The 71,071-nt window shown below is 45.9% G+C and overlaps 5 protein-coding genes and 1 long non-coding RNA gene across 8 annotated transcripts; 2 read left to right on the top strand and 4 right to left on the bottom strand.

Annotated features, from left to right (window-relative positions):
• Nucleotides 1-7,807: 7,807 nt before the first annotated feature.
• Nucleotides 7,808-9,341, bottom strand: LOC136513767 (O-methyltransferase ZRP4-like). The gene is made up of 2 exons (XM_066507737.1): nucleotides 8,513-9,341; nucleotides 7,808-8,435 (listed from the first exon to the last, which is right to left on the bottom strand). The coding sequence occupies exons 1-2, from the start codon at nucleotides 9,317-9,319 to the stop codon at nucleotides 8,142-8,144; spliced, it is 1,101 nt and encodes a 366-aa protein (XP_066363834.1). The 5' UTR covers nucleotides 9,320-9,341; the 3' UTR covers nucleotides 7,808-8,141.
• A 10,427-nt stretch (nucleotides 9,342-19,768) lies between these two features.
• LOC136512109 (transcription factor VOZ1-like) lies at nucleotides 19,769-23,170 on the top strand. Its single transcript, XM_066506108.1, has 4 exons — nucleotides 19,769-20,130; nucleotides 20,225-20,530; nucleotides 21,431-21,962; nucleotides 22,053-23,170. The coding sequence occupies exons 1-4, from the start codon at nucleotides 19,864-19,866 to the stop codon at nucleotides 22,778-22,780; spliced, it is 1,833 nt and encodes a 610-aa protein (XP_066362205.1). The 5' UTR covers nucleotides 19,769-19,863; the 3' UTR covers nucleotides 22,781-23,170.
• A 969-nt stretch (nucleotides 23,171-24,139) lies between these two features.
• Nucleotides 24,140-27,819, top strand: LOC136513825 (uncharacterized). The gene is made up of 8 exons (XM_066507800.1): nucleotides 24,140-24,296; nucleotides 25,184-25,224; nucleotides 25,578-25,649; nucleotides 25,739-25,822; nucleotides 26,214-26,248; nucleotides 26,657-26,742; nucleotides 27,095-27,160; nucleotides 27,399-27,819. The coding sequence occupies exons 1-8, from the start codon at nucleotides 24,230-24,232 to the stop codon at nucleotides 27,431-27,433; spliced, it is 486 nt and encodes a 161-aa protein (XP_066363897.1). The 5' UTR covers nucleotides 24,140-24,229; the 3' UTR covers nucleotides 27,434-27,819.
• A 141-nt stretch (nucleotides 27,820-27,960) lies between these two features.
• Nucleotides 27,961-31,152, bottom strand: LOC136514039 (uncharacterized). 3 transcript variants are annotated; one of them, XR_010773509.1, is made up of 4 exons: nucleotides 30,914-31,152; nucleotides 30,453-30,593; nucleotides 30,026-30,360; nucleotides 27,961-28,452 (listed from the first exon to the last, which is right to left on the bottom strand). It is a non-coding gene; the product is annotated as an uncharacterized lncRNA (long non-coding RNA). The 3 variants fall into 3 exon arrangements; XR_010773508.1 differs by having other exon boundaries at nucleotides 27,961-29,894; XR_010773507.1 differs by having other exon boundaries at nucleotides 27,961-30,360; nucleotides 30,914-31,143.
• A 1,837-nt stretch (nucleotides 31,153-32,989) lies between these two features.
• Nucleotides 32,990-33,662, bottom strand: LOC136509877 (uncharacterized). The gene has a single exon (XM_066504459.1). It carries the CDS (start codon nucleotides 33,575-33,577, stop codon nucleotides 33,176-33,178), a length of 402 nt encoding a protein of 133 aa, XP_066360556.1. The 5' UTR covers nucleotides 33,578-33,662; the 3' UTR covers nucleotides 32,990-33,175.
• Nucleotides 33,663-41,926: 8,264 nt separating this feature from the next.
• LOC136511176 (glycine-rich cell wall structural protein-like) lies at nucleotides 41,927-42,869 on the bottom strand. Its single transcript, XM_066505352.1, has 2 exons — nucleotides 42,375-42,869; nucleotides 41,927-42,304 (listed from the first exon to the last, which is right to left on the bottom strand). The coding sequence occupies exons 1-2, from the start codon at nucleotides 42,867-42,869 to the stop codon at nucleotides 41,927-41,929; spliced, it is 873 nt and encodes a 290-aa protein (XP_066361449.1).
• Between the last annotated feature and the right edge of the window lie 28,202 nt (nucleotides 42,870-71,071).

The raw sequence follows: 71,071 nt of genomic DNA on the forward strand, positions 1-71,071 counted from the left end.
GTGTAAATAGCAATGAGTGTCCAAAGGCAGGCATAAGATGCAGGAATCAACATTAATATCAGCCCCCCTAATCAGTTGAAAAGTAGCTGCCCTTCCACGGAGTTGCCAAATCAAGATGACGCAATGCTACGTTTCCCTGTGGATGACATCACTGCACTATTTACATCATATGAGCTACATATTCCAAAAGAGAATGCCACAATCATGGTGGCTCTCGATGTTTTTTCTCCTCTAGATCCTACCAAGACACTAAGAATCCATGGGACAATAATACCACCTAGATATGTTAGCGTCTCAGTAGATAGAGTTAACAAAGGTTTTAGTGATCTGGCTCTTGACATTCCAGGAGGTGATGGGGAGAAGACTCTAGTAGAAGCAGAGAAGATATTCATACCATGGCGTAAGCGCTACATCATTATTCCTAGGGTCTCTAGTCCACCGCCGCTTCCTCAATTGCTATACAATAGGTGCGGACATTAGTAAAAAAAAATTCATTAATTTTCTATTGACATGCATGATTAAAAATAATAATTTCTTATACCTAATTATTCTTTTTTGTACTCACACTGCAGGGTCTCCGCCAACCTAAGTCCAATTATCCAATCTCCAGATCATCATAGTGCTTCGAGAAATCAGGTGGCAACGCCGCCACCGCCGCCACCTCCAAGGAGGTCTCCAACGCCTCCAAAGAGGTCTCCAATAGCTTCCCCGCCTCCCTTGATGACTAAGAAGAAGCCAGCTCCTAAGAGGTCCGCCCCGCAAACGAAGCCGTTGGCCCACCAGCCGGCAAAGAAGAAAGCCACATCTAATCTAATTATTCCTCAAAAACTGTCTTACGAGAAAAGTGAAAAGGAATTAAATACTGCAGTACAAAAAGATGTGGACAGTTTCTTTGAAAAAGTGAAAAAGCAACGAGAAGCGAGGGAGAACCCAGAGAAACCGTACTTCTACCTACCTCTAGATCTTCTAAGAAAGAAGGTGGGCCAGAAAAAGCGGGAATCTCAAAAGACCCTGCCAAAATCGGACTACGGCCGCTCTCTCACCAAGTCATTTGAGGCGGCGCAGAAAAAGACTAGACCAGGGAAAGGTGTTGCACAACTCGGACAACAATCGCAACAATCAGTCCCCCCACTTGTCGTTCGTAATGAATATGGTTTGAACTTAGACTTAGACGTCGATTTTGAAGAGCTGGCTCAGTTTTACGAGGAAACTGGTTTGGACCTTGCCCAAGTGCTCGCTGAAGGACCATCTGCTCCGAAAGTGGATCCTTAGAAGAAATTTGAACATGGAAAGAGTCTATGCAACCATGAGGCCTTAGGTGATCTGGATACGCAAATGTACCTGCTAAACAAATGGTACATGGCGACGTGTGAACAGGGAGAGGCCTTTGTTCCTATCAGAGTTAGAAACCAACATTACTTCCATGGCGATGACGTTATATATGTCGAGTTTGTAGAATTACACCAACTATGTCAACTGGACTCTCTCGACAAAAGTCTCATTAGCTGCTATTGTCTGTAAGTGTGATTATTTTCTACTATTAAAGTGTATATATATAAAGCTACATGTATATATATAAATTATATATCCTCACACTATATTTTTATATATACATATATGAGATGACAGAACTCAGAAAGAGAAAGGATAATGATGTTGGTTTCATTGATCTAAATGTCGTATTCAAACACCCTAACCCCCCGCCTCAATGGAAAGCTGAACTCGAGAAAAATCTCATGAGGTTCTTAGTGAACCAACAAAACAAGAACATACTCTTCCCCTACAACTTCAAGTGAGTGTTAAATAATTAATGTCGATCATATGGATATTTGTTCAATTATTTGCTTACTAGCTAAGCTATCTCCCATATATATATATATATATATATATATATATATATGCAGCAATCACTGGATATTGATGGCCATCGATATGGCCAATAGTCGCTTGAGCATCTTAGACTCGTTAAGAAAAGAGCAAACAGAGTACCAAGACATGATAGATATTATCCAAGGGTAATTTGATCTCTCTAGCAACTATATATACCTCAAATTCTTAACTGCAATAATTATTAAAGGCCAAATTAATTTTTTATTTTATTGGACGTAGTGTTTAGAAAAGTTTCATTGAGGAACACCACATGAAACATTGCAAAGCGCCACTGGACATAATCGCACACAAAGTAAGTACTAGCTACATTTATATTTATATATATATATAATTCAATTAACACCATGCATACTTTCAATTCACCGGATCTTTTTTCTCGTAAAAGTGGGTTCTGAGGCAAGAACAGGGAAACAACTACTACAGATACTATGTTTGCGAGTTCATCATGGCGTACGCAAAAAGAACTCCTGAAAAGATCCTCAAAGTACGTTATATAAATATATTCATATATTCACAATTTCTTTTGTTGCTCATATATATAAGTAATCACGTGACCAACATATATATATATATATATATATATATATATATATATATATATATATATTAATACTTTTTCTTTAACTTTTATTGAAGACTCTATGGTTGAAGGAAAAAGTCATACGACGTGACCAACTGAAAGCAATTCAAGAGACCATAGCAGGATTTCTTAATGACCATGTCCTCAACTCCGTCGGCGAGTTCTACAATGACGTCAACGAAACATGGAAGCCAAACCAGATGGAGTGAATTTGTTATCCCAAGGATATGATAGAATATACAATGCAAGCTTTATTTGTAATATATATATATATATATATATATATATTATGTACATAAAATAACGTACAATATATGTATATGCATGTAATATATACGTTAGTGTCATACTTTAGTTTGTACAAAATGTTCGAACATTATAAATGTGTAGAATACGTATATTACTAGTAGCGTAGAATGCGTATTCGAAAACCAAAACGAATCATCAATTGAAAATAGAAACAAAAAGAAAAAAAAGAAAACATTTAGTTTCGGTTGGTAATACCAACCGGGACTAAAGGGCCGTCCCACGTGGCCAGGCCGGGAGACCTCTTTAGTCCCGGTTGGTCTTACCAACCGGGACTGACTAAAGGATGGACCCTTTAGTCCCGGATTCGTGCTCCCGGTTGGAAAATCGGGACTGAAGGGGTTTCCCAACCGGGAGTAAAGCCCGTTTCTGTACCAATGACCAAATTACTCCTTCTGTCACCAATTAAGTCAATTTATAGAGTGGTCCCAAGTCAAACTATTCTAAGTTGATCAAATTACCAAATTAGTATAATGTACTTATTCCAACTACTTGGTGTGATACTTCGTCTGTATAATGCGTATTCAGTACTCAAAATCCATGCATTGCTTTCAAGGCGAAACCCAGCATTGCTGCCACAATTGAGTTTGGAAGAGGATAATATATCGACAGTGAAAAGTTGATGTCATTGTTGGGCCGAGCTAGACCTGATGATGATAGTATATATTAGGATCAATGTCGGGTCATGCCTCTAGCCGACAGTGATATCACAGGGTCACTGCCATATAATACTCGTATGGTTTGTGTCTTTTTAAAAGTACTTACTGCAATTAGAGTTTTGTATCATAAAATGACATATTAAATAGGTAGTCAAAAGCCTTGGTTGGGATGATCATCTGATGTCAGCATGCCAAGTTGGTTGGTACTCCTACTTCAGATTCATTTCATGCATGATTCCCTCTTAATCTAGCCACTTGAACACTAAACGACAATACTTAAGCATCCCCGTAATCACATATGCTAAATTAAATATCCCTTCTTTCAATTTTCACTTGCTTTTGTATATATCCTCAACTTGTAGATATGGAACCATATTGGTATCTTCAGGGTGACCTAAGGGAGCGAAGTGTGGTTGTCTAATTCACGGCAAATCAAATAACCCACCTACTCAAGATCATCAGATTAAGGTAGTTACCAACTTAGCTCAAAAACTTAGTAATAACATACTGCCCCTCCTTTCTAAATCTAACCGTAGCCATGCAAATTTATATAAAAAACTAAAATATATAACATCAAACTAGTTTTATTGAATTGTTATTCATGAAATATGTTTTAATAGTGTATTATTTTAAATTTACAGATGCTAATATATTTTTGAAAAAACTCGATTAAAACTAGATATAAATTGAACTTATGACAGAAGTGAACTATACTTGAAAACGGAAGTAGTAGGATTTAATAATGTGGGTAAGTAGTATGTGCAGTAATTACGCATATTCATGTGATACTTTTCCTACATATATGCACATAATATAAAGAGCACGTGTACCTCAAGAAAGCGATAGATGACTGCATCAAGTAGTCAGGCAAGTGTGCATCCGATCACTGAATGACGATTCCGATCCGCCATATCCTTCTTCTTCTTTTTCTTTTGCAATATCCTTCTATTTTTCAAGAACGTGTCGGTTGACACGTTTTTTCATTAAGTGGGAGTAAAACAGTTACATTACAACCCGCCAGCGCCGGTGCAAAGACGCGAGAGGCGTTGGCACGGCCCTGCGTCGACCTGCGCAGACCTCCCAAGAGGACTGGCCCCTTAGGACTTGCTCAAGGAGTACATGATGACTAAATCGCGCGACACCTGGAGGTCTTCACCCTGCAACAAACTAGCATCGCCGCGTCCGCCCTCCACGTCGAGCTGGGAATAACTCGCGTATTGCCTCGCGCTTGCTAAACGAGAGTGGCGACAGAAACGTAGCGCTGAAACGAGTTGCTGTCGACGTCACAGGGCAGTCCCTATGGTTGGAATTATGCACAATTTCTATAGTGATCATGTCAGAAAAAAAAAAATCATACCTATAAACTATCCCCATAGTGCAGAGGTCTTCATGCAATAAATATGAATCTTTTTTCACTCTCTCTCTCTCTCTCCCTTATCCATTCGATGCTCTCTCCTATGTTATTTGCCAACCGAACCAAAGCGTGGCGGGCGCGGACGATGCGGGCTGGGCCGGGGCGAGGCGGCGCGGCCGCCATGGGCGGGCGGGGCCGGCTCGGACGACCGGTGCCGGTGCAAGCAGGCGGGCGCGATGGCGCGTCCGAGTGCGAGCGAGTAGGGCTGGCGCGGGCGTGGTGGCGCGGCCGACGTGGGTGGGCTGGGGCGGGCGGGCGCGGCAGCGCGGCCGAGTGCGGGCACGGCGGCGCTTTTGCCATGGGCGAGCGGGGACGGCTCAGGAGAGCGGTGCCGGTGCGGGCGGGCGAGCGCGACGGCGCGTCCGAGCGCGGGCGAGCAGGGCCGGCGAGGGCGTGGTGGCGTGGCCGACGTGGGCCGGCGCGGGCGCGGCGAGCAGAGCCGGTGTGGGCGGGCATGACGTGGGCGAGCGGGGCTGGTGCGGACCATCTTGGAAACCGGTGGTTTCTTCCCAACCGAGATTTCATCGTTTCTTTGTGCATTGGGTAAAGCAAAGACGTCGTTTCTCATCCAAGAAACGATTTCCTCTGTTTTCTCTCTCTTTTTTCATTAATTGGACTGCCATATCAGCATTTTGCTTAGATGGCAACTAAATTAATAGGGATAGAAACCATCATTAATGTCCCACTACGACTGCCCTTAGGGGTCAGCTATGCCGACACGGGCTCAGTTCCGCACTTCTTGAGCATTGCGAGCTTGCCCTGCATCTCCGGCTTAGCGGCACGCGGTTTGTCTGCCAACCTTGTGCTGCGACGTGGCACCTTTTAGAGCAAGTATAATAGCAGGGTGTAAGCCGGCTAAATACTGAGGTGGAGGACAGAGGAGAGGAGAGAGAAGAGAATCGGGCTGCAAGTTTACAGCCGGTTTAGACACAAGAACCGAGAAACTTTATGAGAGAGACAAGTGGGCCATGTATTAATAGTGAAGAGCTAACTACTATATGGATAAGTTGAGAGAAGACTGCAAAGATCCTTACAGCCTGTAGACCGGCTGTATTATTAGCCTTCCTATTAGGTGAGCTGTCTAGAGTTTTGGAAAATCAGTGCCTGGGTGGTGAATTGAGGATGCTGGAGACCGGTACCGTAAGCAAGCGAACAAGGTCCTCCACCGAATCATTGGCCGGGGTTCAGCTAGCTGGGACGCCAGTGCCGCTGGGCCAGCATTGGGCATCGTCGCTCCCACCTTTGCCATCGCCCCCGACTTTGACAGGTCCTCCGTCGACTCCCTAACAGGTCTTGGGGACTCTTAGTGTATGATCAGTGCGCTCTCCGCTTCAGGGGTTAGATACAAAAGTTGATGAACACACTCACCACACCGATCCCTATCATGCCTCTGTCATGGAGTTCTTTGCACTCCACGTGCATAGACTCTAGTTTCATCCTCTTGTCCGCAGAATGTCCCACTTCTAACTCACTTGCACTACGAGAGGGCGACCCATGAATGCGAGCAGGGAAGCATCCCTAGTACAGAACCACTCCCTGTTCCATCCCTTATTGGACAACAGCAGGGGGAGTGCACGGCACTCCGATGACATCTTGTGTGCAAAAGCAAGATCCCAACATCGCCATCTAGGGGGACCCTCCTCTGCTGATCCTACTAGGGCTTTGCGCGGAAGTCGTTCCTCCATAGCTTGAAGTGATGCTCAATTCCCAAATATCCCTCACACATCATGATGAATGTTGTGATCTGTAAGATGTTTTTGGGGTTTTGGTGCTGAAACTCAATTTTATATAGTAGAACAGGAGCCCCCACAACAACCGGTGTGCTGGAAGCCCATGACCATTCTTGTGGTCTTGTGGAAGGCCATGAGGGAAACCACCAAACTGTCATCAAGCGACAGGACCCATTCTCTGTATGGGGCCTTCTAGCCAGCGACTGATTGTGTTAGGAGGATCCCTCTGCGCCCTAGGACCTCCAGGCGCCCAGACGCGATTGGGAATTGAAGGACCGAGAAAGACAACTAGAGAGGGTGAATGGGAGTCAATCCAAAATTTCTTTTGTAATAGTTGTTGTTCCAAAATCATCCTCTAAAGTACCAAAACTTCCAACAGTGATGCCCTCGAGCCATCCAGTGACATGATGTTTACGGTGATGACCGACGAACACAGTGGGACACACACTGTGACGGAAAGCCAAGCAAAATACCGAAACCCAAATTGGAGCTCTCCACTTCAATTACGATGAAGCAAGATTCCGATTCGAAATCCCCTAAACTAACAGGTGACTTGAGGACCGAGAAACACTGCATTTATTGCATATGAATAGGCCTCTCACCACAATGAAGGGGTTATTCGCTGGTCTGTGAACCAGACCAGCCAACCGACTAATTCCACTCTCAAGTTACTGTTCACCAAACCAACCGAACAGTGTTTTTCTCTCACAACAAACTAGCTGGAACAGTATTTTTCAGCCAAGTTTCAGACCAGTGAACGGGACCGAAAAAGGCCAGCTTAAATGTACATCTTCGTGGAAAGTTGATTTGTGCATGCATGGATTTGCGGTCAATGTGTGAAAGCATTATATTATATTATATTATATTATATTATATTCGAATAACGAAGCCAGCACGTGGCAAAACACTACAATTTCCAGACTTTTCAAGTATCACGCACACCGTACTAGTTATATTTTTTAAATAACAGAAGAATTCTGGCTCTAGACTTTTTCATAGAAAAAAGACATCAGTTGGTAAAACTATTATTACATGCATACACAAGGTAGTTACCACTCACATGGTTTAACATCAATGACTAATGCATCACCACTCACAAAGTTGTCCACGTGATGCAAATAACTGTGGCTGCTGATTCTAGCAGCTGGAATGCTGGACGCTTTCAAGTTTCAACAGCCCTTCACTTTCCCCCCCCCCCCCCCCCCCCCCCCCCCGAGAACGACGCGACGCTCACGTACATGAATGCATATTCACCCCTATAAACACACGTATGTACACCCTAATCCTATGAATACAAATCTCGAGATTGGCAGGTCACCGTAGGTGTCTCGCTATCGACCGGCACATCATCTACCACTGAAAGAATAGCACCGTTAAATTCTAAAATAAATCTAGAAAAATATGAGCATTCACGGGAGGTGAACAGGTTCCACCAGGAGAACCAAAGTCAGCTGACTACGCTCACTTCGCATTTCAACCTCCTTTCTTTGCTGTCAACCTGTGCGCTGCCCAAACCTGCAACAGGGACGCCCACAACAGCACTTGTTACATAAACTTCAATTCTATGGGTAGACCTCGATGATCGATCGAACACCCAGAACAGGCATGATCTTGTAAGAGCTAAATCCGGCTTCAAAAATGATCTTCTTCCACTCTTTCTCGTCTCGTTCGGCTCCATTGATAGTCATGATAAAGAGATCAAACAAGACTTGCGTCTCTACATGCTTCTGGTCAGATGACCCTGCTCCAACCACAATATCCATTATTATTACCTTCCCTCCTTCAGATGGTAAAGCCCTCTTGCAGTTCTTCAATATCTTGACACATTCCGCATCACCCCAGTCATGCAGAACCCACTGAAAACCAAATAAATCAGTAGCGAATCACAAAATTATGAACCTTCTGTTTGTTTTAAATCTGATCCCGTACGTACCTTGAGGAAGACAACGTTTGCCGATGGAACACTCTCAAACATGTCGCCGGCGACGTACTTCACGTCGGTGTTAGTCGGAGCAGCGGCGACAACGTTTGGGAGGTCGAGCACGCTGCACTCGATGTGCGGGAACGCCTTTGCGATGGCCTGGGTCGCGCCACCGAGCCCGCCGGCGACGTCGACCAAGGAGCCGCAAATCCCTTGGAAAACGTCGCCGCACTCCTTGACCATGACGTCCATGATGAACTCGCTGTCCGCGACCATCCCGTTGTCACAGAGCTTGGCGAAGCTGGCGTCGTGGCTGGCCAGATCCCACACGTGCCGTCCATGCGTCACCTTGAACAGGGACGGGTCCGGCAGCTCGTGCTGGAACCACTCGCCGAGGTCGAGGAAGGAAGACACGAAGACGGTGCCGAGCACCATGTTCAGAAACGGGCTCACGTTCGGCGCGGAGCCGACCAGGAGACGAGACGACGGCGTGAGCTCGTAGACAAGCTCACCGCCGTCGTCATCGTCGGTCGTCGTCGAGTGCTGGACGACGACGCCGAAGACGCCGGTCAGAGTGAGCACGCGCATGAGGCGACGCAGGCATGGTGTCTTGGACGGGTGGAGCGTGACCTCGGTGACTATCTGTGGGAGAGTGGCTGAACCGCCATGCTGGTGGATGGCGTCAGGGATGCGGAGGTCTAGGGCGGCCTTGAGCGCCATGGACATGACGTAGCCGAAGGTGTGGTGCCAGAGCTGGCGCTGGGCATCCAGCATATTCTGCTGGTCAGTGCTTGCGTTTTGCGCCTTGGCGGGCGCCATGGTGCCGAGCTAGTGTTGATCTGCTCCAATTGTTATGCCTCTTGGGCGCAAAACGCCTCCATATATATAAAAGAGATTCAGCGCTCTGATAATCTTTGAGATGTTGACACTATGATTTGCCTAATTGTTGGTTTCTACGTACTCCAGTAGTCATATGGAGATGCTCCGGCGTGCACGATCGAATTTCACGCGAGAAGGGACGATGAGCACCCAATTCCAGATCAGCGATATGATATATAGTACGCTCCTTTGTTCGCCTAGCGAACGATTGGCATCACAAGGTGGGTTCAATCGACGCGAAATCTTATCTTATCATCTCGCCGTGACCTGTCATGTTAATGGAGAACTAATAATCGTGAAACAGAGACCTTTGCGCATTATATTAGGGACACACGTTGAACATGTGGGCGCACCATTTAAGATGGAAAATGCATTAGGGACACGTCCAGTAGAGTGAAAGCGACAGCTGGACGAATGAGCACAGAGCAAGGAAACACGTATTGAATGTTTGGCTGCGGTTCTGCCGTATTTGTACTGGACTTTGGCTGATATATATACTCCCTTTCTGGACATGGTACTTGGCGCCAAAGGGTCAAAGGGTAAAGAATATTTTACCATATGTCTTTAGGTGCATGGTGAAATAAATCAAGGGTAAGGAATATTTTACCATATCATATAATTATTTTTCTTATGATAGGAGCTGTTTGGATTCCTGGAATTGAATCTCATTCCAATAATAATATTCTAGCAATTAGATTTTTTCCAAGAAAGTTCTAGAAAGGACGAGCTAAAAATAGTCACAACCTCTTAGTGGCGTCGTATGACGTTAGTTACAAAGCAATATGATTGGGGACCGACGCTAGCAATTAGATTCACTAGTATATATAGATTCTTCATCACCGTTGGGTCGGCAGACCCATCATCATCTTATTGGTGATAATCAGCAATAGAGGTTATAATCGATGGTTTGCAGTGATAAGTTTATTTCACCGCCAGCTTGAGTAACCACCTGACGGTGTGACAAATTGACATCACCGTTGGCTGCAGTATCTGCCCGCTGGTGAAAATCAATTTAAGAGAAAAAAAAAGCCGTCAACGCCGGAGATGCCGGACTAGCGTCATGGGCCCACTGCCACTTGAGGGCCGCCTCCGCACAGATGACACCGCGGCGAAGTCGGGGGCAGCTAACACAGCCGCACTGAGATCTGGTGCAGCTGCACCGGGGGCTGCCACTGCCACAATCGAGATCCAGAGGCCGTTGGGTGCTCGTGCAGCAGGGTGCCGCTGCGCCCGCCCGCCTGCGACAGGCATCCTGCGCTCCATCCACCCTCAGCCAGTGGCGAATCTAGGATTTTAGCTTAGGGTATGCTATCAAAAAAAAAATATATACAATTCGGTAAATCAATTTTACTAATTTGGTAATAATTGTAAAGTTGAAACGTAATTCGGTATATATGCACTAAGTAACACAATAAGGCTTAAAGTCATGAATTAAGTTCAAACCATCAACTAAATATAATATAAATAGTTCAAAAGTCATACCGATAATTAAAATATAGGCATAAAAGAGAACCGGAGACTTACAATGCTATTTTCTGACTATTTTATTCGACACTTTCGAAGCGACATAAATATTTTGATTATATCATCTTCATCAACTTGAAAAATATCTGAGTTGTAGCAGTGGCGGTGAAGACGGTTGTGGCGGTGGCGGTGGCATTGGATTTGCAATTTCCTCAATTCTCTCATGAGTCTGCTCTTCCACCACACGTTCAATTGGATCGGGAAATGATTAGAAGCAGAAGCAGCTGCCGCTGCCTTTTTTGCTTGATGCTTCTGAAAAAGTGATGCAATATCCGAGTTTTTCTTTATAACTGTATAAATATTAAACAATTTGTTATTTGTGATGTTAACAAATAGCTATGAAATTAGACAATAATTTTCTAAAAAGACGAAGAGCAGAAGATTAAATTTTATATACCTAACACAAATAGCGAATCGGCGAGCCTTCGTGACTGCGCGGCCGTGCAAACTACAAACTGTAGATGCGTGATCGGAGAACGGAAGGCAGCAAGGCAGAGGCCCGAGGGCACCGGCCACCAGGACCAGCAGGGCGTCGCCATCCATCACGTCTCACCACAGCGGCGTCGGGCGTCAATCGTCAGGGCGGCGGCGGCGTGAGTTCGTGAATCAGCCCCGATGAACGGATTCAAATTATAGAATACCAAAAGGCAATAGAGAACTATCGTGTAGGCGTGTACGTACTTGCTGCGTGGGCCACTTCCTAGGCCTTCTAACTTGCTGCTTCCATGATGGCGTGATCAGGTGAGTATTTTTTTCTTTTTTTTATAAATACATATGTATAATACTTATATTATATTGTACACTTGCCGGTCAAACAGGGTATGCCGGGGCATACCCGGCATACCCTGTGGCTCCGCCACTGCCCTCGGCCCCCGTGCCAAGGCACCAAGAATGGATGCGCCCACACTGGGGCGCCGCCCGCGCCAAATGGTTGTCGACACCCAGAGGGAGAGACAGCAAGGTTCTCTCGCGGGAAGGGAGAAAGAGACGAAGCGCGAAGAAGGGAGAGGTAGGCTGAGAGCCCTGGGAGGATGGGCGAATGGTTCCACGTCAGCCTGTCAGAGAAAGAATGCGATCAGAGAGGGAATCGAATGTGCAGGCTGCTCCAGTTTTTCACCATCGGGTCTTTCTTGAACCGGCGGTGAAAATAATTTTCATTGTAGGTTCGAGACAAGAACCGGCAGTGATATGTTGTCACCAAATGTTCTAATAAAACCAGCGAGAATGTCGTTGAAAAAACCGCCATATCTGTAGTATTAATTCTAGAAGAAATGATTACCTATTATTTGATTAAATAATTAGGGTCGAGCTCGGCGCCAAGATCCTCGGTGCCAAGATCAACGGCGCCGAGCTATGAAAATTGATAAATTTTAATTTTTACCATGACTTGGATATTGAGAAATGTGGCTAACTCTAGATTTTTTACAGTGACTTATTGTTTGATCACTTAAAACAGTCTAGAAATACTTAAGATAAAAAATGATCTTGGGTTTATGTTCATGAACTAGCCTAAAAATGCTTCTAAGTGTTGGATCAATAGTTAACTCCTTTTTTCATGATGCTGTTTTGACCGGAGGGTAAAACTATAGTTTCTTTTCTAGATATGAAGTTTGACCTTTAATAGAAGTTGTAGTTTGAGTTGAGTACAATAAACTTTACTTTTGGAACTAAACCTAAATCAATCTTTAACATGGCCGAATTATGACGCTCTTTTGGCCCCTCTAAATCTTTCTAATTCCCTTATCGCCGGTAGTGAATTGATATGTTTGCGACATTTTATCTTCCAAATTTGTATAGCAACTCAATTTGATACCGTACTATGAGTTTGAATAGTCTCTGAGGAGATGACAACAAAACAAGTCTCGTCAAGTTTGGACTTAGCCACGGTCATAAATTCTAGACTTAGCCATATTTCTACGTGCTTACAGGTCATGACATGCTTACAGGTGAGGTGTGTTGCGTCCGTGCTTGCATGCCTACACGTGCATGTACGGTTCGTTGCATACACCGATGCATCTCCGGTTAGCAATGCAATAGACGCATAGAGCCAAGCCCTGCATCGCCCCGCCGTACTGTAGGAGCCGAGCTATGTACTGTGTCGCCCGAATGTGCTATAGTTCCATTTGGCCAGGCAAATTTTTTATCTTAAGTATTTCTAGATTGTTTTAAGTGATCAAACAACAAGTTACTGTAAAAACTCTAGTGTTAGCCACATTAATCGATATCCAAGTCATGATAAAAATTAAAATTTGTCAATTTCCATAGCTCGGCGCCATAGCAATTGGCATTAACATATCCCTAAGAATATTACAAATGCATTTATCATTCATTCTTACATGAAATCCATACATTATAAGACACAAGTCACTAATAGTTTTCAAAGTGGTAGGGGTATTACTAACTCCAGTGTTATGAAACACCATATATTTAGCAAATGATCGAGCTCCCTTCTTTAGCCTCCCAAGTTTGCAAAGATGGATCAGCGGCACAGACTCACAGCGGTGTACACTGCACACAACAACCTGCAAGCCTCACCTTCACCTTGTATAGCAGTCCCCTGCAACGACACATGATAAGATGGACAGGAGAACTGGATCAAAAGTTCAGAACCAACTAAATATGCTTGGTGAACAATACCATTTGTTCTAGGAAAATTATCAATTATTGCACCAATAAACGAAGACAAGTAATTCCACTGTCCAGTAATCAGGTACTTCACAGCTTACAGTCCAATCTATCTCAAAAAAAAAGCTTACAATCCAATCTCTGTCAGGAGCAGTATATAGAGAATTAAAAATGAAGAATTTCTGGGAGCACGAAAGAAGCACCTACCAGGAGCAGGTGAGCCTTGCCAGCGCCAGTGGCACAATTACCATGGTCACTGCTTCCATGTAGAATCAAATGTTAGCATTATTTGAGGAAGAAAACCAATCCAACTAAATAGGTGACGCTCATAGCCAGGTTTGGCAATCTGTTCACACCAAAGAAACAGCAGAAGGAAAATGTAGTATGATAAATACTTGTTAGAAAAAAGCATGACATAAACAATAAAACACCAAATGAAAAGTATGCATTAGAAAAATTTAAATACAAACACAGATAACTTGAAACGGATTGATTAAAAAACATTGCAATTGCAATTCTAGATAATTATTGAATACTCTGCTAGTTGGACTGGATTCTTGGTTCTTAGACTTGGATACTTGTGTTCAACTGCAACTACAATATTACCTACAGAAATACTTAAGTACGAAAGATTGGGGAATTTTTTTCCCTCATAAAGAAGCATCGTGTGGAAGTTGGTAAAGAGTAAGAAACATACATTCTGGAGAACCACAGAAACAAGGAGAATTTTGCTAGAAACAGTTTAGGTCCGAAGGTAGAATGCTGCACATATAATTGAATCGAAAATTCCTGATGTTAACTAATGGTAAATAATGCCTGCATATATATATAAAATACCATCATGCATCATCTATATGTACAGTGAGATCATGAATTTCTAGTACAAAATAAGATCCTACATGGCAATTAATCCAACGAAAACAACAGCAAGATCAAATAAGATCCTAAAAGAAATGTCAGAGCACATTGCATCCCAACCAGTTCAGCACTTAGTTTTTACTGAACATACTATCAATTATCTGAAATTTACTGTTTGAGCACCAAATCAACGTTAATAAAATTAATCCACCAAGCTTATTCATCCCTTCCGGATATAAGTGAAGGTGGTCACTTACCAGAAATAACTGAAGATGTATGACACCTCAATTCCAGAAATAACATTGTAGAAACTAAGAGAACACATGTATGATGTCGCCGCTGCCACTCCTAATGAAGAAACTAAGAGAACACAGGCCTCTAGCAGCAAGGATCAATTTGGCACCTAGTTTATTTAACTTGTCACAAGTCGCAAGTGACTCTACTGCATATAGAAGTGGAGAAAAAAAGACACAGGGAGGAAGACACAGAGAGGACTTTCACCGTGCAAAGGGCTCAGCAGAGACAGATCTGCAAAGACGACGACGCCTCCTTGCTGGGCTGTGACCTCCGCGTGCCACCATCGGCTGTGGGGACCATGACCTTCGCACGCCGCCCTCGACCGTCGGGGCAGCGACCTCCACGCGTCGACCTTGGCCGCTGATGCTGTGACCTCCACGCGCCGCCTATGGCCTAGGCCGGCGACTCCCCAGCCATCTTCGCCTCGCCGAGAGGTGCGGCGGGAGCGGCGTCGGGCGAGAGAGAAGAAAGGAAGAGACGAAAAGGAAAGGAAGGAAGAGAGAAAGGAAAAGGACCCACATGTAAGGCCGGCTCGGTGCCAGGATTTATGACGCCAAACTCGGCGTTAAGATCTACGGCGCCAAGATCCACGGCACCGAGCTGGCTGCCATGTCACCCCGACTCTACTTTGATGCCGACGTGGCCCCCCGACCTAGGCGCCAAACCCTTTGACGTCGAGACGATGGCGCCGAGCTAAGGATCTAGATTTTAAAAGCATACCTTCAGGACATATTTGTGAAAAATTTTCAAAAAAAAAGGCCAAAAAAATAAAAACCGGAGTCCCAACCGTGCCCTCCTGAGCTTCTTCTGGAGTCTGGAGACGCCCTGCTGCAGAGTGCGGCAGACTGCGGACGTCTGCCCCGTGGGCCGTGGACCTGACGCCCCGTACGTCTGTGTGCGTTTCAGTGTGCGTGTTCGGGGAAGGGAGAGGAGAGCGCACGGACCTAGGCTGAAACGACGCGGCCTGGTACAACGGCAGATTGGCAACGGGCTGCTAACCTGCTAACTGCTGCTCCAATACACACATCTTTTAACTTCTATATCTATATCGATATCGATACAACTAATGCCTTATTCGTTTCTCTTCTAATTCATACTTTTCAGCTTATTTTTTTAGCCGGAACAGTGCTTTTCTCTCACAACAAATCAGCCGGAACAATATTTCGACTTGTTTTTTCAGCGAAGTGAACGGGGTCTAAAAAGACTCAAAGCGTGTCGTCTAGTCTGGCCTTTGTGCAATTGTGCGTGCGTCCCTGTTTTTAGGAAACCTGATTAAACTAGCATAAAGCTGTGTCCATGGGCGAAGCCACCCTAGGGGCGGGGTGGGGCGGCCGCCCCAGCTACCGGCGAGCTCGCGCCATACCCTCGGACCTACGCTTCATCCCAAACCCCAGCGGCGAACGAGCAGCCGAGGCATGAGCAGAGTGACCTGTGGCGCTCCAGCATGGAGGAAGAAACGAGGGGATGGGCTTTTCCTTCACTTTGTTCAGCCCAGCATAGGTGAGAGGCCCATCAAAACTCACCGTCGCACACTCCTCGTTCCCTTTTCCCCAGTGGATTCGTTCACCAATTTTTCATGAAATTGCAGCGACGAACAGCATCAACCCCAGCACGCCGGTGTAGAGGACACCCAGAAGGGGATGCAAACCACCAGAGTAGGTGGGATCTAAAAACCAACCCGATTCTCCCAAGCTGGTAAACCAACATCCCAAGAAACTCTGCCAGACCAACGCCGACAAAGATGAGGGATGGACAAAAGAAGAACCCGACAGGATCTGAATCACTTAGAAGTCCAGATCTGCCAAGCTCTTTCTTTATTCTCCGAGTACCTTCGCCGAAGGAAGAGCTGTAGATTCGCCAACGACGTCGGCAGATCTACCACTCCTGCATCCTCCAACGGCGTTCAGGAGCAGCAAAAGCACCGACGGCCATCTGACAGGCGCCACCGTAAACTTAACCCTACTATATAACTAGCTATATACAAGGGGACTAAAATCCGCCGGGTCGATTCAATCGGTCCCCCTCCTCCTTCGACGCCGGCGAGGGTGCCAGAGGCGAGGAGGACGGCACCTCCTGCTACGCCATGGCCATGGCCATGGACATCTGCTCATCTAGGCTTGGACTTGGCCATGGACCACATTGACGACGTCCATGGGCCTAGGCCATGACTCGTGGGAGGCGCGGCCCTAGCACAACCACGACGCTTTGCTTTCTCCGTGCCCCGGTCCAAATATATATAAGAAAATATTAATATTCATGATTTATACCATTAGATAATCAGTATTGCTCATATTTTTATAAAGCTCGTCCAACTTAGCATGAAAAAACAAACCACATGCTACAACAGCGGTTTGTTCGCTAGCAGTGGATTGAATGGTTGCCTTCGATCGTGGCTTGACAGACGTAAAAGCGGGTGAAACGAACCACACACTACTACTGTAGCGCTTTGTTTGCTTGCAGCGGATTGAACAGTTGCCTTCGTGGCTTGACAGACGTAGAAGCTCGGTTGGACGGTCACCCTGGAGCTGCTCTTAGCTCCATTGTCCGACGACGACATGTCTCCATCACCTGGACACCACGCGGCTGCACCGATGACATCGGCCGCCGTGCACGATGACGCAACAACCACGCCGCCCGCGTCGAGTACAACTGCGACCCCGGTAGCCACAGCACCTCCTCCGTCCCTCACGCTGACTGCTGCTGAGCCGCAACGCCACCACATCATTACTCGCGGTCGCCGCTCGCCACGGTCCCCAAACCCCCAACCCAAGTACGCCGACCTCGCCACAACCTCTGCCTTACGTCCTTACCACGCCAAATAAACGAGGATCGGGAGAAGAACCTGCGGTGCGCGTGCGTTGATGGATCGGTTTGAGGTCGAGATCACAGGAACGGTGCAACGCGACAGCTGAAATCCACAACGCAGCATGCGCGTATGCATATCTTGCATGATGCATCCTCTTGCTTGGGCCTGTGCATAGATGGATGAAGCCATGATGAAGCGATCACAGCCACACAAAATTAAGGTTGAAACGGGCGAGGCCCAGTATAGGGGCGGGACCCAGTGGATCTCACGAGTGGGTCAGTTTTCTAGGTGAAGATTGGCCCGATTGGGTCCGGAGAACTGAGCCCAGTATTGTGAGGGGTAGCAGTCGCAGCCCAGTCTCGCGTATGCCCAGTAAGGCTATTCTGCAGCTCTTGATTTACGATAATGACAATACACATTTACGATACATAGATTACTATAATTCAAGATGATACTTACCATAATGCTATAGTAAATCACTTACGAGGGAGTTACCATAATCTCATAAATTAGTATAGTAATTATCGTAACTCAAAGTGGCCACAGAATAACTTATTCTGCGGTCGGCTACAGAACAGTACGCGTGTATGTGTATATATATATATATATATACTTTCCATTTAAAAAGGCGCATGTGTGTATGTAAATAAAAGATGACCATTCTTTTTTTTTTGAGGGAAAAAGATCGCCATTCTTTGGTCCGGTCCAAATCCAAATATTTATATATGGTCTACTAAATATTAAAAATGATATTCACCAGAAAACCAAAAGGGCCGTTTCTCTCTAGTTTTCTCCGGTGTGTTAATAATATATTATTTTTTTTACCCTGGTGGGTAATTTATTGAACTACACACAATGCCTTCGTCAACAAAAAGCCAGATGAAGCTACCTTTTTAGCTTCCTCAATCTCATTCAGCTCTAGAGAGCGGAAATTGGGAAGAAACAACGAGGAGCGATGGCCGAATGTCCTGTTTGGTTGGTGCCAACTCGAAATGACTCTTGGAGCTGCCTTTGGAGCGCTATCGAATGGTGCTTAACATTTTTAGATGGGCCACCCTAAGGGCGGATCTAGCACCAGAGCGGAGTGGGCTCAAACCTCCGCTACCGCTACTCAAAGCATGGAGTCCCATCTTAATCCCCCCTTACAAATTAGTACCCATGGAAGTTTATATAGGAAGGACTAGAGATGGAAGATAATAGAAGAAGCCCCTCCTAACATGGTTTCCTAAATTCGCCACTAGGCAACCCTATGATGACAATGTCGTGAGCTAGCCAATAGGCACTAGCCAGTATCTGCAGGGTCCCAGGGTCCATACGAAGGACAAGATGAAACAACCGAATAAGAGATTCCATGAGTCAATGCCAAAGTGACTCCGGATTAGTATGGAAGACTAACTAAAAGATAAATACGGTGTTTAATAAAGTAGCCGCAAATTCATCCACGACCAGACCACCAAAGCAAGCGAACGAACTTGTCCACATTCATCCATCTGATCGTATCTTCACACTTACACTCACCCATCAGAAACAAATCAAGCGTCCGTCAATAAATAGAGAAGACAAAATACTTCATAGTCCACAAGAGCACATCATCATCCTCGTGGACGTATGTGTGTCCACTTATGCCATCACAAACAACAAGCGACTCAAGTGAAAAGGCCCATGGGATGGGGGTCCACGTAACAAAGGGCTACCTTATGGTTGGATGCAACCCGAGCAGCGCGTGGTGTCGCCATGCAATATTCTTTACGCAAGGTCCTCTTGTTTTGTCTCGCTGATCACATGTGTAGAATTCACCAAAATCCTTATACCAATATGATATTGGTATTTCTCAGTTTTAACTAGCGTAGCATTTTGCTTTTGGAGTTAAAATCAAAAGAGAAAATAATATAATAAGCAAAGAGAAAAGGCAACATATCATATGCAAACCAATCAACCTGTGTAAACTTGGAATCTATCCATCAGGACCACTGGCTGATCCAATGAATGAGATGAGGGGGCTTAAGCGCAAAAAAAAAGGACAGCGGGTGGGGGGTTTAAGCGCAAAAAAAAATCTCACCTCTCATCCTATTTATTGGATCAACATTTAGTGGTCCTGATTGATAGTTTATAAGTTTGTACAGATTAGTTAGTTTACACGTGATACCTTACCAAGAGAAAAGGGTGGTGTTTCTTCCCCGCAATTTCCTCGAACGAAACATAGGTAAGCATATGTAGTTATATAATAAAATACTCCGTTAATAACATATTTACACAAAAGAAAGAAAAGGAAGGGGAAAAGTAGAAAACGTCCGTTGTCGCAAGGGCGAATCGAGTCAATCGTCCGTCCCCAGCCCACCGCAGCCCCGCCACCAGAGCCGCCTTGATCAGCGCGATGGCGGGAGATCCGGCCGCCGGGGGCGGCGGTGACGCCCACCCCGCGTCGGGGAGCAAGAGTTCCCGCTCGTCGACGCGGCACCGGCGGTTCCGCGACCGAGCCAAGGTCCGCGTGGACGACCTACAGGAGATGTTCTGCGGCCTCCAGTCCGCTCGCAAGGAGAGCCGCTCCGCCGACGCCACCGTCCTCGAGGAGCAGGTCCACCAGATGCTCCGTGAGTGGCGTGCCGAGCTCAGCGTCCCATCCCCGGCTTCCTCTCTCCAGGCAAGTCCCCCGAACCCTAGCCCTCCGGCCGTCCAACCGTTCCCCTTTCGTGCGCGGTAGATTGGTGCTAACGGGTAGTTGTGGTGCGGCGCAGAACTCGCAGGGGAACAACCGGGAGGCTTCGGATCCACCGTCGGATACGCTGCGACTGCTGCAGCTGGTGGTGCCCGAGGAGGAGGACGACGCCACAAGTAAGCTCCTGGTGCCCCAATCGACGCAGCAGGCGCCGCCTTCTCATCAGAGCCACGAGCACGGGCAGGACAGCAGGATGGCCAATACTGATCAGAAGTGTGAAGCTATGGATGGGGGCGCTGCTCCTGCGCAGCACTCTCTAGGTCAGGGAGTGGAGGGAGATTGTGGAGAAGTGGCTGCTGCTGCTAATGCAATGTTCAATGATCAGGTAGTATTTGCATTTTCAATTATCGAGCTGGAAACTGTACTTTTTTTCCATATTGATAATGCGGAGGAGCTTGTCCTGATGAATTACTAACATTATGCTGCTATAGTCATTCTAAGAATCCAAGCTTGTGAATTTTTTTTGGATAGTGTCTAACTCTCGAGTGACTGGTCACTTACACATTCTCTTCACTGAGGCTCTTCGCTGTAGAGGATATCTATATGTGTAGGATGGTCTTTTTTAATTACTATGTTGATGATATCATCACAATAAAAAACATGTCAACTGGATACAGTATCATATTGCCAAATTACAATTTTGCATAAGAACGAACTAATTTTCTTTCATCTTGTTATGCTGTTTTGTTGCAGATTATAGACCACAGTATAGATCAACACCATAAACTAACTTCATTCACAAGTGATGACTTGTTTCAACTCACAGTGTCAGATAATGGAGTGCTGTACTTGAGCATCTAGACAAATATGTTGATGCATGTGGAAAAATGTGCTAGTACTATATTTTTTAAACTTCTGAAGAGTACAAGTCATAACATTGTGTACTTAGGCTAGTTGTAAATAAAAAATAATGATAGACTCTTAAAAAATCGCAAGTTTAGGCCTCATGTCTCAGAGTTTTGAGTTTCTGATTCAATTCAATTGTTATGGGCTCTAAACTGTACCTTGTGACAAAGAAGCATATGTACACTTTATGTTACTTGTAGGATTGAAACATGACTATGAACCTAGACACAAAACAGAGGACAATAACCGGCAGGGGTTGGGTTAGCCGACAACAAGCCGTTTCATTCCATTCCATTTTTTTTGGGTGCATGTAGTGTATCATGTTTCTTTTACCATCTCTATTGATAGCTTTAATGAGCCTGTGTTACTTTGCTTGCAGATGTACTATATAAACCACGAACTTAGTATTGATGATTTTCTTTGTGGTGATGATGATTACAAAATAAATATTTCTGGTTCTAATGAAGATCAGTTCAATAACCTGCATGGGATTGGCCAGTTGGAACATCAACAGTTTGATTTGCCATTAGATCTGCCACCTACTCATTCATATGCTGATGCAAATAACTCTGAGCAAAATACTGGAGATGTCTTTGTTCACATGTCAGACTTGCTTACAACAATATGGCCATCACCCTCTCAATATTTGGGGCCAAAATGTGCACTTTGGGACTGTGGTAGGCCAGTTGGAGGGACAGAGGACTCTGGAGATTACTGCAACCCTTACCATGCTGGTTTGGCTTTGAATGATGATGGTCTTCTTGGGACAAGACCTGTGATGCGTCCAAAAGGTATTGATTTGAAAGATGGGCCACTGTTTGCCGCTCTCATTGCAAAAGTCCAAGGAAAGAATGTTGGTATTCCTGTGTGTGAAGGTGCTGCTACTTCTAAATCGCCATGGAATGCACCTGGTAAGTATTGTTATATTAGTGCTAGCATTCTGGTTAATGTTGATAGTATCAAATTATTTTGCTAACTTTTGTTTTGTGCTGTTGTCGCAGAACTTTTTGATCTTTCTCTTCTGGAGGGCGAATCTCTTAGAGAATGGCTGTTCTTTGACACTCCAAGAAGAGCATTTGAGAGTGGCAACCGGAAGCAAAGGTCATTGCCAGATTACAGTGGTCGTGGGTGGCATGAATCAAGGAAGCAGGTAATGAAAGATTTTGCAGGTCTGAAGAGGTCCTATTACATGGACCCACAACCATCAAGCAGCCATGAGTGGCATCTTTTCGAGTATGAGATCAACGCATCTGATGCCCTTGCCTTGTACCGTCTTGAGTACAAGTCCTCTGACTCCAAAAAGAGTGCCAAGTCAAAACTGTCTAGTAGTCCACTGAATGAAATACAGCAGCAAATGGGCAGGTTGACTGCAGACAGTCCTGTGGAAAACAAACGGACTGCTAGGAGCAAGCCAAAGGCTAACCAGAAGGATACCAATGCAAATATTCATCCACATGTTAGCACCCCCAGTCAAGTTAATGCTCCAAATGCTTATCAAACTACGCCGCAGGTGAACCAAATGACATTTCTGAATGGGAACGTTGTTTATGGACCTCACCTTCCACATTCTGAAAACGTCGTCTATGGACCTCATCTTCCACATTCTGAAAACGTCGGCTATGGACCTCATCTTCCACATTCTGAAAACGTCGTCTATGGACCTCATCTTTCACATGGATACTCAGCCGAAGGAAGCAGCTTCTTTTGGAACCCAAGCGACGGGACTTGAAGATGCAGCATCATGTAGCTGCTCATACATTGTATGGCACTTGTCGAGCAAAAACTCTAACATCATCAACCAAGTTATGGGGCTGAATAGCGTGGTCCTTCATGTTTCCAAATTCTAATTGATTGGTTTCTGCACGGGGGCCTGGCTGGCCGGTGTATTTGAGTTTTGAAATACAGAGGTATACTTGCATTAACTTCGTAAAATATAGCCTGGTGTCCAAGCTGCCAATCTGAATGTAAAATAGAGTCTGCTGTAGCAGTTGCTGCTCGGGTATGTTAGGTACTTAGGTTTTTGAGTCCTAAGTTTCTTGAGCCTTTTTTTTTTGTTTTGAATTGAGATGGCTGTTTATATATGTGAGAAATCTGTGAACTTGGATTGGGTCTTACGCCACACCATTGCCAAAGTCCCCAGTCAAAGCAGCACCCAGAGCAGGAAATTGTAACTCGAAGCGAATAAACTCCCGCTTTGACTCGCACCTGTCTATTCCGTTTTCTGAAGAATAGCCCCACTCACCTGATCATCTCACCTTTCAAGAATCGTTATCGAGTTTACACAATAGTACATCAAGCATGATAATCATATATGGGGATTAGGGATACAATATGCCATAAATGGGACAATTCCTTCTAGGGATACAATAATAGCAAATAGTAGAAATACACTTAACTTTCTTTAGGGACACAATAATCGCAAATAGTAGAAATACACTTAGCCTCCTCTAAGGATACAATAATCGCAAATAGTAGAAATTCACTTAACCTTCTCTAAGGATACAATAATCGCAAATAGTAGAAATACACTTAGAATTTGAAAGTATAAGGGTATGTTTGAATGTGAAGCTAACCTTACAGACCTTGCTCAGCCAGGCGAGCCTAACCTCACTCGTTGCGGAGAGCCAATTTGGCTAGCTCACTTCATCAAAGAAAAACTGCTGTGTGCGGAAATCAAAACAACAAAGCAAGGAAACCAAAACCATTCGGGCTGTTCGTTTGAGAAAACTTCCGCCAAAAGCTAAATTCTTCGTTAACCAATCGCGTCCCCGATGAATTGTGAGAAATTCGCAGTTTAATCACTTGAAAAAGAACAGGCGCACAGGTCTCTGTTAACTTCGTCGAATATCGATAAACTTCATCAATTCGCAAATCCAAGTATTCGGGAAAGATAAAGTCAAAATTAAATTGTCAGCAGTCAAAGCTACGTGTCGCGCTGGTACAACGCGAACTCGGACTCGACTACGACCAGAGACAACCAGCGAGACTGCAGGATTCGTAGCGGCCAAGGCAGGCGGTGGCTTCCGAGTCGGTTCGGTTCCCAACTCCTCGCCAATCGCCAAGTAGAGGCAATAAAGCGAACCAAAACCCCCGCGGCGAAAACCCAATAGGCCACCACACGCCGACGAACCAAGGCAGCTGCCGAAGGAAGGGCTTGGCACCGCCGCAGTCCGCGTCCATGGCCAAAGGCAAGTTCAAGCACAAGCCCACGGGGCAGCGCACCTTCTCCAGCCCCGAGGAGATCGGTACGTACGCTGAGCTACGCAATGCGCCTTCGCCTTCCCCTTCGGTTTGCAATTTAGTTCGGCGGCGCTTTCGACGGCTTAGGGTAGGGTTTACAGTTTACTGGCCCCTTTTGTGGCTCGATTGCCGATCGCACAATCGGCGAGGCGGGGGTGGAGCGGAGTGGCCTTGATTAGTTGGTTGCTTGTTGGCTTGTGTGGTCGCGGTACAAGCTGCTTATATAGCGTCAAAATGTTGTGTTTATGTAGGAAGGGCGATTGGGGGCGGGGGTTGTTTCCTCCCTTGCACTCTGTTCTGTTCGATCAGGCCTTGTGTGCCCTTACGGCGTTTTGAATGCTTGCACTACGTCGATCATACGTTGACCTTTTTTTTTTTTATTTTGTGGGGAGTAGTTGATTGGTTGTGGTAGCAGTGTACTTGAAATTAAGGACAGCCATGATCGAGGTTTTACTGCTCAGTTTGTAGGATGTTCACTGTTCCATTCAGATCCATTGTGCAGAGTGGATGTAGATGCTCAGGGGCTGTGGGATAACTATGACTATGAACAACTATTAACTGAATTTCCTCTTGATTAACCATTTTTACATAATCTGTGTACTGTCATGGATGCTTTCTGATAAGTCCATCTTCCTTCTGGAAGATATTTCTGTGTGGCCCACCAGTAGATGTTCAACACATTATCGATTTTGATGATATTGAGGTGGCACTGTTGAACAGTTTGTTGTTTGGCACACCAAACTTAGCTGCTGCTCCTTACTGAACAAAGTAACTTGGTGGAACAAACATTAAACAGTTTGTTATGCTTAATTTGATATTTCAGCCTAGCGAACTGAGCCTTTTGTTTTTTACAATCTCTCATCTCATATGATTCATGTGGAATTGAATGCAGAGGCTGGTACTTCAGCAGGCCGTCCTAGGACCTTTAACAAGGTCTCCACCCTTTTCTTTCAACAATTTATTTTGATGTTCAGTTAACAAACCTTTAACAAGGTTTCCACCCTTTTCTTTCAACAATTTATTTTGATGTTCAGTTAACAATTGTTGCTTCTCTTTCTCTCTGACTCTGAAATTGACAACAAAATTTACTTGTGATTGAACAAATGACTTGCTTAATTCGCACAGGAAACTTGTGTTCCAAGCTCTGATCCGTTACTGTAGTTTAATTCTGTCCATAACTGATTAAAACAAATGAGCTAGCCTGCCTTTTGTTTAATCAAAACGCATATTATATGATATCTGATGCTTATTTTGGTGGTTGGCTTGTTTCTGCAATCAAAATATAGCATGATGAAAAGGATGTCTACAATAGAAGGGGGGAACCAGAAGAAGAAGAATCTGAAGATTTTGCGAAACCAGTAGGATACTATATCATTTTGAAATATACAAATTCCATAAGTCTTCATTGTTGTTTGATCATATGATCTACATTTGTTACCGTCCTCAGAAACACAAAGGTACAGAAGGTCTGATCGAGATTGAGAATCCAAACCTGGTGAAATCAAAGAATATAAAGGTCAAGGACATTGATGTAAGTGGGATACTTAGTGCTTTGTTTCCTATGCACTCAAATATAATGCAATGTTTTCCTATGGACAATGATGGTGTTAGACATGTATGCATATGCTTTATTAAGAAGAAAATTTACTCATGAACTATATATATTAAGCAAAGGTATGATGCTGTACAAATATGGTGAGTTGGAATAAGGGTTACACACATGCATTTATACAGCAAAACATGCTAAAATCGTTTTACTCCATGTACTTACTGAACCTGCTACTTCTAGTAGTGGCTTTAAATAAAAAGTTAAACATTTTGCCTGTTAGGATAGTTCTTTCATAACATTTTTCTGTTGCTAACATTTCATCATTTTCGCGTCATAATACTTTTATAAGCTGACTAGTTTTGTAATGTCACAGATTGGTAAGACAACTGACATCTCCAGGCGTGAAAGGTGGGCTTATACACTTGTCGTTCTGTCAATTGATTGTGCATCTTGTACTGCATGCTATGTTTGCTTTGTTTTCATATACAATTTTGTAAATATCATATTTCTAATGTTTGTAAACCATGAAAGAATATTGTTGTCGAAACTGTTTGCTGATAATGATGATTGAATTAGAAAGTGGTAAATTATTTGCCAATAGCACTGACACCAAAGGTGGGCTATTCACACTCCAGATTACTAGACAATCGCAATGTTTTTAGATTTTTTTCAGGAGTTGCTCTTGTCATATCATTATCTCTAACTTGTAATATACAGTATTCCTAAAGATAAATGGGAGAAAAGATCATTTGTTCTTGAAGTCACCCAGTTTTTATGACCTTATTTTCATTGTTCTTACAAGTATTCTTATTGCAGAGAGGAGCGTGAAAAACAGGAATCTCATGAGCGCCATATGAAGCGTCAAGAGCAAGGAAAAACAGAACAGGCTAGGAAAGATTTAGGTGAGACATTGTTCTGTTCTTAAGATTAGATATCGTAGTTGTGGACTTTGGATGACTTGGGTCGTATTTCTATTCGCATAAATGCACCACGGTAGGTGATCATTGATGCATTTACTGCCAACTGCCATGTTATACTATTTGCTGCACTTTGAAGTCCTAATGATCCTTTCTGTACCCCCAGTAGGAATGGTTCTATATGCGTCGCATCCGCCTTTCCTTTTTTTGATTTTATAGTTTCTCGCTTCTAATATGTAAATATAAGCTACTTTACATTTTCCCAAATGTTTGCTTACAGTGTTGCTTGATCACTTGCAAAACACTGATGATTTTGCTTATCCTTTTGCAAATGTAGAGCGCCTTACTTTGATTCGTCAACAAAGAGCAGAAGCTGCGAAGAAGCGAGAAGAGGAAAAGGCTGGTACGTCCCCTTCACCTATTAACATTTAATCTTGTTGGCAGATTGCATTGCCAGTTGCTGCTGCCGTTGAAATTTTACAGACATACTTTTCCATTAAGCCAACGACTTGTCTTTGTCACTACACGTGCTTTATTCAAGTTAAATCAAAATAAACAGGAACAACTTTTGCTTCATGCTTATTAATGAGCTTACATAACGCTCTTCCACATTACGTGCTGACACTTGCTACTGTTGGCAGCCAAAGAAGAGAGGAAGGCTGGAGCGCGCAAGTGACCTGCCAAAGTAATGGAAACGATAGTTTTGTGGGAGATGTGTAGCTGAATGCTGTAGTAATTTCCATGGTTCTGATATCAGTTGGGTTCCCGTTAACTGTACTTATTTACCATTTGAAGTAGTATGAGATGGCTTTACCATTTGAGTAGTATGAGATGGCTTTTCAATGGTTGTGGTGCTCACTGACGAGCAATGGCCCCTGTCAGCTTTGTGCACGGTGCAGTAGCTAGAGCAATAGCAACTTCGTCGAACAATACTTTCATGGTATGGTGTTTTTCTTATTCAGTCTTAAGGTCCTTTGTATCCTGCTACGTGGTGAACATACACGTGACGTGTTTATCGTTATAATAACATGTGACATTCTTTAGTTATACTAAAAATTAAGATTGTTGGATATGAGACCTTATCTGCAAATTTATTTTGTTAACACAACATGTAATATAGAAAAGAATTGATAAGATAATACATGTGCGAGCATGTCTGTAAACAAAAATAAAATTTATGTTACACAAAAATAACAACGAAATTATAGATAAGTTTATTAGACTTTTCACATCTAATAATAAGATAAAAATTGCATTTACAAAGAAACAAAATACTCAGACTATTTTTTGGTATGTGAAACCTCAGATAACAACACAATAGTAAAAATATTATGGCATGTTCATAAGCACATAATAATGGACAATCTATATTAATCTAAACAGCAACATGGAATCAACAAGATCACTCATAATTACAAATGGGAAAGGAAGTATAAAAATTTTCCTTAATCTCTAGGTTCAAAGAGAAGAGGTTATGGAAGAATTCAATGTAATAAGAGCATAAAACCATGGTGTTTTGAGCAACATTGGGATATTTCCTCATCCCAATATTTCCTTGTGTATGCATCGATCTGGTCGTATTATTGAACCCACAAGAAAATCCATTATATATTGAATTAGCTGAATCCATGGGTTCACATGTACCATCAAATAGAAATTTTGTCTATCATGTTTTCCTTTTTTTTAAAATTACATCTGCAAGGTCAGTAGCTCCAACAAGTTAGAAAAAGATGGGACAAAATCGAGAAAACAAAAAATACATTACGTTAAGGAATAATCCCATCTAGGTTGACCAGCAAATGGCATTGTATCAAAGAAAGTTAATCTTCCGACCTCTAACAAATTTGCGTTAAGTGAGGAAATTCAAAGTTCTCTATAAGACTCCCAAGAAGGAAAATGGCCTGGGACAAATGCAGATGCAGGTTAAGAAACATATTTTCTTTCACTATGCTGGCAAACCAGCGCAGCTCATGAAAGAAATAGATATATAAGACACTTAGCTCTAACACGTTCTAGGTACTTGGTATCAGTGCAATTATATATGCTGATATCATGACATTACTTGGCAATAAGACTGACCTAAAAAAATAATTGCTTGCTAATGCATACAACATACCCTAACTCTGAACTTGTCTGAACTTTTCCAGTTCTGACAAAAGTTCCACATAAGACTGATTTTCTATTTTCTTCACTTCAGTAAGATCCCAGCTAGGTAGATAACGGCTATGCTTCACCTTGTGCTGTGATGTGCTAGGATGAGCCTATCATTAACAATTTCAGGCACGAAACCCCAAATCTAACATCCATATGTCTGCAAGGAAAACTCATCTTACCTTGTCAGTATCTAAAAGAGCCTATAGGTCAGTGTAGTGGGAGGCCTTGATTAATGATCTCTAATCAAGCTTGCATGCTTGCTGTCTTTCCTGAAGTAACAGTAGAAATTTAAGGCTCTGGATTTTCCAAAGTCTCATATGCATGAGCTCTCCGAAAACACATTATGCAACAAATCTTGATTTACAGCAAGTAGTAGTAAGCATTGGCATAGTGCCAAAACATTCTTTAGCCTAATGTCACATCTAATCTAATTGGTCCAAATCAGACACATCATCAGATCAGTCCTTTCAACTCTAGCTGCACAGACATACTACCAAAAGAATACAGAATAGAAGGAATGAACAGCTATTAGTAGTAAGCATCGGCATAGTGCCAAAACATTCTTTAGCCTAATGTCACATCTAATCTAATTGGTCCAAATCAGACACATCATCAGATCATTCCTTTCGACTCTAGCTGCACAGACATACTACCAAAAGAATACAGAATAGAAGGAATGAACAGTGATATGTATAAAAAGAAGGGGAAAAAGAGAGAAACAATGTCCCCGCAACCCAAAGCAAAACATGCATATGCATGTATCAAATCAAAATTCATTGAGACATATCTTCAGCCCATAGTGTTTGAAAAAAATGGCTTTACACGACCAGGATTGGGTTATCGGTTACCTCTCTCGAAAAAAAAAAAAGAGAGGACCTTCCTCAGTTACATGGAAAAGATCATCAATTGATTAGGCAGATAGACAAATAAGATGTCAATGATGGTTGTACAGTTCATCGATAATGGTGATAAAACCTTCTTGTCTAAATGAGTCATGGTATTAGCAGTGGAGAAAAAACAAATCTGTGTCAGTAAGATAGAGAGTAACAACTAACTTATGACTGCCCATCAGTTCGGATGGCCATGTGAAAACTAAACTAAATATGAATCATACCTCTTTTATGAATTTGACTTGAATAACAGCTTTATAGCTTTGGGACTGTAAAACTGGTGAAAAATCCTGCAGTCTGCAGCAAACACAACATTATATTACAACACTCATGCCAAGACTGGATGCTTTGTACCTTGTGCATTTGATTATCGGCCTGTTCGCTGGTTGGTTTCTGGGCTGATAAGCCCGGCTGGTTTGTTGTAAGAGGAAAATACTGTGGGCTGATTGATAAGCCCTGGCTGAAACCAACAAACGAACAGGCTGTATACCTGCAGCTACAAGCCTCCACACTGTAACAAGGCCCCATATTTAGCACCGAACAAAAGTACAGGCAGTACCTGAAATTCCGGCAAACACAGGCTCCTAAAATTATTAAGAAAAACAATGTCTCTTGACTCTTGCGGTACTGCCAGATCAATTTGGGGCTTACTTTGAGAGTCGAGAAGCACAGCTTGAGAAAATCACTTGTGCCGTAGATATCATGGAGTTTGCAATCGGAAGCACAGCTTGAGAAGCACGAAGCACGTCTTCTTCAGTCAACCGGAAGCTTCTCTCGTTCCCCACCTGCGGCCTGCCCAATCGCAAACTCATATTACGTCAACAAAAAATTCAAATCTGATCAAATCATACCTATGAGGAACAGAATCCTTAAGAAAGCTAAGCCTAAGATCATAGCACCGAGGTGGCAAAGACCTTTATTTCAACTCAGATTGCTCCACGAAGTCAGTTCCTATGTGTCAAAAGCTTAGCAAAATTGAAGCAGACATCCTATAGGCTATAATAATCATCAAGACTCAAGAGCAAGAGAACATTTAGAACAATAGACACGACAGCAGGACCTCGACAGCCATCCTGTATGCGAATGGAAGGGGCCGAGAGACCATTGCTCACCTCCTCCTTCAGCACTGCCGCTGCCTTGTCCGCGGCCGCTCCAGCCTTCGGGCCACGCGGAGGCTGAGGCGACGGGAGAGGAGGTCGCAGGACTTGGCATCGATCTATCACCGGAGTAATAACTAACGTGATAGATGGAGGGATTGGATCGGCATCCGTGGAAAATTGTAAAGGGTGGGTAGAAAAATTACCGGTGAAAAAAAAACTTGAGGCGACCGAGAGAAACACGCGTAAATATTTACTAGTTTTTTCCGGCTAGGTCCGCATGTCAGATCACAGTGAAAATATTAGATGTGTTGGGTCTAATTTTAATGTAGATCTAGGGTACAAGAATTAAGACGGATATGAATATAAAAGTGAGAGGCTATTTTCAATTCTGTGCTCTTTTATAGTATAGATATAAATTAGTTTTTGGTAGAAAAAAAGTTTAACATTGTAAAAAACTAGGCTATTTAGGGCAAAAAACTGGATATTTGTGAAAAAAGAGTCCGGTGTAAAAATGGAAAAATAAATAAGTCTGGCATGGCAAAAAAAACTTGATATAAGTAAAATAAAAAAAAAGATAAATCAGTTTGACATGGTAAAAATCTAGATATAGGTGAAAAAACAAAAGAGTACGTCGAGTCCGGTGAAAAAAAAAAAGAAATAGATAAATTAGTTTGCCATGGTAAAATAAATAAATCAGTTTGGCATGGTAAAGAAACTAGATATAGGTAAAAGAAAAAAAGATAAATCACTTTGACACGGTAAAAATAAAGATATAGGTGAAAAAAACAAAAGAGTCAAGTCCGGTGAAAATAGAAAAGAAAAATCAGTTTGGAATGGTGAAAAGGACAGAAAGAATCGACTCCGCTGGAGATCGAACCCAGAATCTCTGATTCTGTAGACCAGCGTCTTATCCATTGGGCCACGGAGTCACTGTTGTATGGAGTAGCGAATAACATTTTATTAATGAAGAGCAAACTCGAGTAGGCACAGCCTCACGTGAAGCCTCCGCAGCTAACATCGAGGTCGTGTTGGTACTGTTTCATTGCTTGGGACATCCATTCAAAGCGAAATCAACGCTGCACCAAGCTCCAGCAAAGCTCGCGGTCCAGAAGGGCCCGATCATCTGGCCTGGCTGGCGCTGCCACGGCCTGTCGGCCTGACATTCTTCAGCACTGTACTGCTCCTCACGACCAGACATTTGCACTGAACACCTAGTAGAGACCCCAAAAATACCTAAACTGAACGGGTGCTACAGTGATACTATTGTTGCTACGGATTTAGGCCTTGGTGTAATGCTGTTCCACATTACTATATGCTAATGATGTAGTAATGCTGTTGGTAAGCTAGCTAGTGTCATCAGTGCTGCCAGCCGCATGTAGTTCGGTTTCAGATGGCACGGCATCGAAGTTCAGGACGAACCAACCAACCAATGGCTCTTGCTCTTGCCACAAGCAATGCCATGCCGGAAATGCCAGGTCAAGACGGATTTGACCGGACAGGCGCCAGAGATCCAAAAGGCCGCCCTCGTCTACGCCGGGACCGGCTGCTTTAATTCGCTTTGCAAGCAAAGCAAGAGATATCTATTGCTTGCCCTGAAGAAATCAGATATGATGGCACTAACGCTACTGACATCAGATGCAGAGCAAATCCATTGATTAATTCCACACGGTTTAGTTATCGAGTTGGATGCTGACTAGACATCACTCTGACAGTGAGGCTTTGCTTTTTCGATCATCTCGCTCATGAGTCATGATGCATCGATATCATGGCGATATAGTATTTATTGGTTACTGCTTGATTTTTTCCTCAGGTGGTTGATCTGCGCCGCGTTGCTTTTTGCTCACTTTCCTGTTAAACAATTCGTTGTGCCACTCCCATAACTGCATTCCCTTCTAACCAAATTAATTCTTGTCTAATCAGTGATGAGTGCTTCAGTGCTCCTTCCTAGGACAGTGGGCTGATTTTTTTTTTGATAAAAAACACGGATCATCAGTTCGTCACGATTCACAAGAAGTCATGAACACAAGCGAAATCGAGAGCGAGGGTGGGACGCACGATTCACACGAAGGAGTTTTTCCAAGACGAACTCTGTTTGAGACATCTCCAATCCTCTGTGCAACCAAGAAGCAACGGCATGGTGATGACTGATGAACCCATCATCCTCGACACCGGCGTTGCAACTACCGTTTCAAGATCAACATCTACAACTCAACTAACCAGACAACAAGTGCGGGAAAAGATAAGAAAGAATCTACTAGCACAACTAGAAGCTAGCTAGCTCTCTCCGGTGGACTGATCAACCGGGCGCCGGCTCGACAGCAGCGACGGCGAGGGGCAACCAGCGGCGGCTGCGGCGCCGCAGGGCCGGTGCCAGCGGCCGTCGTCGAAGTTCTTGGCGTAGCTGTCGGCGTCGTACTTGAAGGTGGCCGCGACGGGCGCCCTGCAGGCGTTGCTGCAGATGCTCTTACTCTCCCGCACCAGCCGCCGGAGCAGCCCTCTCCACGCGCGCCGGCCGCCGCCGCGGCCCGCGGCGTCGTCCCCGCGGCCGAGCAGCTGGAAGCGCGCGGGGCTCCGGCGCACGCCCGGCGGCAGCCACGCTGGGGAGGCCATGCAGCCCGAGAAGTAGGAGGACTGGGTCGTCGGAGTGGACGGCTCGCTGTTCATGTCCAGGGCCATGGCGTGAGAGGAGGGGAGAGACCGAGAGTGAGAGGCGCCTGCTGAGGAAGATGCGTGTGTGTCTGCTGCGCTGCGCCAGTGTGGGATGGAGAGGTCGAGGTGGTTCACGTTCACTGGTCAGTGGTCACTTTATATCGAGCTGCGAGACAGTACCAGCGGCCGTGCATATGAATACCACCGTACAATACCAGCTAATCAGTGTGAGTTCCCAAACTTAGGATCTAATGTTACTCTAATAAAGTATTAGTATTTTCTCCGATTAGTGATCACAAATATGAATACATCTAGTTTTGTCGTAAGAGCATCCTCAACACTGCCACGCTAACTCTCTATAAAGACTCTAACCTTCTAAGACCCTCTTTAGCACGACTCCAAACTACTTCTAACTCCTTGTTAGAGATTTAGAGTACGCAAGGAACCGGAGCCAATAAACCAGAAAAAATGGTGGCTCTATCAGCTCCTAGTTCAGTTTGAAAGAAGATATAAAAATAACTTGCTGCTACAGTGCACCAAAATCCAAACCGCTACCAAATGAGACCTAATTTAACTTGTATCTTATATGGAAAAGAGAGAAAATAAAGGAAGAGAAAAAGTTGTCATTGGACCTCGCGAAAGTCGCTAGCTTAGGGAGAATTGTGACTGTCTCATCGGCGCTTGCGAATTGTGAACACGTGTTGCTTTCTCCCTTTTGCACCACTGCTGGCATGATCAAGGAGGAGCGAGACAAAAGTCGACATAGGGGAGCAGACGCCAGTGTGATTGAGTAGGGACGGGCTTGGGCATGGCATGGGAGAGGGGGTACCGACATAGAGGAGGAGCATAACCGCTAGCTTAGGGAGAACTAAAGGAGAGGCATAGCATCCGGTGACTAGGGAGAGGAGATGACCCAAGAGAAGAGAGAAGTTTACAAAGAGGTGAGGACCAAAAAAAAGAAAGCGGGACTTAAAAAACTGAACAATATGGGAACATAAATTTTTGGAATGAGGACAGATCTATTGTGCATTTTATATCTTTATTCTTGTATGAACGCTTGCGCCTTCCCCTTCTGTGGGCTTTACGATGTCAATCTAATGTATCCTTGCATACACCCCTACAACTTCGTTCCTAAAAACACAACATAGTATAGGGTTAAGGTTAACTACATAAAGTACTCAGCAAGCTCTAACCCAGGAGGGGTTTAGCTGGGGTAGGATTTTAGGGTGTTTAGATGGGGACGGGAGTTGTTAAGAAGGGGTTTAGGTTTCAGAACAGAATGCTCAGAATGGTATGCGGTAACCGGCAAGCTAGTTTTCAAAAGATAAACCTGAAAAGAAAGTTATACAAAACGGAACAAAAAGAAATTTGAAAGTAAGTAAAGCAGGATTTTGTAGTAGGCATTCCAAATAAGAATGAATAAGATTAAAAAAGGAATTTTCAAAATAAGAAAGAAATAGGATTTTGAAGAGATACTTCAAGATATGGATAAAACAAGATTTTGAAGAGAGGTTTTCTAAAACAAAAGGGGGTGTGTTTTTTTTTTAAAAAAAAAAGAAGCCTAAAAACCCCAAAACAACAAATATGTCAAAACAAGAAAGTATGCGAGAAAGTAGTGGTTGGCCCTAGGGGAGGAGTGTTTTGAGGGATTTGATTTGGAATTTGAAAGAGGTGTTTCGGTGCCACAAATAAGGGCCTATTTGGCAGGGCTCCTCCCCGGCTCCGGCTCCTCCGGAGGAGCCGTGTTGAGCACACCATAAATTTAGGAAAACACACCAACCCTAAAAAATGAATATGATGAATTTTAATGCTAGCTCTAAAAACATTTTAAAAACGGTTTCGCATGTAAACAAGAAAATATTTTTTTTAGTTTGTTTACAATTTTTTTAAAAATAATTATTTAGTGGGTTGCAACATAAAGAAAAACACAAGGTGTTATAAATACCTTTGTATTTTAGGACAGAAGGAGTACATGTTTTGACAATAGTATAAGTCATCTCCTGATGGGGTGCGGGATGGGGTGGGGTGGGGTGAGGTTCGGAATGAGACCCGAGTAAAAGTGGCAGTAGACACGACACTGAATATCAAGCCGAAATGCTAGTACATTAGCAAGTTGTTTATGCGCTCCTTGTTGCTACTCCGGCTGATAAACTTTATTAATAGAAAAAAAGAAACGGAGGTGCAGTATATCTACTAGCTTTATCCTGTATCCTTTCTGGAAAGTTGTTGATCGCCCATCATTAGCAACAATGATCACTGGAGCTTAAATTCATAGTAAGTGAGAGAGGACCACCCCAATCATGCGACGGTGCTTCCTATGAAAGGATCATTGCTGTGCAAGCTAGCTGAAGATAGTGCCAACCCCGCTGTACACTTGCACCTAAAATGTGGACCGTATATGTAGTCTCAACTCTCAAAGTGCTCTCTGTCCCTGGATATCTGTCGTTTTCGTTTTTCGAGAAACAATTTTGACTAAATATATATTAAAACATATTAATATTTTTGGTATATAATTAATACCATTGAGAAGATCTTTGAATCTAGTTTTTTTAATAAATTTATTTGAAAATACAAATGTTGCACGTATTTCCTATAAATTAAGTCAAATTTACGGTACGCACATCAACTGCGACGGTTATTTTGCGACAGAGAGAGTACGTACACACACCACTACATCAGCTACAATATTCAAAGTTGCACACCCACTCCAATATGCTCCTACATAGGGCTTCAGCATCAAAGGAAAAAAATAAGGAACATTAATGAATGATGGAGATGAATTCCAGTCACTACACTCGGAAAGAAAGAAGGTTCAATGATAACGTTGTATACAGACATTGAAAGTTTGGTTTTGGTGAATTGATGCAACCCTAAGTGCTAACCTAGTTTATCAAAGTGATTATGAGATAGGTAACACATTCCAAGTGGTGGAGCAAATGAAGATCATGACATGATGATGATGATGCCATGGTGATGATCAAGTGCTTGGACTTGAAAAGAAGAAAGAGAGAAACAAAAGGCTCAAGGTAAAGGTATAAGTGGTAGAAGTCATTTTATTTCGGTGATCAAGACACTTAGCGAGTGTGATCGCATTTAGGTTCGATAGCTGTACTATTAAGAGGGGTGAAACTCGTATCGAAATACGGTTATCAAAGTGCCACTAGATGCTCTAACTCATTGCATATGCATTTAGGATCTAGTGGAGTGCTAACACCCTTGAAAATGTTTGTAAAAATATGCTAACACACATGCACAAAGGTGATACACATTGTGTTTAGCACTTGGGAGCAATGGTTCGAAACTTCACCGGCGAAGTATCCGCTCGTAGAGTGCGGACAGTCCGACGGTGCCACCGGCGCCCTGTATAGAAAAGATAGGGTTTTACAGAGTGGACCGAACGCTGGCCTCAACTGGACCGGCGCGTCCGATCAGTGGAAGCAGTGAAGACGCTGGCGTCGGTCTTCGACCGGACGCTGGGTCACTTCGTGACCAGACGCGTGATGAGTGTGTCCGGTCCCGCTGACATGGCGGCATAGAGAAGAGGAGAAGAACTGGACACTGATGCTGCGTTCGATCGTGATCGATCGGACGCGTCCGGTCGTAGTTGAGCAGCTCTGGAAGCTCTCTGGACTCGACCGGACGCTGCCCCATCTGCGTCCGGTCGTGATCGAACCGACGCGTCCGGTCGTCATTCGGCTCTCTCGGGACCTCTCTGGAAACGACCGGACTCGGCAGAGGTGCGTCCGGTCTTGGCACTGTGCTGCGTTCGATCGTGACTTAACCGTTGAGATCGGGCGCACAACATTTGAAGCGAGGGATGACGTGGCGGCCATCCGTTGACCGAACACTGGCAGGGTGCGTCCGGTCGTTCTGACCGGCGCGTCCGGTCACCCTGAATTTTCAGTGAACAGAGGAACCAACAGATCTATTCGTGGGGGGCTCTCTATTTCAGCCCCATGGCCGGCTCAAGCTCACTCTTTTGGCCATTTGCATTGACATAGCAACCTTGTGAACTTAGCCAAAGCCCTCCCACTCATCTCCATCATAGATTCATCATCTTTATGAGATTAGGAGTGAATCCAAGTGCATTGCTTGAGTGTTTGCATTTAGAGGTACTTGATGTTCTTGTTTCGCTGCGGGATTCACTTATTACTCTTGGTAGTTGCCGCCACCTAGACGGCTTGGAGCAGCGAGGATCATTGAGCGGAGGTTGGTGATTGTCTCCGGCTCCGATCATGGTGATTGTAAGGGGTTCTTGACCTTTCCCCGGTGAAGAGCCAAAAGGTACTCTAGTAAATTGATCGTGGCTTGTGTGATCCTCATCTTGTGTTGGTTGTGCGGCACCCTATTGAGGGCTTGATGTGTAATGCCAATTAGCGTGTGAACCTCCAAGTGAGTGAATCGCCACAATAAGAACTAGCTTGCCGACAAGCAAGTGAATCTCGGTAAAAATCATTGTGTCATCATTTGATTTCGAGGTGATTGGTCTTCATTGATATTCATTCGTGTGATTGATTGGTTCATTCCTTGACTTGGTGGTATAACCATCTTGCTCTCTCTCTTTATATTACCGCAAACTAGTTGTCAAGCTCTTTAGTGTAGCTAGTCGTGAGAGCTTATTAGTTTGATTAGTGTGGCTCTTTAGTTAGCCTTTGAGAGCACACTAACTTAGTGTAGTGATATAGCCATTGGCCCCGTTCGCTTCACTGAAAAAACAAGCCGAAACACTATTTTGGTTGATATGTTGTGAGAGAAAAATACTGTTCCGGCTAAAAAAATAAACTGAAAAATACAGATTATAAGACAAGCGAATAGGGCCATTATGTGAATAGATACTATAGGAACTATTGTGGTAGGTGGCTTGTATTTTTAGTAGGCTAGCGCAACACTCGCTTCGCCTCATATTTACCTAACCGATTTGTTAAGTGTTGCTGTAGAAATTTTAATAGGCTATTCATCCCCTCTAGCCATTAGGACCTTACAGACATATATAAGTTCTACTATCTCCGTTCTAAATCATAGAGCGCTTTGGCTTTTCTATATTCCCTAGCTTTTGTTATGCATCTAAATATATATTATATCTAGCTAGATACATAATAAAAAATTTGTATCTTGAAATATCAAAACGTCTTATTATTTGGAACAGATGGAGTACCATATATGTTTTGTATTATTGGATCTCAACCAAAAACTTGCTAAAATAAAATAAGATGACACGCCACATAATTAATTTTACTTCAGAAATAAATTAAGCACAATTAAATATCCATTTGCATCCTTAGCTGTATATAACGGGAACCCAACTGGCCTACCGTAACACGAGCTGAGTTGACGAGTTAGTTGCATATAACTCTTGTCTAAGTGTGAAACAAATTAATCAAAATTTGCCAAATTTGCCACACATACTAATGTTTCAGCATCTGGTAGCTAGACATTTCGGGCCTGTTTGGACGGCGCCTATGCCTGTCGTGCCCAACCTGCGGCTGCGCCAGAAGTTTGGCGTTGAAAACGCTCGCCGCACATTTGGCGAGGTGTGGCAGCAAATTTGAACTAGGCTGGTGCGGTTTGCCTTAACTTCGTCAGCATCCAAACACCAGCCAGAGTCTGCCATATCTACGGCGCGAGTGTTGCGGCAATGAACCAGATCCCGGTTTTGGTGAAGCTTCGGCCGGCTCCGACTCCTCCATGCATTTTAGCAAAGCAATCGTTTCAATCCGATTTATTATTTTTTGGTTTCACTAGCTTCAGCTCGGAGCACTATAGCAAAAGCCTGTGAGCGTTTTGAGCCATACCAAGCGGGACTTGTAACACTAAACAAGTCTGCTTGCTAGGAGATAAACTTATCATTGTCTTTTGAAGCGAAATATATCATCAATCGTGAACACAAAATCGGATCAGATGGTTGCACCCAACTGAAGCCCATCTTCTGGAATTTGTGTTCCGGAGCCACAATACGCTCTCAAGAATTCATCAAGACGACGAGACGACAAATTTAAGACACCCTACGATTTCGATGCCGTCTCTTTCCTGTTTGTATCTATATCTATACCTACTAATAAAGAGACAAAATTTTAACCTATTTTTTTTCGTCCATCCATTTTTTTTTATCCACCCCCCTCTAACTATCCGACAATTGAGAGTTTCTTCTGTCCTGACTTATATATATATATATATATATATATATATATATATATATATATATATATATATATATATGGAACTACTATCCTGTAGCTGGCTGCAGAATAACTTATTCTGTAGCCACTTTGAGTTACGATAATTACTATGTTAATTTACGAGATTACAGTAACTCCTTACTAAGTTGTTTAATATAACGTTATGGTAAATATCCTCATGTGTTATAGTAACCCAACTATCATAAATATGTATTGACATTATCGTAAATTAGTATATAAAATTATAGTAAATGGAGGTGGCTACAGAATAACTTATTTTGTAGCCGGCTACTGAATAGCCTCTCCCTATATATATATATATATATATATATATATATATATATATATATATATATATATATAGCCCGTGTTCAGACAAGTTAGAATATAGCTCTTGTCTAGCGTAATACGGAGTCCGATTCCAAAACATATTAGGTCAGAAAATGAAAGTCTAGACTCCTATGTTTTTTTTAATATTTATATTGGAAATTGGAAAATGGGAAAAAGTGACGGATTGAAAACCAATCGGGAGTGGCGGAACCAATGGGATGTGGAAAAAGAAGACCATAAACAAAACGAAACCTAATCAGATACTGTAAAGCAACGAAAGAAAATCAAACAAAAAACTTCTCTACGCTAATAAAGAAAAACGAATAGAGCGTGCACAAGAAAAAAAAAAACCAGAACCCCAAATCCCACGCCAGCCAGCAGTGCCGTATTTGTCTAAATAAAAATAAGCCGCCGGTCAAGAAAAAAGGAAAAGAAAAAAGACTAACAAAAAAACTCCCCAAAGATATCCTAGGTAACCTAGTTAGAAATCCTAATCCCGATAGATCTCTCCGATCATGAGTAAGTTGAACACGAATACCAATAACAAATAGAAAAAGGATAAAATATAAATAAAGAAGACTTTTTTTGTCAAGTTCGCCTCTGAATATTAAATCATGGAAAGTTTTTGTCTGACTACAAAGATGGACTCGCTATTTCACCATATCTGTTTTCCTTGAGGAACATGTACCCTGTGGCCTGGTATTATCGTCACGGACTCACATATGCATGGGGATGGTATGGGCATGCATGCAAAAAAGATATGCGACCAATTTTTTTTTGCCCATGCCTTTTGGTTTTTTCATTTTATTTGTCCTTTTGTAGAAAACAAATAATAAATATACTTATCTTTCATTACTAAATAAATATTCCTACCGCTAAGTTGTTGATATAATTTTGATTATGAACAAAACTTATTTTTGTTAGAACCCAAATAAACCAATTATCCATTTAATCAAATAATGAGCAAATTTTGAACAAGCTATACATAAGTACCAGTGCAATCCTCGACAAGGGCTGTAACTCAATATTATACTCTACCTACATATAGATATTATCAAATCTAAAATTACAGTGTGCCTTACAATGGGTGAAATGTTTCTATCAAAGTATTATTTTTGGATATAGATTTAATAGGATATTATCATATTATTGGCAATACTAATTCGTATTATATATTTTGTGCTCATCAAAATGAATTATAAACTTTAAATTTTATGAAAAAAAATAAAACATAAATGGATATGTAACATTTTTGTGATTTTTTTCTCCCGTTGCAACGCACGAGCATGTTTGCTAGTATAACAAAAAGCATACTAATCTGGAACGTTCCTAAAAAAAATAGCATAATCTGGAACGGGCTGCCATGGACGTTTGGGCCGTCAGCGGGCTAGGACTGCGGCACATCGCGCGAGCCAGATCGGTCCAGTAGTCGGGCTCCCATAGGGCCGGTATGGCATGGAACTATGGAAGAGGCGAGGCGCACGGGCTACGGATTTTCTCTCTGGTTGTGGACTTGCGACGTCCGTCACAGTCCAGCTTAGTTCTTCACGTCGGTCCGTGGAGGCGTGCAACACGCTTGCCAGAGCATGGCCGTGCGGCGGCGGTTTGTTGCGAATTTTTCTTTGTTCGTCAAAATGCCTTGCAAAATTTGTTGGGATATGTTTTCACTTATTAACCACAATCCAATCCAAACGAAATAAAGGTTGTTAAGATTTCGGAAGTTCGCCACGCTTAAAAGCGAACGGAATCTCCTCGCTACAGGCCTACACGCCCGCCCCTCCCACGGCGACGCGTGACGGGGCACAGTGGCCGCGCAGACGCCGCCATGTCGGCCCCGTCGTCCAATACTTCGGCTCCATCTAGTCTACTACTACTCCTCCTGCAGCCCCAGCCCGGTTGCCTCCTTCTCCAAGCACTCCAGAGCCGTTGACCACGTCTGCTGCAGCCGCCCCGTCACTTCCATCACCCACGGTGCCACCGGCTGCTCCACCACCACTACAGGCGCTAGTAGTTCCGCCGCCGCCGCTGCCGCTGACCCCGGTTGCTCCGCCGGCTGCTTTTCCTCCAGGGGCTCCTCCTCCTGCTGGCCCACCGGCACCGGTGTTCCCGCCGCCTGATCATCCGGCTTCTTCGCCACCTGCCCGCCGCTTCCCTCGCCTCCACTGCAGTCGCCACCGACGACTCCATCTACTCCGCCAGCACTTCCACCTCCACCACTGGCCAACTGATCCGCCGCCGTCTTCCCCTTCTACGCAGCCGCCACCGGCACCACCAACTGACCCGCTGCGCGCCACCTACTCCACCCCCGCAACCCACACCATCTGCTCCGCCGGCTCCCCCGCAATCACCAGTGACGCCTGCTGCTCCGCCGGCGGCGGCTCTCCTCCTACGCCGCAGCCACCGATGACACCAGCTGCACCACCGGCGTCTCCTCCAATACCGCTGCCACCACCTCTGCCACCGGCGATACCAGCTGCACCGTCAGTGTCTCCTCCTATACCGCAGCCACCGACGACACCAGCTGCACCACCTCCGGCTTCTCCTCCTATAACGCAGACACCAATACCTTCTCTGCCTTCACCGGTGGCGCCGGCCACGACGTCAGCACCGCCCCCATCTCCACCGGGGACACCCCCGCTGGTGATGCCATCGCCGTTGCCTGCGCCATCAACACCGACGTCGTTGCCACCAGTAATCCCTCCACCATCGCCGCCAGTGATCCCCGTGTTAGATTGATCTCTAATCCTAACTGGACCCAACGGCCCAGTTGGGCCTTTGATTCGCGCCATGATCGGGGGCGCCCAGCCCACCATGGCTGGAGGGCCCCTGTCACACTGCGTTATAAAAAGAGGTGGGGGTCGGCGGCTCTTATCATGAGGTTCGCCTGAGCCGAGCTCCCCACCGACAAACCCTAATCCGATCTAGAGGGCTCGCAGCCAGTGACGGAAAGCCACCAGCCGCGCTGCCACCGGACTCCACTGCCTTCACCGCCGGTCGCCACAGCGCATCACCGACACTGTCTTCACCGATCGTCGCTGCCCTAGCGCAGACATCGACTCTATGGCGGATACGAGCGGATCTTCCTCTACTGTCATGTCAGGTTTGACGCGTCCATCTTCTACCTCTCCCTTTCTCTCGTTCTACCTACTGTTTACTGCTCTAGTAGTCATTCTAGGGTTCATGACACTATTCAATAGCAAGTACACGGCTAGATCTATGCTCCTAGTGATACTATAAAGCTAACATTGGTACCAGAGCCATCGGTTTATAGGGTTTTTAGATCTAGAATGGGTAAACCGATTAGAAAAGGAAGTAGAAGGTTAGATCTAGTGTGTGTCTAAGAAGAACAGAGGGTTCGGTTGAACCCTAACCCTAACTGGGTTAAGAAAAGGAGAAGAAAAAGAGGGTTTCGGCTTTAAAAAGGTAAGAGCCCAACCCTAAACCCGTGAAGACTTCATGGGGAAGACAAACAGTGTAACCCTAACAAGAAAAGAAACCCTAACCCTAGATCCCCAATCGGTTGAATCCGAGAAGAACAAAAGAAAGAAGCAAATCAGTGGGGGATGTTGGGGAAAGGGGGGTCTACCTCACCGCTGCGTAGCGCTGCGGCCTCGCCGGCGTGCCAGAAAAAGAAGGCCGAGCCAAGGCCGCTGCTCGCCGGGCTCGGGCCAAAGGGGCGCCGTAGCCAGGCCGCTCGATGGCGGCGCGCTCACCCGCTGGGGAGCACGCTCGCCAGCGAGGGGGCCGGCGACGGCGTTGAGTCGTCTGCTCGCTCACGCTCGCTCTCGCTCAGGCTCCGTGCGACTGAGAGAGAGAAGGGGAGGGGTAGAATGGGAGTTAGGGTTTCAACCGATGTGGCCGGGCCTGTTTTGTTCGAGCGAGACGACCAAGCGACCATCGGATGCGATCCAACGACTCAGATTGATCGGGCCAACTCGCGGCCCAAGCGGGCGAGCGCGCCACGCGACTTTGCCGGTCCAGGCCCAGGTTGCGGCCTGGGTGCGGGCAGCGCGCACGCAAAGAATTGGGCCAAGCCGTTTTGTCGACTCGGCTGAATGAATAGTGCTGAAATGAATCAGTTTTTTTGTTTTTTCTTTTTCCAGTAAATATTTATTTTCTAGAAAATAAATAAATGACTTAAAGAAAATAGAAAAGAGAATTTTTCTGTGGGTAAAATTCACTAAATTGAGATTATTTTTCTGCTGCATATTTAAAGATATTATTTTCGTTATTAAATTCAAACCAATGGGAGAATTTAATTTTGAAAATGGATATGTTTTAATTGATTATAATATTGTTATTATTCTGACCAATGTTGATTAATGACAATATTATGATGTTTTGTCATGCATTAATTCTATTTCTACCCAACGGTGATGTAAAATTAGTGTAGAGGATAATTGTATGTTTTAATTTTGATCAACATTAAAACTAAGGCATGCAATTATTATTGTTATTATTTATATTTTCACTCTATATGAATTGTGTTTTTAGACGAATACAACTTGATGGGTTGTATTAAAGAGATCCTCACTCTCAAAGGTGATAACTACACAGAGTAAAAAAAAGATTGACCTAGCCTTCATCTTGGCTAAGGTAGACTGGGTAGTCATCTCACCGTGTCCCACTGAGCCTGTGGCACCGGTGAGGGAGACAAACAAAGCTAATGGCGCTTGGGAAACCAAAGAGAGAGATTTTGCATCACAAAGAATGTCCTATGACCTTGAGCATAGGAAGTGGGTCACTGCCAACAAGAAATATTTGGCTGTGATAAAGAACACGATTGAGCCTGCAATTGTGGGCTCAATCCTAGAGTGTGATACCGTCACCGAGTACCTCGAAAGAATAAATAGTTAGTTTACTGGCTCTTCAAAGATATATGCTACCTATCTGATAAAGCAGCTGGTGACAGAAAGGTACACAGGTAATGGTGGCATAAAAGAGCACATACTAAGGATAAGCAATTTGGCATCCAAACTAAAACCAATGGATCTAGCTCTCAAGGAAGAGTTCATTATCTATCTGATTTTTGCTTTCTTGCCAAAAGAGTTTGACACTTTTGTTAACTACAACATACAGTCCAAGAAATGAGACATGGAGAGGCTCATGGCTATGTGTGTGCAAGAGGATGAGAAAATGAAAACTACCAATGGTGGCACTATCAATTATCTAAAAAATAATAAGAAAAAAATTAATAATACTAACTTCTCCTCAAAGTCAAAGGAAAAGGGTCCCATGCTGCATCAGCCTCAGCAGAATAAGTTCACAGTAGAGAAAGACCAGTGTCTCTATTATAAGAAGACGGGGCATTATAAGATAGATTGTTTCGATTACTTAAAGATGATCATGGCAAAAAAAGGTGAGAACATTATTACGTTCATAAATGAATCCCTGTATGTACAGTATTTGAAATATACTTGGTGGATTGACTCAGGTGCAACTGTTCTTGTTGCTAATTCTTTACAGGGATTCCATTCGACGAGGACTACGCAAAGAAGCGAAAGACACGTTAAAGTTACAAATGGAGTCCGAGCAGATGTTGAAGCCGTTGGCGATCTTTCTCTAAAACTTGCTGATGGCTTCACACTTATACTTAGAGATGTTCTTTATGTTCCCTCGTTACAGAGAAACTTGTTTAGTGTTTCATGCTTGGACAATGATGGATATAATTGTCATTTTGGAAATAGCAAATGTAAGATAACATTTAATAATTCATGTGTTGGTCTTGCTATCTTACAAAATGAGCTTTATTTGTTATCACTACGTGATGATGTAAATGTTGTATGCGATGATGGGAACGTTGCGTGCGACAATGTGAATGTATCCTCGTCTGTGGATGTAAACAGAAAACGAAAGAGAGCTCACGATGCGATATCGAAATTATGGCACTATCGTTTAGGCCATACTTCGAGGGAAAGAATAGAAAGACTAGTTAAGAATGATATTCTTTCTCCATTAGAGCTCTCAGATTTAGAACAATGCAGAGAATGCATAAAAGAAAAGTATGTAAAGAAAATTAAGAAAGATGTCAAACGAAGCGCAGGAATTTTATAGATTATTCACACAGACATCTATGGTCCGTTTCCTGTAAAGAGTGTGGATGGTTATGATTCATTCATAACATTCACAAATGATTACTCCTGTTATGGCTACATTTATCTAATCAAAGAAAGAACAGAAGCATTGGATAAATTTAAGATATTTAAGGCAGAAGTTGAAAACCAACACAATTTAAAGATTAAGATAGTCAGATCCAACCATGAGGGGGAGTACTACGGTTGGCATACCCCATATGGCCAAGTTCCTGGACCTTTTGTAAGGTTCTTACAGGAGAATGGCATTGTAGCCTAGTATTCTACACCGGGCGAACCTCAGCAGAATGGAGTAGCTGAAAGGCGCAATCGTATCCTGATGGATATGGTACGTAGTATGATAAGTTACTCCACCTTACCGATGAGCCTGTGGATGGAGGCGTTAAAAACCATCATTCATATTCTCAATAGAGTACCAAGTAAGTCGGTGTCCAAAACACCATATGAGTTGTGGACAGGAAGAGTACCCTCACTAAACCACTTACGTGTGGGGGAAGTCCTGCTGAGGCTAAAGTATTTAACTCAAACATTGGGAAGCTAGATCCCAAAATAGTGAGTTGCCATTTCATTGGTTACCCAGAAAAGTTAAAAGGTTTTTGTTTCTACTGTCCAGATAGACATACAAAGTTTGTGGAAACGAGACATGTTGTCTTCCTAGAGGATGAAATGACAAGGGGAGCATGGTAGCTTGAGAAATTAACCTTGAAGAGAAGCGGGTGTATGCGCCCACTCCAATGATTTATGAGCTATTTTTTTCACTACCTGCTGTCGCTGCACCAACAGTACAAGATACTATGGTGCCAGCACCTGTTGTTATTCCGCCTATGGCAACAATAAATGATGATGAGAAACCTGTTCTTCAGGATCCTATAGAACCTATTGCCACACATGAGGGGCAGCAACAACAGCCTCAAACAAAAGATGTGTCAAATATGGAGGCTCCTAGAAGATCTCAAAGAGTTAAAAAATCAGTTATTCCTACTGATTATTGTAGGACACGTGGACGTCTAAGAGGGGGGGTTGAATTAGGCAACTTAAAAGTCTAACTCTTAATTATGGCCTCTTTTTCTACCTCTAGCAAAACCTATGCATAAGATAATATATCTAGATGTGCAACTACGGTTTTGCTAGTGTGTTGCTATCTCTACCACAAATAATAATAATATGATCAATGTAAATGTGGAAGCTTAAAGGGCAAGATAGAGATATGCAAACTCCCGTTGACGACTCCGGTATTTTTACCGAGGTATCGAGAAGCGCGTAAGCTTCCCCCTAGTCCTCGTTGGAGCCCCTCGCAAGGAATCTCTCGCAAGGGCCAAGCTCTTGGTCGGGTAACTCCGTGGATAGCCTCGGGCCTTCCCCACATGCAAGTGGGTCTTCGACGTGCCTTTCGGCAAGCCTCTCCCGGATGCTCCCCACTATCTTCACTATCAAGCTTCCAGCCGAAACGCCGCGGGCCTTGTTCCCTCCGGTACACGGTGGCGGCCACACCACAAACACGGTTGGTGTGATCTCGCAAGACTTTAAGCCCCTCCGATGCACAACAATGGTGCGCGCAAGCACCGAGTGGTAAGATGTATGCAAATCTCACTAAACACTAGGCCTAAACCTAGAGCAAGCGCATGAGCGGTGGTCTAATCAACTTAAGCACTTCGCAAAGCACCTACGCTAATCACCTAATGAATCACTAAGCTCTATGCAAGTGGATATCACTAAAATAGTGTATCAACACCCTTGATATGTTTTCTCAGCTCCACACTACTCAAATGGCCGGTTAGGGATTGTATTTATAAGCCCCACTGAGAAAGTAGCCGCTGGGGACGAAATCCTGCTTTTCTGCTACTGACCGGACGCTGAAATCGTCCTGACCGGACGCGTCCGGTCGTCCCGACCGTTGCAGCTGCGAACTACCGATCAGACGCAGCCAGCGTCCGGTCGCCTGCCACCGGACGCGTCTGGTCGCAGTTTCACGCGCCTGGAACCTCTCTGTACTCGATCGGACGTTGATGCCCTGCGTCCGATCGGTTGCCACCAGCGTCCGGTCCAGCGTTCGGTCGCCTGTCTGCCGAGCCACCGGTCCAGCGTCCGGTCGCGCTTCCAGCGTCCGGTCTAACGTCCGGTCGCCTCTGCGAGCTCGTTTCTTCGCGATCTTGCGTATGGCTTGGTTCCAATCTTCATGCTTGGACTTTGCTTGATATCTTGGGTCTTCTCTTGCGCTTCTAATGTCTTGCTTAAGGTGTTGATCATCGGATCATCACATCGCCTTCGTCCAAGTCACGTCTTGCACCCTATTGGACTATAAAACAAATACTTGCAAATTCATTGGTCCAATTTAGTTGTGTTGGTCATCAAACACTAAAATCCAAAGTAAATGGGCCAGGGTCCATTTTCCTTACAATTCCTACTGATTATGAAGTATACAATACCGAGGAATTTCAAATGGAGGATGATCCCACCTTATTTAAAAAAGCCATGAGAAGTGATCATTCATCAAAGTGGCTTGAGGCCATGGAAGATGAAATGAAATCAATGAATGCCAATAAAGTTTGGGACTTAGAAATAATTCCTAAAGGAGCCAAAACAGTTGTTTGTAAATAGGTCTACAAAACAAAACTTGACTCTCAAGAAAATATAGAGATATAAAGCTCGACTTGTCGCAAAAGGCTTTACGTAAAGAGAAATAATTGATTACAATAATCCCGTCGTCCCCTCCTCCTCCTGGCGTAATCCCGTCGCCCCCAAATGATGACCCTTCCTCGCCGTCACTCACACCTCCGGCGCCACCATCGCCATCAGCTTCAAATTGGACTGTGATCGGCGTCTCCGTCGCAACGGTGGTCGTGCTCGGCCTCATAGCCGGCCTCATCTACTGCTGCTTCAAGAAGCGCCGCCAACGCCGCCGCAGCTCTCCGTCCGGTACGTATGCCAACACTCCCATACCGCCATACATACGCTTGACACGCTCTGGCTTGGCCGGTGCACGCGCACCACCGCAGTAGCTAGCAAGCTTTAGGTTTGTGCACGCGCGTGAGTGCGTGAGTGCGCGTGCGCGTCAAGCAACGTAAGAAATCGCGTGCCCGCAAGCGGGGCCCGCGGCCGGCGGCTCGGACGACGCATCACGACGCGCACTCGCCATTCGTGCGCCGCCGGCGTCACAGGAACAACCTTTGCCGGTGTTGGTGACAATGGCGACACGTACACCATTGACCAGATAGCTGGTTGTTGTCCTGTTGAAGCTGAACGGCCGGCCGACCGGTTTTCAGGATAAACCGTGTGCTCTTGCTCATTGTGCCTATTCAAGCCTTCTTTTTCAAGTGCGTGACCCATGGCAACTTGCCGCGTAAAAGTCGATCGTTGATGAACTCGTCGACGGAAACGGCAATGCCTATACATACAAGTGTATACAATCTAGAGTTCTCTGCGTCATTTGGCCACTTTATGTGTTTGATTCTTGCATACTGCTTTTCTTGTTGCATTTCTGCTTCTAGGTCGACTAGACTGTTAAGTCGTCGTCACAAATCATGACCGCCCCAGTGATGACTGTGACCAAAAAAGGTCAAAATTCCACAAGTTGGTGTTTCGTGACACTGCAATCGTCAACGATTTTTTCAGCTTTTAGCTATCTGCTGCTGTTGTTCTAACATCCTCTCAGGCAACGTCTACGGCCCCCGGCTGCCGGTGTCGTCGTCGCACCAGCAATCAAAGCCGCCGTCGTCAGCGAAGCTACAATCCACGCCGCAGTCGTACTCGCAGCAGATGGTGGGCGGCCAGTCGTGGCAGACCGGCAGCGGCAGCGGCAGCGGCGCGCTCTCGGTCTCGGGTCCCCTGCGCCCGCCGCCCCCTCCTCCTCCGCCGGTCACGGGGGCACGGTGTCGTACGCGGAGTACGACTGCTTAAACAACCATTAACCAAAACAGTTCAGATGACCAAAAACTGTCTTTTAATAAAGAGAAACCAGCAGTCTCGGGCGGTTCATGATGCGGCTGAAGCTGCCCAACGGCGTGACGACGAGCGAGCAAACGCTGTACCTGGCCAGCGTCATCGAGGCGTACTAGCTGTTCAACTTGGCGCATGGATGCTGAGCAGCGGAGAAGGTGGTAGGCTCGCGGCGTGCATGCACGGTGATGAAGCCGCTGTGGCCTTTACCACGCTGGTGCGTGAGCCTGAGACGGCACCAAAGATTCCTGTATACCCGTGAGGCGTTCTGTGCCGGCTGCTTGTCGACCTGTGTCACGCGTTGGCCATGTCGCAGCGACAGAACTAGCAGATCTGCGGGGCGACGCTCCCGGACGTCCCGGCCATCCTGGACGGCCTCCGCGCCGTTGGCCTCACCAATCATACGGCTCAGAATCCGGTTGTTTTCAACTTCCAAAACAATCGGTTAATGTATAGCATATCTGATATTTTTTTGTGCAGTCAAGGCCTAGGTGTTAGTTGATCTCCACCAATCCTTGCCTCTGCGTCCTGATCGGGGGCGCCCAACCCTAATAGGTTGGTGGGCCCCTGTCGCACAGCACATATAAAAAGATAGGTGGAGATCACGGCTCAAGTAACGAGGTTGGTCTGAGCCACCGTGATCCACCGATAGAAACATAATCCCATCTACAGTGTGCTGTCAGCGACGGGATGCCCCACCACACCGTCACCGCCTCTGCAGGGTCACCATCGTCGCCGCTGGACATCCACGGCATCGCCACCACGACGCCTACAACGCCACAGTACCGGCGTCTATGCCGAAGCTGCCACGACACCGGTGGCCATGTACCAAAAGGGTGACCCATACGAAGGTACACCAACTGTTTTTCCCATCTAGTAGAGGCTCTACTCCGAATCTATGGTCTAGAGGTCCACTGTGATGCTTACAATGGTACCAGAGCCAAGGACTGTATCGGGTAGAGCATAGAAAAGAAAGAACATGGGTTAAATCCATTTCGGATTGAAACTCTAACCCTAACCGGGTAAAAGAAACTGAAAAGAAACCGGGGGTGGCGGACGTCACTGGAAACCCGGTCACCACCGCCACCGCGCGGGAAAAAGTGTCGCACCACCGTCCTCGCAGGCGCACGGCAAGCAAAGAACAGAAAAGAACTAATCCAGTACGGATCTGAGAACATAGAAGGCTCCCCAACCCTAACCCTAACTGGGTGAAGAGGAAGGGCCCTCGGCTCACGAAGCCGAACCCCAACCCACGAAAAACCATGAGGAAGAAGAACAGACCGTGGGGAAGAACAACAGTGAACCCGATTCGGATGAACTAACCCATCCTCATCCCAATCGGAATCAAAACCGTGAAAAGAAAATCAAAAGAAAAGGTTCAACCGAACCCTAACCCTAACTCGCTGAAGAAGGGGAAGGGAACCGATTCGGATGAACTCCGAAAAGAAAAGAAATCAAAGAAAAGAAAGGAAATCCAAAGAAAGAAGAAGAACAGGGGTCAGAACCCGAACCCTAATCCTAGATCCCGATTCGGATGAACTCCGAAAAGAAAAGAAAGAAGATCTAAAGAGAAGAAAGGCAAGAGGGGATGGGGCCTATCTCGAAGATCTTGAATCAAAACCGAGATAAAACCAAATCGGTTCAAAAGAACCCTAACCCTAACTCGCGACGAGGAAGGGGAAAAGAGTGATTCGGTACAAATAGAAAAGAAAAGAATCAAATTAATGAGTTGAAACGAATAGAACAAACCCTAATTCCCCACACCAGTTCGGAAAAGAGAAGAACAACTCAAATCCGAAGGGGAAGAAGAAAAGGAACCCTAGATCCAAACCTTAATTCCCACACCAGTTCGAAAAAGAGAAGAAGATCCAAATTGGAGAAGGGGAAAAGGGGATCGGACCTACCTCGCCGTGCGTCGGGATGGCCCTTCGCCAGCACGGGAGAAGAAGGCCGAGCCGGGGTAGCGTTTCGTCGGGCTCAGCCAAGGGGGCGCCGCGGCCAGGCCGCTCGACGGCGGCGCACTCACCCGTTGGGGAGCACGCGCGCCGGCGAGGGGGCCAACAACGGTGCCATGTCTGCCTCGCTCCACCGCTTTCGCTCGCTCTCGGTGTCTCACTATGGCTGCGCTGAGAGGAGAGGAGAGCAGCGAAAGAGAAAGCGAAGAGAGAGAAGCAGGCAGAAGCGAATGGGGCTAAGGTTTCCAGCCGACGCTGGCGAGTGGGTTTTTGACCCCGCGAAGCCTGCGGGCGACCGTCGGATGCGATCCGACGGCGGAGCGCGACCAGCCCAGCGATGAGGCCCAGGCGGGCACGCGCGGCCGAGCGACTTTGCCGGCCCAGGCCTAGGTTGCGGCCTAGGTGCGGCCGGCGTCGCGCAAGGGAGCTGGGTCGGGCTATTTTGCTGGCTACGCCGACAGTGATAATTCTCATTTTTCTTTTTTCTAGTAAATGTTTATTTCCTGGAAATTGATTAATGGCTTAAAGAAAATAGAAAAAGTAATTTTTTCCTGTGAGTAAAATTGAAGAAATTGAGTATACGTTTTCCACTGCTAAAGAAATGGTTTATTCTCCAGTTAATTTATACCAATGTGATATTTAATTGGAGAAAAAGAGAGTTTTTCCGCTGCTAAAGAAATTGTTTATTCTCCAATTATTTTGAACCAATGTGATATTTAATTGGAGAAAAAGAGATTTTGACATGATTATGATGTTGTTATTTTCTGACCAATGTTGTTAATAACAATATCATAATTTTAATGATTTATGCATTAATTCTATTTCTGTCCAACGGTGATGTAGAATTAGTGTATGAGAACAGTTGTGAATTTTAATGATTTTATACATTAATTCTATTTCTGCCCAACGGTGATGTAGAATTAGTGTATACGAACAGTTGTATGTTTTAATTTTAACCAACGTTGGAATCAAGGCATGCAAATAGTATCATTTTTATGTTAAGAAAATGTTTGTCCTGATTTTCATCTTGTCTAAGGTGAACTGGGTAGTCATCTCACCGTGTTCCACTAAGTCTGTGGCATAGGTGAGGGAGACAAACGAGGCTGATGTCGTTTGGGCAACTAAAGAGAGGGATTTTGAATCCCAAAAGATGTTATATGCCCTTAAGAATAGGAAGTGTGTCACTGCCAACAAGAAATATTTGGCTGTGATAAAGAATACGATTGAGCCTGCAATTGTGGGCTCAATCCCAGAGTGTGACACGGTCACCGAGTACCTTAATAGAATAAAGAGTCAGTTCACTGGCTCTTCAAAGACATATGCTACACAGCTGATAAAGCAGCTGGTGACAGAGTGTTACTCTAGAAATTGTGGTATAAGAGAGCTCACGATACGTCGTCAAAATTATGGTACTATCGTTTAGGTCATATTTCGATGGGAGAATAAAAGACCAGTTAAGAATAATATTCTTCCTCTATTAGAGCTCTCAGATTTAGAATAATGCAGAGAATACATAAAAGAAAAGTATGTAAAGAAAGTTAAGAAAGATGTCAAACGAAGCGTAGGAATTCTACAGATTATTGATATAGATATCTGTGGTCTGTTTCCTATAAAGAGTATGGATGGTTATGATTCATTCATAACATTCACAGATGATTACTCCCGTTATGGCTATATTTATCAAATGAAAGAAAAAACAGAAGCATTAGATAAATGTAGATATTTAAAGGCAAAAGTTAAAATTCAATGTAATTTAAAGATTAAGATAGTCAGGTCTGACTGTGGGGGAGTACTACAGTCGGCGTACCCTAAAAGAATGGCATAGTAGCCCAGTATTCTACACCGGGCGAAACTCAGCAAAATAGAGTAGCTAAAAAAATCAATCGTACCCTGATAGATATGGTGGGCAGTATAATAAGTTACTCCACCTTACAGTTGAGCCTGTGAATGTAGGCGTTAAAAACCGTCATTCATATTCTCAATAGAGTACAAAGTAAGTCGGTGCCCAAAACACCGTATAAGTTATGGACAGGAAGAGTACCCTCACTGAACACTTAAGTGTGTGGGGGAGCCCTGCTGAGGCTAAAGTATTTAACCCAAATATTAGGAAGTTAGATCCTAAAATAGTAAGCTGCCATTTGTTTGGCTACCTAGAAAAGTCAAAAGTTTTTCGTTTTCTACTGTCTAGAGTGACATACAAAGTTTGTGAAAACGAGACATATTGTCTTCCTAGAGGATGAATTGACGAGGGGGAGCATGGTAGCTCGAGAAATTGACCTTGAAGTAAAGCGGGTGTATGCGCCCACTCCAATTATTCATGAGCTATTTTTCTTACTACCTGCTGTCGCTGCACCGACAGTGCTAGATACCGTGGTGCCAGCACCTATTGTTATCCCACCTGTGGCAACAATGAATGACGATGAGGAACCTGTTCTTCAGGATCCTATAGAACCTATTGCCACACATGAGGGGGAGCAACAACAGCATCAAACAGAAGATGTGCCAAATGTGAAGGCCCCTAAAAGGTCTCAAAGAGTTAGAAAATCAGTTATTCCTGCTGATTATGAAGTATATAACACTAAGGAATTTCAAATGGAGGATGATCCCACCTTATTTGAAGAAGTCATGAGAAGTGATCATTCATCAAAGTGGCTTGAGGCCATGAAAGATGAAATGAAATCAATGAATGCCAATAAAGTTTGGGACTTAGAAATAATTTCTAAAGGAGCCAAAACAGTAGGCTGTAAATGGGTCTACAGAACAAAAACTTGACTCTCAAGGGAATATAGAGAGATATAAAGCGCGACTTATGGCAAAAGACTTTATGCAAAGAGAAGGGATCAATTACAATGAGACATTTTATTTAGTCTCATGTAAAATTTCCTTTAGAATCATAATGGTATTAATGGCACATTACGATATAGAATTACATCAAATGGATGTAAAGATGACATTTCTCAACGAATACTTAAAGGAAAATGTTTACGTAGCACAACTAAAAGGTTTTGTCATAGAAGGAAAAGAATGAATGGGATGTCGCCTAAAGAAATCTATTTATGGATTAAAACAAGCTTCAAGACAGTGGTACTTGAAGTTTGATCAGACAATAAAAAATTTTGGGTTTTAAAGAGAATGTAGAGGACAATTGTGTCTATGTAAAGTTTAAGAATGGGAAGTTTATCTTCCTTGTCTTGTATGTGGATGATATCTTACTTGCTAGTAGTGATGTCAGTCTACTACAGGAGACAAAGAAGTTTTATCCTCAAAACTTGATATGAAAGATCTTGGTGAAGTCTCGTTCATTTTAGGGATCGAGATTCACCGAGATAGAAGAAAAGGGGTATTCGAACTGTCACAAAAGGCATACATAGAAAGAATCTTAAAGAAATTCAGTATGCACAAATGTAGTCCCTCACCTGCTCCTATAGTCAAGGGGGACAGATATGGAGATTTTCAATGCCCCAGGAACCAATATGAGCTCAATCAAATAAAAGTGGTTCTATATACTTCAGCTGTCAAAAGCTTACAATATGCTCAAGTATGTACACGCCTTGACTTGGCATTTGTTACCGGGTTACTTGGCAGATTCCAGAGCAATTCTAGAACAGAACAATAAAATTAGTAAAGAAAGTCTTACATTATTTGCAAGGAACGAAAGGCCTCATGATGACGTATAGAAGATCTAATTCACTCCATATAGTGGGAAATTTAGATTCTGATTATACGAGAGATGATAGAAAATCCATGATGTGATAGTATTTACTCTTGAAAAGGGGAGCTATTTTATGGAAAAGCTCAAATGCAAACCATTACTACATTGTTCACAATGTATGATAGTTTGTAGCGTGGTATGAGGCAACGGAGAAGGTGAACTGACTAAAGAAGTTCATACCCGGTTTAAAGGTGGTTGACGACATCTATAGACCACTTAAGTTATACTACGATTATAATCTGACAGTATAGTATGCTCACAATATAAGTCAAGTGGTGCTACCAAACATATTGACATAGAGTATTATGTTGTGATAGATAAAGTCTGGGATCAAGTCATAAGTCTTGAGCATATAAGTACAGAAAAGATGCTCGTGGATCCGTTTACAAAAGTCTTACCACCCAACGTGTTCAGAGAACATGGTGTTCAGAGAACATGTAACTAGTATGGGTTTAAGGGAAAGCCTAAAATTTTTGGATAAAAGAAGGCCCAAAGATAAGTATCTATTTCAGAACAGAATAGTGTGTTGTAGCTGTTAAATCCATCGGCAATGGACCGTGACGATGAGACATGCTCTATGTGCTAATCTGTAATGGAATGAACAAAAGTAAATGATATGAAATTAAAAGATGAAATGAGATCAAGGGGGAGAATGTTAGTTGATCTCCACCAATAGGCCCTTGCCTCTGCGCCCTGATCGGGGGCGCCCAACCCTAATAGGTTAGTAGGCCCCTGTCGCACAGCACATATAAAAAGATAGGTGGGGATCACGGCTCAAGTAACGAGGTTGGTCTGAGCCACCGTGATCCACCGATAGAAACCTAATCCAATCTATAGTGTGCTGCCAGCGACGGGATGCCCCACCACACCGCCGCCGCCTCTGTAGGGTCACCGCTGTCGCCACTAGACATCTACAGCATCGCCACCACAACGCCTACAACACCGCAGTACCGGCGTCTACGCCGGAGCTGCCACGACACCGGTGGCCATGTACCAAAAGAGTGACCCATACGAATGTACATCAACTGTTTTCCCCATCTAGTAGAGGCTCTACTCCGAATCTATGGTCTATAGGTCTACTGTGATGCTTACACTAGGCTGACAAGAGCTCTCGAAGAGGACAACCTAGACGGGCTGACCGACCCGAGCTTGGCCATCGACTACGATGGCGTCGACATGCGCTGGCTCATCGCCTGCGCCGCCGTGCGGACTATGGCCCAGTCCTGCCCATGGATGAGTCAGGTGACCGATCGATCGTGGCCAAGCTATGAGACACGATTTCATTCACTGCAGATTTTTTGTAGGAAGCTTTGCTAACATCAGTGTTCACGTGCTATTTTCATTCATGGACAAAGCAGATCGTGCGGTTCCTAGAGGGGCAGATGTTGGTGGAGGCCCTAAACGCCGACGTGGCGCCGAGGCAGAGCGAGGTCATGGATGACGGCGTAGCCGAGCAGCTGCGGCGGATGAGGCGGATGGCATTCGTGCTAGGGACCTCCTCTACCAGAGGCTTCCACCTCACTAAGAACGTGAGCAGAAGTTACGTGAGCAAGGCGACTGTAAAAAACGAGAATGCTCAAGTTTTTTTCATTGACAGTGTGTATAGGTACATATACATGATGCCGATCACTGCTAGCCAAGCGATGCTAACTACTTCCTACATGCAAGGATCAGCTAGAGAATAGGACGCAAGCACTAGCAGTTTGACTGACTAACTGAAGCAGCTGATCCTATTGCTATCTAACTGACGCCTGTAGAATCGTTTGCTGACACCCCCCCGCAGTTGCAGCTTCGGTTGATTGAATGCATAAACTATCTCTGAATTCTTTGAACAATGGCGTTGGCAGTCCCTTGGTCATGATGTCTGCAAATTGATGCCATGTAGGTATTTGCAGCACTTTGAACTGTCCCAGGGCAACCTTCTCCCGCACAAAATGTATGTCAAGTTCCACATGCTTGGTCCGTCGATGATGCACCGGATTTTTAGATAGGTACACTGTAGATACATTGTCACAGTAAATCATCGTTGCCTTGTCGATGACCACATGAAGTTCTTAAAGAAGATTTCGTAGCCAGCAGCACTCCGCGGCGGCATTGGCTACCGCTCGGTACTCGGCCTCGGCGCTTGACCGTGACACCATAGTTTGGAGCTTGGATGACCATGACACAAGTGAGTCACCAAGAAAGACGCAGTATCCGGACATCGATCGCCGCGTGTCTGGGCAACTAGCCTAGTCGGCGTCGGAGTAGACCTTGAGTGCAATCGACGGTGTAGCCGAGATCTTGATGTCGTGGTTGATAGAGCCATGGAGGTATCTGAGGATGCGCTTCACAAGGTTCCAGTGCACATCACGTGGGGCGTGCATGTGGAAGCATGCCTAGTTCATGCCGTAGGTGATGTCCGGACGTGTGAGTGTGAGGTACTAGAGCGCACCGGTGATGCTACGGTAGAAGGTGCTGTCAGACGCGAGCTCACCGTTGGTGGTAGACAGCTTCGGCTTGGCTTCGACGGGAATCAATGCAGGTCTGCAGTACGCCATGCCTGCTCTTTCTAGGATGTCCTCGGTGTACTGGGCCTGGTTGAGGTAGAATCCTATCACATCGCGGCGCACCTGGACTCCGAGGAAGAAGTGGAGCTCACCAAGGTCCTTGAGCGCAAAAGCTTGGCACAGTTGGTCGATGACGTGATGTAGAACAGTGGTCGTTGAGGCTATGAGAATAATGTCACCGACATACATAAGGAGATACGCCACTTGGTCGCCATGCTTGTAGATGAACAAGGAGCTATCTGCGCCGGACGCGATGAAGCCCATGCTACGTAGGTGGCTTCCAAGGCGCTAGAACCATGCCCGTGGCGCCTGCTTGAGCCCGTAGAGGGACTTGATGAGCAGGCAAACATGGTTGGGGCAAGTGGGGGTCGACGAAACCTACAGGTTGATGACAATACACGTGCTCAGCAAGATCACCGTGGAGGAACGCGTTCTTGACGTCGAGCTGATGCACAGGCCACCGTCTTGTCGCCGCAAGGTGCAGTACTATTCGGATCATCGCCGGCTTGACCACCGGGGAGAAGGTCTGATGGAAGTCGATGCTGGGGCATTGGGAGAACCCGCGGATGACCCATCTGGCCTTTCGACGCTCCAATGTGCCATCAGGATGCAACTTGTTCTTGAGGAGCCATTTGCCAGTGATGACATTGGCTTGTGCGAGTCGGGGCACGAGCGTCCACGTGCTATTGCTCTTCAGGGCGTTGAATTCGGCCTGCATCGCGGCCAGCCACTCCGGATCACAAAGAGCGGCATGGACACTTGACGGCAGCGGCGACGGCACAGGCATGGTGGCGACGTGTGCATACTTGGGATTAGGCATGTGGATCCCAGCTTGCGCACGTGTGACCATCGGGTGTCGGTGCAGTTGCACGGATGATGTCCCTAGAGGGTCCAGCGGTGCCCTCAATGGTGGAGAGCCCAACGTCATAGAGTCGGGCGCTGAGGACGATGTCGCAGCAGGCAACGACGACAATGCCATAGGCTGCGCGTCCGGCTGTGGGGATGTCACGTTGCAGGAAGCAGTGTGCAACGGGGTCTCAGTTGATTGAGAGTTCATTGCTGGTACGCCGAGCTGCACTACTGGAGCACGCCGTCGAGACTAGCTTGGTCCGATGGGGAGCAGGACCATGTCAGGCAGGCACGACGAGCATGGAGGAGCAACAAACGGTGGCGTCGTGTCAACCTGTGCAAATGGAAAACAAGTCTCGTCGAAATAGACGTGACGTGAGATGAGCACACGTTTGGTAACAGGATTGTAGCACTTGTATCCCTTTTGGTCGAGCGGATAGCCAAGGAAGATACAACGGACAGAACGCGGAGCCAGCTTGTGCGGGGCTGTAGAGGCGTTGTTGGGGTAACAAAGGCACCCAAAAACTCGGAGGTGGTTGTAATCTGGCGGTGAGCCAAAAAGCAGCTCGAATGGGGTCAAGTTGTTACAAGGTTGACACGGCCGCCGGTTCAGTAGATAAGTGGAGGCAGCGAGCATGTCCGGCCAGAAGCTAGGTGGGATGGATGCCTAAAACAGCAAGGAGTGAATGCCATCGTTGAGAGTGTGGAGGATGCGTTCTGCACGCCCGTTCTGCTGGGATGTGTATGGGCAGGTGAGGCGAAGAGTAATGCCGTGCACGGCAAAGAATGTGTGTGACGCCGAGTTATCAAACTCTTTGCCATTGTCGGTTTGGAGACTCATAATGGGCACTTGAAACAGAGTGCGTACAAAGGCATGGAAGGAGATGAGAGTGGGTAGAACATCAGATTTGTGACGCAAGGGAAAGGTCCAAACATAATGCGAGAAATCATCCAAACTGACAAGATAGAATTTGTAACCAGAATTGCTCATTATAGGTGAGGTCCATACATCACAATGCAGAAGCTGAAAGGGAAACTGAGAAATATTATTGGACTCGGTAAAAGGCAGCCGAACATGCTTGCCAAGGCGACAGGCTTCACATGTATGATGACTGGACTTGGAACAAGAAAAACCTATGGAGCGCGACAGGCGTTGGAGAGTGGCATGACCGGGATGACCAAGGCACACATGCTAGAGCGTGCTGTTGTGCGATGCAAGGAGAGCAGTCGGAGGGCGCACTGAGGTGCTGGAGTGATGGCGAAGTGGGTAGAGTTCACCGGATGAATCACATCGGAGCAGAGCCGTCCTGGTGCAGAGATCCTTGATAGAGAAGCCCCATGGATCAAATTCAACAGAAACGGAATTGTCACGGGTTAGAGCATGCACTGAAATGAGATTTTTGACAAGCTGAGGAGCAATTAAAACATTGCGAAGTTGCAAAGGAGAAGAAGTGGTAGGAATAGAGGCGTTGCCAGTGCACTGGGCAGGAAGAAATTGGCCATTACCGACAACAATATGATGATGAACAGAGGGGGAGGGAGCGAAGCTGAGAATACCAGAATTGGATGCCATGTGTGCCGTGGCTCCCATGTCAAGGAACCAGTCGCCGCCGCCGCCGCCGGGGTTGTTGATGGACAGGCCGTTGAGGGCGGAGTAGAGGCTGGCCGGTAGAGAGCCCTAGGTGTCGGCGTAGAGGGTGGGATCGTGCGGAGGCGACGGGGCCGAGAGTGCCGCCATGGCCTGTGGAGGGTTGACGCCTGGCCGCGAGCCGAGGACACCAGGTCGCCAGGCGTTCATTGGCCACGCCTGAACAACGCCTTGCCAAGGGTTGTAGGCTGAGGCCCACGGTGGCGGCGGCGCACTGGCGTGGGGCACAAGGTGGCCGCCGGCTGTGGGGGATATACCCCCGGGTACCACAAGATTGTACATGGGCCGCACCATCCGAGGTTGCCTGGCCCGTAAGATCAAGGCGTGCACATCAAGATTACAAGTTGTACTAGATATTGTAATAGTACCAAATTGGATACTTTACTTGTAACCTTGTCTCTTCGGAGTATATAAGGAGAGACAAGGGTCCCCTAGAGGATAGGTTAATCTCAATACAATACACCAAAGACACAGGACGTAGGGTATTACGTCGACCAGACGGCCCGAACCTGTCTAAATCGCTGTCTCTGCGCCTTGTGTCACCATCTGGTTCCAGATCACACGCATCCTACCGATAATCTGCCACCACGGGCACCCCCCTCGGTGGACTGCCGACCATATTTCATCGACAGTGGCGCGCCAGGTAGGGGCTGTGCGCTTGATCCATGGCGAGCCAGATGGACCTCAAATCAACAACGCGTTCTCGTCGTCAATCTCGTGGAGATCCATCCCGGTCCACGATGACGATTCATCGCTGCTACACCAGCCCCTGCGACAGCAGATCCGATCTTGGAACCACCTCCGAGGTCGTCTTCACCAACGACTCACCGCCGCTGCTCTCGTCAGCCCTCGTCGATGACTAGCCGCCGCTGCTCTGGTTGGCCCTCGTCGACAACTCGCCGCCGATGCTCTCGTCAGCCCTCGTCGACGACTAGCCGCCGCTGCTCTGGTTGGCCCTCGTCGACGACTAGCCGCCGCTGCTCTGGTTGGCCCTCATCGACAACTCGCCGCCGATGCTCTCGTCAGCCCTCGTCGACGACTAGCCGCCACTGCTCTGGTTGGCCCTCGTCGACAACTCGCCGCCGATGCTCTCGTCAGCCCTCGTCGATGACTAGCCGCCGCTGCTCTGGTTGGCCCTTATCGACGACTCGCCGTTGCTGCTCTCGTCAGCCCTCGCCGACCACTCGCCGTCGCTGCCCTCATCAGCCTTCGCCGATGTCCCTCGTCGTCGACTCGTCGTCACCGCTCGACGGCCTTCGCTGACATCGTTCGTCGACGTCCCTCGCCATCGACTCGTCATCACCGCTCAGTGGCCTTCGCTGATGTCCCTCGCCGTCGACTCGTCGTCACCGCTCGATGGCCTCCGCCGAGCTCCGACCACGTCGACCACGGACCACGTCGACCGCAATTACGTCGACCACCTCCTGAGCAGCTCCGCCGAGCTCCGACCACGTCGACCGCGACCACGTCGACCACATCTCGAGCAGCTCCGCTGAGCTCTGACCACGTTGACCACGACCACGTCGACCACATCCCGAGTAGCTCCGCCGAGCTCCGACCACATCGACCGCGACCACGCCGACCACATCTCAAGCAGCTCCGCCGAGCTCCGACCACGTCGACCGCGACCATGTCGACCACATCCCGAGTAGCTCCGCCGAGCTCCGACCACGTCGACCGCGACCATGTCGACCACATCCCGAGTGGCTCCGCCGAGCTCCGACCACATCGACCACCAGACCACGTCGCAATGATGATCGCCGCGAAGAACGGCGCTACGACAACCGCGACCATCGTCGTGATGACAAGTCGGAAAGCTCGAGGACCGGACAACTTCATCGCCACCGACCAGATTTTTATCAAAGATAAGTACACTTCTAATATTTATATTTAATATAATTTTCATTACGACGTTTCTCCACAACGTCCTCGTCATGATTATTCTTCAAATAACGTTTGTCCACGTATACCATCTTAAAGATGACATACAACTATACTTAATGCAAATACTCGACCAGTCATGTTGACGCTCGATGTCTCCAGAAAAGGCCCTGTCTCCGGCTCCTCCCTACACGTGCACGAGCGTCTGCCCTCTACGTTATGGGTGGTCGGCAGCGGCTCCTTAGCGACGCTTTGTTCATCCTACACGTGCACGGGCTCCACGCCCCGCGTTATGGTTAACGGGCTAGCTAGGGCTGGAGACTTAGCTACATACTAACTGGTCGGACGATTTATATTAAGTATAAACACAAACTTCACATTAACACTGATGTTTACAAAGCACCAACTGCTTTATCACATCATGCTCATTTGCAAATGACTGTTGAGCGTCATACGCTATTTCTTCACCGCTGATTTTTCTCCGTAATTTATTATTTTGTACATCATGTACTACCTTTCTACATGTTTATATTGTAGTAATTTCGAGCTATGCTCGGGGACTTCGTCGCTCGCTTGTTGACCTACGCTCGGGGACTGCCTCGATCACTCTCCGACCACGGCTCGGGGACTTCGTCGGTCGCTCCTCGACCTATGCTCGGGGACTTCGTCGCTCGCTCCTCGACCTGTGCTCGAGGACTGCCTCGATCACTCTCCGACCATGGCTCGGGGACTTCGTCGCTCGCTCCTCGACCTACGCTCGGGGACTGCCTCGATCACTCTCCGACCATGGCTCGGGGACTTCGTCGCTCGCTCCTCGACCTATGCTCGGGGACTTCGTCACTCGCTCCTCGACCTGTGCTCGGGGACTGCCTCGATCACTCTCCGACCACGGCTCGGGGACTTTGTCGTTCGCTCCTCGACCTATGCTCGGGGACTGCCTCGACCACTCTCCGACCACGGCTCGGGGACTTTACGTCTCGGCTACATGCGACAGGCAACTCGCATACAGTTGGGGATATTTTTTCGCACTTAGACCTTACTACAAGGCTCATACCTCGCCTTCCAGCAAGCTTGGGGACTACATCGGTACGATGCACCTGGCGGTGCATCTCGTATCGCCTGTACGACGATTGGATTCTCAACTTAACTGGGAATTCTTTTTAGACCCTGGCACCACGTGACTACGTCACCTACTACCAGGCTCGGGAACTAAGTGGGCACACTTCACCTTGCGGTGAATGTGCTCGATCTAATGATCAAAGACGCTACGCTTCAAGACGCACTTACATTTCTTTTCAGAAATACAAGTGGGCACACTTCCCAGGACGGAAATCTTTTTCTTTCTTCTTAAGAGCACCATACATTCTTCGGACAACCAACTTCTCCGGCGACAACGGTGGTCGGAGATGTCAAGAACTCAAGCCTCACTGTTCGGAGAAGGTTAAAATGGCGTGTCGCATCAGAATACATGGCGCTCGGGGACTAGCTGTGGGGGATATACCCCCGGGTACCACAAGATTGTACATGGGCCGCACCATCCGAGGTGGCCCGGCCCGTAAGATCAAGGCATGCACATCAAGATTACAAGTTGTACTAGATATTGTAATAGTACTAAATTGGATACTTTACTTGTAACCTTGTCTCTTCGGAGTATATAAGGAGAGACAAGGGTCCCCTAGAGGACAGGTTAATCTCAATACAATACACCAAAGACACAGGACGTAGGGTATTACGTCGACCAGACGGCCCGAACCTGTCTAAATCGCTGTCTCTACGCCTTGTGTCACCATCTGGTTCCAGATCACACGCATCCTACCGATAATCTGCCACCACGGGCACCCCCCTCGGTGGACTGCCGACCATATTTCATCGACAGTGGCGCGCCAGGTAGGGGCTGTGCGCTTGATCCATGGCAAGCCAGATGGACCTCAAATCAACAACGCGTTCTCGTCGTCAATCTCGTGGAGATCCATCCCGGTCCACGATGACGATTCATCGCTGCTACACCAGCCCCTGCGACAGCAGATCCGATCTTGGAACCACCTCCGAGGTCGTCTTCACCAACGACTCACCGCCGCTGCTGTCGTCAGCCCTCGTCGATGACTAGCCGCCGCTGCTCTGGTTGGCCCTCGTCGACAACTCGCCGCCGATGCTCTCGTCAGCCCTCGTCGACGACTAGCCGCCGCTGCTCTGGTTGGCCCTCGTCGACGACTAGCCGCCGCTGCTCTGGTTGGCCCTCATCGACAACTCGCCGCCGATGCTCTCGTCAGCCCTCGTCGACGACTAGCCGCCACTGCTCTGGTTGGCCCTCGTCGACAACTCGCCGCCGATGCTCTCGTCAGCCCTCGTCGATGACTAGCCGCCGCTGCTCTGGTTGGCCCTTGTCGACGACTCGCCGTTGCTGCTCTCGTCAGCCCTCGCCGACCACTCGCCGTCGCTGCCCTCATCAGCCTTCGCCGATGTCCCTCATCGTCGACTCGTCGTCACCGCTCGACGGCCTTCGCTGACATCGTTCGTCGACGTCCCTCGCCATCGACTCGTCGTCACCGCTCAGTGGCCTTCGCTGATGTCCCTCGCCGTCGACTCGTCGTCACCGCTCGATGGCCTCCGCCGAGCTCCGACCACGTCGACCACGGACCACGTCGACCGCAATTACGTCGACCACCTCCTGAGCAGCTCCGCCGAGCTCCGACCACGTCGACCGCGACCACGTCGACCACATCTCGAGCAGCTCCGCTGAGCTCCGACCACGTTGACCACGACCACGTCGACCACATCCCGAGTAGCTCCGCCGAGCTCCGACCACATCGACCGCGACCACGTCGACCACATCTCAAGCAGCTCCGCCGAGCTCTGACCACGTCGACCGCGACCATGTCGACCACATCCCGAGTAGCTCCGCCGAGCTCCGACCACGTCGACCGCGACCATGTCGACCACATCCCGAGTGGCTCCGCCGAGCTCCGACCACATCGACCACCAGACCACGTCGCAATGATGATCGCCGCGAAGAACGGCGCTACGACAACCGCGACCATCGTCGTGATGACAAGTCGGAAAGCTCGAGGACCGGACAACTTCATCGCCACCGACCAGATTTTTATCAAAGATAAGTACACTTCTAATATTTATATTTAATATAATTTTCATTACGACGTTTCTCCACAACGTCCTCGTCATGATTATTCTTCAAATAACGTTTGTCCACGTATACCATCTTAAAGATGACATACAACTATACTTAATGCAAATACTCGACCAGTCATGTTGACGCTCGATGTCTCCAGAAAAGGCCCTGTCTCCGGCTCCTCCCTACACGTGCACGAGCGTCTGCCCTCTACGTTATGGGTGGTCGGCAGCGGCTCCTTAGCGACGCTTTGTTCATCCTACACGTGCACGGGCTCCACGCCCCGCGTTATGGTTAACGGGCTAGCTAGGGCTGGAGACTTAGCTACATACTAACTGGTCGGACGATTTATATTAAGTATAAACACAAACTTCACATTAACACTGATGTTTACAAAGCACCAACTGCTTTATCATATCATGCTCATTTGCAAATGACTGTTGAGCGTCATACGCTATTTCTTCACCGCTGATTTTTCTCCGTAATTTATTATTTTGTACATCATGTACTACCTTTCTACATGTTTATATTGTAGTAATTTCGAGCTATGCTCGGGGACTTCGTCGCTCGCTTGTTGACCTACGCTCGGGGACTGCCTCGATCACTCTCCGACCACGGCTCGGGGACTTCGTCGGTCGCTCCTCGACCTATGCTCGGGGACTTCGTCGCTCGCTCCTCGACCTGTGCTCGAGGACTGCCTCGATCACTCTCCGACCATGGCTCGGGGACTTCGTCGCTCGCTCCTCGACCTACGCTCGGGGACTGCCTCGATCACTCTCCGACCATGGCTCGGGGACTTCGTCGCTCGCTCCTCGACCTATGCTCGGGGACTTCGTCACTCGCTCCTCGACCTGTGCTCGGGGACTGCCTCGATCACTCTCCGACCACGGCTCGGGGACTTCGTCGTTCGCTCCTCGACCTATGCTCGGGGACTGCCTCGACCACTCTCCGACCACGGCTTGGGGACTTTACGTCTCGGCTACATGCGACAGGCAACTCGCATACAGTTGGGGATATTTTTTCGCACTTAGACCTTACTACAAGGCTCATACCTCGCCTTCCAGCAAGCTTGGGGACTACATCGGTACGATGCACCTGGCGGTGCATCTCGTATCGCCTGTACGACGATTGGATTCTCAACTTAACTGGGAATTCTTTTTAGACCCTGGCACCACGTGACTACGTCACCTACTACCAGGCTCGGGGACTAAGTGGGCACACTTCACCTTGCGGTGAATGTGCTCGATCTAATGATCAAAGACGCTACGCTTCAAGACGCACTTACATTTCTTTTCAGAAATACAAGTGGGCACACTTCCCAGGACGGAAATCTTTTTCTTTCTTCTTAAGAGCACCATACATTCTTCGGACAACCAACTTCTCCGGCGACAACGGTGGTCGGAGATGTCAAGAACTCAAGCCTCACTGTTCGGAGAAGGTTAAAATGGCGTGTCGCATCAGAATACATGGCGCTCGGGGACTAGCTGTGGGGGATATACCCCCGGGTACCACAAGATTGTACATGGGCCGCACCATCCGAGGTGGCCCGGCCCGTAAGATCAAGGCATGCACATCAAGATTACAAGTTGTACTAGATATTGTAATAGTACTAAATTGGATACTTTACTTGTAACCTTGTCTCTTCGGAGTATATAAGGAGAGACAAGGGTCCCCTAGAGGACAGGTTAATCTCAATACAATACACCAAAGACACAGGACGTAGGGTATTACGTCGACCAGACGGCCCGAACCTGTCTAAATCGCTATCTCTGCGCCTTGTGTCACCATCTGGTTCCAGATCACACGCATCCTACCAATAATCTACCACCACGGGCACCCCCCTCGGTGGACTGCCGACCATATTTCGTCGACTGTTGTGCTCTGTCCGCCGGAGGCGTTCTGGCGATTTCGACCATCAGCGGACTTGCGCTTCTTGCGACGGTCATTGGCACCGGTGTTGGGTGCCTGTGGCGGAGGTGGGGGCGGCGCCACGGACTGGGTCGTTGTGGAGGTGGTGGCGGCTGCAAGGAGCGCCGTCTGCGCCTCCATCTTTTGAGAGTGCCGCATCCGATGTTCCTCCTACAGCAAATAGGATTTGGTGTAGAGGAATGTGGGCGGTGGAGTCATGGTGGAGAGAACAGCAATGGCCTGGCTGAACTTGTTGTTCAGGCCATGCAGGGTGTTGATGACGAGTGTCGGATCAGAGACGGCGGCGCCGCAGTCGTAGAGAGTGTCGGCGAGGCGCTTGAGATGGCCGCAATACTCGCTGATGTTCATGTCGCCCTGGAATAGGCTGTGGAACTCCTGCTGAGCATAGACGGCGCGCTGAAGGCTGTTGTCGAGGAATTGCCCCGTGATCGCCGTCCATGCGAAGTAGGCGGTGGCGCCCGGCTTGTTGACGTCACTCCAAATCTCCTTGGACACGATGGTGTAGAGCCAAGAGACGATGCAGGAGTCAATCTGGAGCCATTCCGGATCATCGATCATGGCGGCGGCATCAACTGTGCCGTCGATGTGGTTGACGAGGCCGAATTTCTTGATCACGAGGTCGAAGAAAGAACGCCACTGCTGGAAGTTGCCGTCATCAGCGGAGAGGATGACCGGAACGTGGCTGCGGATGTTGAGCAGCACGAGGGTGGAGGCTGGGGGAGGAGCAGGGTCGTTGCCCACGGCAAAGGGATTGGAAGAGGTGGAGCCATGAGGACTGTCCATGGCCAGGAGCAGCGGAAGGTGGAGGTTGGATCGAAACGATCGCTCTGATACCATGTAAAAAACGAGAATGCTCAAGTTTTTTTCATTGATAATGTGTATAGGTACATATACATGATGCCGATCACTGCTAGCCAAGCGATGCTAACTACTTCTTACATGCAAGGATTAGCTAGAGAATAGGACGCAAGCACTAGCAGTTTGACTGACTAACTGAAGCAGCTGATCCTACTGCTATCTAACTGATGCCTGTAGAATCATTTGCTGACAGCGACGAGCGAGTATGGACTACACCCGTCGTTGTCCAGCTCCAGCGACAACGACGCCGCCACGAGCGAGGCGGCGGCCAGCGCGCACGGCGCCACTAGCCGGCCGCAGACCGCCGTGTCCAGCGCCGCGGGGAGGGAAGGACAGAGGTCCGGCGAGATCGGCGCTGCCGAGGGCATGACCCGCCGCACGTGGTCGGGACGCGCCCATGAGTGACGCTTCACGCTTGCAATGGAGCTGAGTTTTTTTTTGCCAGCGGTTGTCTTAAAAGTTTGTTCTTGGGCTTTTTGTTTAACGTTCGTTATTTAGGGGTACACAATACAGGCAATCAGGAATTCAGGTTAGTGGTAGGAGTAGATAAAATTGGTAGTAAATTTTTTGCTCATAGTGCAGACTTTCAGTCAGTTTTGGAGAACACAGGATATTCTAGTGAGACGTAGCGGCTTGATTCGTCTGGTGATCGAGATTAGCTGTATGGAACTTTCTTGTTAGTCCCATGTGCCTTTTTGCTTCTTGTGCTGCCAGAGATTGTTGAATGCCAGGTGGACAGTTAGCATCCACGGGCGTCCACTCAGTGGGTGTTTGGTTACCGCTGCTAAAGTTTAGCTCCTATCACATTGGATATTTGAACACATGCATGCGTATTAAATATAGATTAATTATAAAATTAAATGCACAGATTGAGGCTAATTTACGAGACAAAATTTTTAAGCCTAATTAGCCTTTGATTTGACAATATGGTGCTACAGTAAACATATGCTAATGATGAATTAATTATACTTAATTAATTCGTCTCGCGGAATACTGATGGAATCTGTAATTTATTTTTTTTATTAGTATACGAATACCCCATACGACACCTCATGTGACATCCGATATAACACCTCTTAAACTTTAGTTCGTGCATCAAAACACCACCTTAGTTTAAGCTTTCGATTGCTACATCGGCCGGTCAAATTATCTATCTCTATCCAGACCCCCAACACCATAATAGCCTGAAGTCACATGATTGATAGGCCAGATACTAATCTCCACATCATCCTCACAATACGTGTTTTTACAAATTTTTTGGTAAAGCTTTACCATTATCGACAATAACAATAACTATGTGATTCTATAAAGACTCTAAGATAACATCTAAATTTATATCTAACCTCAACCATTATGGATACTCTCAACTAGAGTACCCTAAATCTATGTCTAAATTACTCACATGTACGGTTAAAAAGAGAGCCTCTAATCATCATCTAAACTAACCATGTATGCCATAATAAAAAATAATCTAAAGTAACCTCTAATAAATTACTCAACTCTGATATTATTAAAATGAAATAGAGCAACATCTCAATTTGCATCTAAATTATACATTTCTAACATTAATAAAAATAAAACATAAATTTGCATCTAAACAACTACATCTAGATCTAACACTATAAAAAAATAGCCCAAATCACTTCAAAAATATTGTAAATAATGTTTGTTATTGTAAACATAGAAAAAATTGATTAAAGTAATAAATGAATAATGTCTTATCATCGTAATCTTTATCTATATCTATATCTATATTTATATTTATATATCTTATAATCTTAAACCCCACTAGAATATTATATCTCCACATTCAAGCCATCTTATCAGCAGTCCACTAGCTCATGTACTTATGGCACATATCTATTCATGCATACCTCACCATTCACTAAAACTCATTCGCGAATCCCACAGCAACGTAGGCACCGTAGGTAAGCTTTTAGTATAAATGTATGTTACAACTTATACACCGCATGATGATATCTACCGCATTATGGATATAAATCTACTGTTCACCAGACCATCCGAGCGAACTGATAAGCGATGATGATATCTACCGCATTAAACACATAATTAACTTAAGTTAAGGTTACAACTAAATGTGCAGTACAGAACAGAAACCTATGGATATATATGAATAAAAGAAACATATAAAGTATCGTATAAGTATAAGTAATAATACGGACGGACAATGATAAGAAATATTTCTATGGGTATTGCATATGTACAAATTAGAGAGAACAAAGATATATAATTTTGGTTATTAAAATTTTTATTAATTTCTAAGACTCATCTCGTAAAATCATTAGCCATGCAAGAATACGTGTTGATGAACTAGTATCTATAATTTTATACGCTCCCTCCATTTTTTTATATTTCCCGTTATTTGAACAAGATAAACTTCAAATTCTTACAATTTTTACAATCAAATTAATTCTAAAGTTTTAGTCTAGACATCACATGTAGATTAGTCATAAAACCT

The sequence above is a fragment of the Miscanthus floridulus genome, chromosome 16 (assembly GCF_019320115.1).
Source record: "Miscanthus floridulus cultivar M001 chromosome 16, ASM1932011v1, whole genome shotgun sequence".
Classification (NCBI taxonomy): domain Eukaryota; kingdom Viridiplantae; phylum Streptophyta; class Magnoliopsida; order Poales; family Poaceae; genus Miscanthus; species Miscanthus floridulus.

Bases quoted from the DNA above. Each gene is read 5' to 3' on its own strand.
- LOC136513767 (XM_066507737.1), bottom strand. From the start codon at position 9,319: ATGGCGCCCGCCAAGGCGCAAAACGCAAGCACTGACCAGCAGAATATG. The intron at 8,436-8,512 runs GTACGTACGGGA...TTTGGTTTTCAG, and splicing joins CAAACGTTGTCTTCCTCAAG to TGGGTTCTGCATGACTGGGG.
- LOC136512109 (XM_066506108.1), top strand. From the start codon at position 19,864: ATGGCGGGAGATCCGGCCGCCGGGGGCGGCGGTGACGCCCACCCCGCG. The intron at 20,131-20,224 runs GCAAGTCCCCCG...GGTGCGGCGCAG, and splicing joins CCCCGGCTTCCTCTCTCCAG to AACTCGCAGGGGAACAACCG. The intron at 21,963-22,052 runs GTAAGTATTGTT...CTGTTGTCGCAG, and splicing joins ATCGCCATGGAATGCACCTG to AACTTTTTGATCTTTCTCTT.
- LOC136513825 (XM_066507800.1), top strand. From the start codon at position 24,230: ATGGCCAAAGGCAAGTTCAAGCACAAGCCCACGGGGCAGCGCACCTTC. The intron at 26,743-27,094 runs GTGAGACATTGT...TTGCAAATGTAG, and splicing joins ACAGGCTAGGAAAGATTTAG to AGCGCCTTACTTTGATTCGT. The intron at 27,161-27,398 runs GTACGTCCCCTT...TACTGTTGGCAG, and splicing joins GCGAGAAGAGGAAAAGGCTG to CCAAAGAAGAGAGGAAGGCT.
- LOC136509877 (XM_066504459.1), bottom strand. From the start codon at position 33,577: ATGGCCCTGGACATGAACAGCGAGCCGTCCACTCCGACGACCCAGTCC.
- LOC136511176 (XM_066505352.1), bottom strand. From the start codon at position 42,869: ATGGTGGGCTGGGCGCCCCCGATCATGGCGCGAATCAAAGGCCCAACT. The intron at 42,305-42,374 runs GTGTGGGTTGCG...GCGGCTGCGTAG, and splicing joins GGGAGCCGGCGGAGCAGATG to AAGGGGAAGACGGCGGCGGA.